At 43.8% G+C, this 72,089-nt stretch overlaps 3 protein-coding genes and 1 long non-coding RNA gene across 5 annotated transcripts in view; 1 reads left to right on the forward strand and 3 right to left on the reverse strand.

Annotated features, from left to right (window-relative positions):
* The window catches only part of LOC100553092 (leukocyte cysteine proteinase inhibitor 1), an 18,475-nt gene extending 11,262 nt beyond the window's left edge, over window positions 1-7,213 (reverse strand). The window contains exon 1 of the mRNA XM_008123798.3: window positions 6,838-7,213. Within this exon, the coding sequence (XP_008122005.1) occupies window positions 6,838-6,903 (66 nt within the window). The 5' untranslated portion in view covers window positions 6,904-7,213. The remainder of the gene's footprint in view (window positions 1-6,837) is intronic.
* A 9,544-nt stretch (window positions 7,214-16,757) lies between these two features.
* On the reverse strand, window positions 16,758-37,518 carry LOC134297300 (borealin-like). 2 transcript variants are annotated; one of them, XM_062974363.1, is made up of 11 exons: window positions 37,370-37,518; window positions 32,830-32,941; window positions 31,805-31,933; window positions 29,489-29,529; window positions 29,259-29,334; window positions 25,527-25,657; window positions 24,716-24,786; window positions 21,981-22,073; window positions 21,615-21,741; window positions 19,376-19,462; window positions 16,758-18,642 (listed from the first exon to the last, which is right to left on the reverse strand). In XM_062974363.1, exons 2-11 carry the CDS (start codon window positions 32,924-32,926, stop codon window positions 18,616-18,618), a joined length of 879 nt encoding a protein of 292 aa, XP_062830433.1. In that variant the 5' UTR covers window positions 32,927-32,941; window positions 37,370-37,518; the 3' UTR covers window positions 16,758-18,615. The 2 variants fall into 2 exon arrangements, with proteins under 2 accessions (XP_062830433.1, XP_062830432.1); XM_062974362.1 differs by having other exon boundaries at window positions 21,981-22,076; window positions 37,370-37,517.
* Window positions 37,519-37,700: 182 nt separating this feature from the next.
* On the forward strand, window positions 37,701-47,318 carry LOC134297304 (uncharacterized). The gene is made up of 2 exons (XR_010004016.1): window positions 37,701-37,766; window positions 43,528-47,318. It is a non-coding gene; the product is annotated as an uncharacterized LOC134297304 (long non-coding RNA).
* On the reverse strand, window positions 45,062-47,300 carry LOC134297303 (hemoglobin subunit beta-2). Its single transcript, XM_062974376.1, has 3 exons — window positions 47,165-47,300; window positions 46,845-47,067; window positions 45,062-45,293 (listed from the first exon to the last, which is right to left on the reverse strand). Exons 1-3 carry the CDS (start codon window positions 47,254-47,256, stop codon window positions 45,165-45,167), a joined length of 444 nt encoding a protein of 147 aa, XP_062830446.1. The 5' UTR covers window positions 47,257-47,300; the 3' UTR covers window positions 45,062-45,164.
* Window positions 47,319-72,089: the final 24,771 nt, after the last annotated feature.

The raw sequence follows: 72,089 nt of genomic DNA on the forward strand, positions 1-72,089 counted from the left end.
ACCCCATCCAAGCCACATTTCCAGGCCACATATTCCACTGTTGATCTGCTCTTATCATCAGGAAGTTCTTCCTAATGTTGAGGTGGAATCTCTTTTCCTGCAACCTGAATCCACGTCTCCATTGAGCCCCAGTCTCTAGATCAGCAAAAGGCAAGCTTGGCTACTCCTTCTCAATGGGACCTCCATTGAGGTCCCATTGAGGAGCTGGGCCAGAACCATTTATGGCTTCATAGGCGAAAGCCAGTGCTGAATTGTGCTCGGCAACAGACTGGCAGCCAGTGGAGTTGACGCAACAGAGGTGTGGTGTGCTCCCTGTATGCCACCCGTTGGACCACTTGAAGCTTCCAGTCTCCATAGGTAACCCCACATAGAGCATGTCACAGTATTTGGGATGGAACCAGACAGGACCGGTCCAAGGTAATTTTCAAGTGTAGGCGAACAGAAATTTTGGCGCCACCCCCTCCCCAGAACCAATCACTGAAAAATAAAAGCGTTGGATAAGCGAAAATGTTGGATAATAAGGAGGGATTAAGGAAAAGCCTAAACAAACAACAACATTCTGAAAACAGGGGAAATCCAGACAGGAAGCAATCAGGGCCAACTAACACCCTCCAACCAAGGATGCCCCCAGGGAGGAAGCAGCCCGGCTTTGAAGCTGCAAGTCCATTAAATGCTAATCAAGATGGCCAACTGCAACGGCCCACGGCAGCATGGGCCCACCTTCCGGGCGGCATGCGCGCTCTCCAGCTGCTTCAACCGGTGGAAGGAAGCTTCCTTCTGCTGGTTGAAGTGGCTGGAGAGCACACATGCCACCTGGAAGACGGTGACATGTTATCAAAGGTGCAGTTGAGGCGCACATGCATGTTGAGGCGTACACGGGAGGGCCTCAACTGCGCCCCCTACAAGATGGCGCCACAGGCAGGTGCCTAGTTTGCCTGGCGGTTGAACCGCCCCCGGAACCAGAGCATGGACTACCGTAGCCAAGTCTGACTTCCCAAGGTACGGGAGCAGCTGGTGGGCAAGTTTTAATTGTGCAAAAGCTCCCCTGGCCACTGCCAAAACCTGGGGTTCCAGGCTCAGCCTTCAGAGGGAGGAGTGTGACCCCATCCAGCACAGGCTGTGACCCTATGCCCTGTCCGGCCTTGCGACTGACCAGGAGGACCTCTGTCTTGTCTGGATTCAATTTCAATTTGTTGTACCCAGTAGGCATGTCCGATCGATGGAAAAAAGGTTTCAATTCTCGTTTCGGCGCTTCGATATAGAAAGTATTTCCGAATTTTTCACCCAAAAATTTCGGATATTTCTGAAAATTCATAATGGTTCTAAATGTTTCTATAATGGCGGACGCGCATGTGCAATCCCCCCCCCAAAAAAGGAAACCTGGGGGGGGGGACTTTTACAGGGCTCTCCCTCCCTCATTTCTTGAGCTATCCTCATCAAATTTGGTATTTCCTGTTCAATTGGGTTCTTATCACTGTGAAAGTCCCTCTTCTATTTGTGTAGACTTTGGATTAGAAACGCAGCACACGCCAAGCAATGCCTTGACAGGACTGGCAACGTCCTTTGGAAACTATAAATTTCCTTGGACCCTCTATTGAACCAATGGCTGACCTTGTGATTGCAAAAATAAAACTCAGCCTGAGGGCTTTGGATTAGAAACGGAGTGTAAGGAAAGCAATGCCTTGGCAGGAGTGCCAATGTCCTTTGGAAACTATAAATTGCCTAATGTCCTGGGCCCGGTTCTGTTCAGGATCTTTATTAATGACTTAGACCAGGGGTCCCCAAACTAAGGCCCGGGGGCCGGATGCGGCCCATCGAAGCCATTTATTCGGCCCCCAAGGCACAAGGGCAGAAGGGGGTTGGGCTAAATGGCCCAAGGGATCTCTTCTTCTCTTACAACCCTTATCATCATCATCATTATTATTATTATTATTATTATTAACATTGAGGCTGGGTGGCCATCTGTCAGGGATGCTTTGCTTGTGCTTTTGGTGCACAAAGGCAGAAGAAGTTGGACTCAATGGCCCAAAGGGTCTCTTCCAACCCTCTTTTTTTTAATTATTATTATTATTATTATTATTATTATTATTATTATTAAAATTGAAGCTAGGTGGCCATCTGTCAGGGGTGCTTTGCTTGTGCTTTTGGTGCACAAAGGCAGAAGGGGGTTGGACTCAAGGGCCCAAGGGGTCTCTTCTTCTCTTACAACCCTTATTATTATTATTATTATTATTATTATTATTATTATTATTATTAAAATTGAAGCTAGGTGGCCATCTGTCAGGGATGCTTTGCTTGTGCTTTTGGTGCACAAAGGCAGAAGAAGTTGGACTCAATGGCCCAAAGGGTCTCTTCCAACCCTCTTTTTTATTATTATTATTATTATTATTATTATTATTATTATTATTATTATTATTAAAATTGAAGCTAGGTGGCCATCTGTCAGGGGTGCTTTGCTTGTGCTTTTGGTGCACAAAGGCAGAAGGGGGTTGGACTCAAGGGCCCAAGGGGTCTCTTCTTCTCTTACAACCCTTATTATTATTATTATTATTATTATTATTATTATTATTATTATTATTATTAAAATTGAGGCTGGGTGGCCATCTGTCAGGGGTGCTTTGCTTGTGCTTTTTGGCGCAGAAGGGGGTTGGATTCAATGGCCAAAGGGTCTCTTTCAACCCTCTTTATTATTATTATTATTATTATTATTATTATTATTATTATTATTATTAAAATTGAGGCTGGGTGGCCATCTGTCAGGGGTGCTTTGCTTGTGCTTTTTGGTGCAGAAGGGGGTTGGATTCAATGGCCAAAGGGTCTCTTTCAACCCTCTTTATTATTATTATAATAAAGCTCCCCTATAATAATAATAATAACAACATTGAGTCTGGGTGGCCATTTGTCAGGGGTGCTTTGCTTGTGCTTTGGGTGCACAAAGCAGAATGGGGCTGGACTCAGTGGCCCAAGGGCTCTCTTCTAACCCTCTTTATTGTTGTTATTGTTGTTGCAGTTGTTGTTGTTGTTATTAATATCAAGGCTATATTTGTTCCGGTTTTGTTTTTGTTTTTACTTCAAAATGAGGCATGTGCAGAGTGCATAGGAATTTGTTCATAGTTTTTTTTAAAAAAAAACTCTAGTCCAGCCCTCCAACAGTCTGAGGGACCGTGAATTGGCCCCCTGTTTAAAAAGTTTGGGGACCCCTGACTTAGACGAAGGGTCAGAAGGCACGATCATCAATTTTGCAGAGCTAACACTCCAGAAGACAGGAGCAGAATTCAAAACGATCTTGACAGACTAGAGCAGGGGTCCCCAAACTAAGGCCCTCCAAGGTCATTTATCTGGCCCCCGCCCTCAGTTTTAGACTAAGTCTGAAATGACTCGAAGGCAAACAAAAACAACAACAATCCTAATTAACTTGACGATCTCATCAGCAAGAAGCAGGCCCACACTTCCCATTGACATCCTGGTAGGTTTATGTTGGTTAAAATTGTTCTTATTTTTAAATATTGTATTGTTCTTTCATAGTTTTTTTGTTTTTTTGCACTACAAATAAGATGTGCAGTGTGCGTAGGAATTTGTTTGTTTCGTTTTTGTTTTGTTTTTTTTCAAACTATAGTCCGGCCCCCCAACACTCTGAGGGACCGTGGACCGGCCCTCTACTTTAAAAGTTTGAGGACCCCTGGACTAGAGAGATGATTGGCCGAAACTCACAAAATGAAGTTCAACGGGGACAAATGCAAGAGACTTCACTTCGGCAGAAAAAAATGGAAATCAAAGATACAGAATGGGGGACGATGCCTGGCTTGACAGCAGTGTGTGCGAAAAAGACCTTGGAGTCCTCGTGGGGAAGAAGTTAAACATGAGCCAACAATGTGATGCGGCAGCTAAAAAAGCCAATGGGATTCTGTCCTGCATCAAGAGGGGAATAGCGTCTAGATCCAGGGAAGTTATGCTCCCCTTATTCTATTCTGCCTTGGTCAGGCCACACCTGGAATACTGTGTCCAATTCAGTTGAAGGGAGATGTTGACAAGCAGGAAAGCGTCCAGAGGAGGGCAACTAAAATGATGAAGGGTCTGGAGAACAAGCCCTATGAGGAGCGGCTTAAAGAGCTGGGCATGTTTAGCCTGCAGAAGAGAAGGCTGAGAGGAGACATGAGAGCCATGTACAAATACGTGAAGAGAAGTCATAGGGAAAAGGGAGCAAGCTTGTTTTTTAGACTAGGACACAAGGGAACAATGGCTTCAAACTACAGGAAAGGAGATTCCACCTGAACATCAGGAAGAACTTCCTCACTGTGAGAAGGGCTGTTCACCAGTGGAACTCTCTGCCCCGGACTGTGGTGGAGGCTCCTTCCTTGGAGGCTTTTAAGCAGAGGCTGGATGGCCATCTGTCGGGGGTGCTTTGAATGCGATTTCCTGCTTCTTGGCAGAATGGGGTTGGACTGCATGGCCCATGGGGTCTCTTCCAACTCTACTATTCTATGATTCTATGATAAATGCCTTGCTATCTTTTCAAGTAAGGACTCTTTGCAAGATCCCACAGCCTCCTTAGCAGCAGGTGGGGAGGAGCACAGATGACATCAAACTCCCAAACTCCGGATGATATCTCCCAGCAGCTTCATGTAGATGTTAATGGGGGACACTACTGTGGGGCTGAGTAGGTGTCCCTCAACAACACCTTCTGGGAACAATTCTCCAGGAAGGACCGGAGCCACTGCAAAACAGTACTTCCAAGACCTATCCTCGTGAGGTGACCCAGAAGGATACCGTGGTCAACGGTATCCAAGGCCGCTGAGAGGTCCAGCAGAACCAACAGTGACACTCTCCCCGTCATGTTCCCAGTGAAGATCATCCACTAAGGTGACCACGTCCATGTCCGTTCCATGTCCCGCCCTAGAGCCAGACTGCACCGGATCCTGATAACCTTTCCTTTTGTCCATTGTCTTGAATTGCTTTCCCCAGAAATGGACAAAGGGTCATTACTCTAGATCAGGGGTCCTCAAACTTTTGAAGTGGAGGGCCGGTTCACAGTCCCTCAGACTGTTGGGGGGCCGGACTAGGATGAAATAGTCCAAAATTAGGATTGTTGTTGTTGTGTGCCTTCAAGTCATTTCAGACTTAGGTCAACCCTTACTCTAAAGTTTAGGACAGAGGCCAGGTCAATGACCTTGGAAGGCCGCATCTGGGCCATGGGCCTTAGTTTGGAGACTCCTGATCTAGACGATCTCATAAGACCATAGGTAAGCAAAGAGACCTCCAAAGACCATCTAGATGATCTCATCAGGCCATCAGAAGACCATAGATAAGGAAAAGGACCTCAAAGACCATCTAGATCAGGGGTCCTCAAACTTTTTAAGTGGAGGGCCAGTTCACGGCCCCTCAGATTGTTGCGGGGCCGAATTATCATTTTAAAAAAATACAAACAAATTCCTATGCACACTGCACATGTCTTATTTGTAGTGCAAAAAACAAAACAAAACCCCAACAACAATTATTTATTTGTTTGTTTACTACATTTATACCCCACCCTCTCTCACCCCAAAGGGGACTCAGAGCGGCTTACAAGTTATATGTACATACAATATATTATATTATTAGCATATCACAATATTAGCATTATATATTACTATATTGTACTATACCACTATACCGTAATCTTATTAGTAATATTACATTTGATATATAATATATATTATTATATTATACAATATTATTATATTGTATTATTATTAGCCGCCCTGAGTCCCCTATTGGGTGAGAAGGGCGGGGTAGAAATACTGTAATAAATAAATAAATATTATATTGTATTACATTATAATATTATTATCAGTATTATATGTATACACAATATATTATATTATCAGGATTGCACAGTAACAATACAATATTTAAAAATAAAAACAATTTTAACCAACATACTGTGCAAACCTATCAGGATTTCAATGGGAAGTGTGGGCCTGCTTCTGACCAAAGAGATAGTCAAGTTAAGTAGGATTGTTGTTGTTGTGCCTTCAAGTCATTTCGGACTAAGTCTAAAACTGAGGGCGGGGGCCAGGTCAATGACCTTGGAGGGCCGCATCCGGCCCCCGGGCCTTAGTTTGGGGACCCTTGATCTAGATGATCTCATAAGACCATAGGTAAGGAAAGGGACCCTCAAAGGCCATCTAGATGGTCTCATAAGAACATAGGTAAGCAAAGAGGCCTCAAAAGACCATCTAGATGGTCTCATAAGACCATAGGTAAGGAAAGGGGCTCCCAAAGGCCAACTAGACAATCTCATAAAACCATAAGTAAGGAAAGGGACCCCCAAAGGCCATCTAGACCATCTCATAGGACCATAGGTAAGGAGAGGGACCTCCAAAAGCTATCTAGATGGTCTCATAAGGCTGTAGCTTAGCAAAGAGACCTTCAAAGACCATCTAGATGATCTCATAAAGCTATAAGTAAGCAAAGAGACCTCCAAAGACCAGATAGACTTAGTTCAACCCTAAGGCTACAGTTTAGGACAGGGGCCAGGTCAATGACCTTGGAGGGCCGCATCCGGCCCCCAGGCCTTAGTTTGGGGACCCCTGCTCTAGATGAAGAAGTTTGACCAGAGCAGAAGACGGTGGAGCCATGACTTTCCTGGATCTCGACACTAGACTCTTATGACTTCAGCCAACAGGATTCTCACCTTTTCAGGCTGCCTTTGGGGAGCCCTTTATAGGAAGCCCACTCCTCACAAAGTGTTGGAGAAGAACTGGAGCAGAGGAGGGTTGGACTAGATGGCCTTTGGGGCTCCCCTTCCAGGTGAGTTGTCAGAGGCAAGAGGCCTTGAGCCATGGATGGCCTTCTCACCTGCTCAGCGATGGCCTGGACCTCCGGCGTGGCCGGTTTAGGGGTGGATAAGCCTCCGGCCATCATGGTTCCTGAGGGAAGGGGGTCTCCACGGCAGACTGAACCTGTGTGGATGGAGCTGCTTCCGGACGGATCGGTCCTCCTCCTCCTTGGGGAAACCTCTGCTGCACCTGCGCCAGGTAGGCGTTGTTGTGCAAAGGGAAGCGGTTGCAACAGGCCCGGCGCCAGATCCGCACTCGGAGCCCAAGGAGGGCCAAGTCTTCCCAGAAAAGGAGGCGCCTGCCTCTCACTGGCCTCCAAACCACCAGAGCCTGATGATCGTCACCTGCCTTTCCGGGCCTGCGGCATTTTTCCTCCTCCAAAGCAGGTCCTGGCTGGCCCTGCGCCGTCCTCGAAAAGCACAAACCACTCCTTCGAAGGCGCAAGGAAAGCAAGCAGGGGAGGATCTGTCAGTGGTTAAGCGACTGTGATCGAGGTGACCACCCTCCCCCCCAGGACTTTGTAAAAGATAGTTCAAAAATCAAGACTTTATGTTCTATATTCCATATATTTATAGTAGAAGGTGATTGAGACTTTTTACTGGAGTTTACTGTGGATTATCCCTGCACTCTGAGGCAAGAGATAACAACTTCATGAATTGTAAAATTATGCTGCTAAAACTCCACTTTTATGAATTTCCATGCTGGGTTCTCCAGATGTTATGAACTTCGTTCTTATCAAATATTTTCAATTGTTTATATCACTCATGATTCCCCTTTATGCAATGTAACTCACTTTTATGGATTCTCCCTTATTTCCATGAAATCTATCTATCTGCCTATATGTATTTGTACTCTTTGGAATCCCCGGAAAATATGTATTTTTCCCAGCAGGGTTTATATTCCAACTTTATTTTATTTTTCATTTTATTTCATATAATTGCCAAGTCATGAAATCAAATAGGAAATATTTTGAACTCAACCTGAACCCCAGAACCTATCCCATTTCCTATGACCCAGGCTTCCCTTCCCAAAAACAAAAGGATAATCTGCCACCGCTAAACCCAATCAAATTCAAATTGCATGGACAATATAGGGCTTGAGTCGCCGAATTCGGAGTGTTGACCTAAAGGTGATTCGCCCCAAGGCAAACATTGTCATATCTCACCCAAAGGAAAATCCAGGACACCTCAGGAAGGCGCCCTGCAGAGCCTGTCAATATGGCTCATCACCACCCATCTTTACTTCCACCTCTGACACCCCAAGGCATATCTGAAATCTGTATACGTGACAGAAACCCGGACACCCTTGATTGCTGCCATTAATAAATTAAGCACCCTTTAAGAAATCGGTCTAGCAGGACTTAATCCGCCAGTTCCTGCCCTGTCACCTCATTGTTTCAACAACTCCCGCCTTCTCTTTCCTGATTGGCCCGAGTAGAGACAAAAGGCAGCTTCCTATTGGGCCAACGGAGCAAGGCGGGAAACGAAAGCCCGCCTCGTTCAACCTTCTAGCCTATCAACGATCAGATGGGCGGGGAAGCAGGGCGGGAAATTCAAAGGGTTGTCAGACTGAAATTTTGTATAAATATGGCTTTATTTTGATTGTATGGTACCCTAGTAGACCGAAGGATCGCTACTAGAGTCCTCTTCAGCTGAATTGCTCAATAAAGACTCCTTGGCGGATTTTCCTTCAACTTTGGCGGACCTTCTTCATTTCGGCTTCAGGTTGTATTGCGGCTCATATTTTCCTATTGGCTCCGCCAAGGTCCGTTCTCTCAGGACCGGATCGGGTCTCTCCTTAAGGGCCCGATCCCCTAAAACGCGGTCGACAACACGACCAAACCCAAAGGGCTTGGTCTTGGAGTTTGCCGGGCATTTTTCGTTCCCCTGCCAAGCAGTGCAAGGCCTTCCTCCCCTTTGGCTTTGGTGCAAATCCAGTGCGTGGAAGCTCTGGTGACAATAGAAACCACAGCTGACGTAACTGAGAGGTCTGAATGAGGAAGGATCCTGACCCAGGAATGGAGGCCCACCTTGGGGGCAAGTCACACTCTCTCGGCTCTTGAGGAAGGCTGTGGTTATTGTCTGGCTACAGATCTCAAAGAGAATTGGATTAAAATAACCCATAGATGGTATTTAACACCAAAAAAAATGGGCTTAATGTACAAAAATAGGGATAATAAATGTTGGAGATGTAAGGAGCAAGTAGGGTCATATCATCATATGTGGTGGAGTTGTAAGGGAATAAAAAAAAATATTGGATAATAATTAATATTGAATTGAAATAAATTTGGAATGTAAACCAGATTATTACCTACTGGGATTATATAATATACATGAAAATGAGAGAGGAGTACAGAATAAAGAAAACATAGAAATTTTTTTATACCTACAGTAGAGTCTCGCTTATCCAACGTAAACGGGCCGGCAGAACGTTGGATAAGCGAATATGTTGGATAATAAGGAGAGATTAAGGAAAAGCCTATTAAACATTAAATTAGGTTATGATTTTACAAATTAAGCACCAAAACATCATGTTATACAACAAATTTGACAGAAAAGGTAGTTCAATACACAGTAATGCTATGTAGTAATTACTGTATTTATGAATTTAGCACCAAAATATCACGATATATTGAAAACATTGACTACAAAAATGCGTTGGATGATCCAGAACCTTGGATAAGCGAGTGTTGGATAAGTGAGACTCTACTGTATTTAATCACAGCAGCGAGACTAGTGATTGCTAAATATTGGAAAAGTACAGTTATTCCCACTAAAGAAATGTGGTTAGAAAAAATAGTGGATATCAAAAATATGGACAAATTAACTTATTTAATTAAAAAAAATACGGCAAACATTCAATGCCTTTTAACATAGAACAAAGACAAACAAACATAGGCTCCGAACGGGCCTCAAACTCATGACCTCCTGGTCAGAGTGATTCATTGCAGCTGGTTGCTCTGCAGCCTGCGCCACAGCCCGGGCTTTAGATTTCCCTTTTTTTATACCCCCCACATCCTCCCCTTAACTCTACCTTTGAACCCTTCCTTCTCTCCCTTAGATTAAACTTGTAACAATTTTCAATAAAAATTATTATGAAAAAAAAAGAGAGAGGGGAAGGCTGTGGCAAACCTTTGGGGAAACCTTGCCAAGGAAACTACAGAAGAGAGCTCCTAGAATCATAGAATCATAGAATAGTAGAGTTGGAAGAGACCACATGGGCCATCTAGTCCAACCCCCCGCTAAGAAGCAGGAAATCGCATTCAAAGCACCCCCGACAGATGGCCATCCAGCCTCTGCTTAAAAGCCTCCAAGGAAGGAGCCTCCACCACGGCCCCGGGGAGAGAGTTCCACTGGTGAACAGCCCTTCTCACAGTGAGGAAGTTCTTCCTGATGTTCAGGTGGAATCTCCTTTCCTGTCGTTTGAAGCCCTTGTTCCCTTGTGTCCTAGTCTGCAGGACAGCAGAAAGGAAGCTCCCTCCCTCTTCCCTATGACTTCCCTTCACATATTTGTACATGGCTATCATGTCTCCTCTCAGCCTTCTCTTCTGCAGGCTAAACATGCCCAGCTCTTTAAGCCGCTCCTCATAGGGCTTGTTCTCCAGACCCTTCATCATTTTAGTCGCCCTCCTCTGGACGCTTTCCAGCTTGTCAACATCTCCCTTCAACTGCGGTGCCCAAAATTGGACACAGTGTGATTCCAGGTGTGGTCTGACCAAGGCAGAATAGAATAAGGGGGAGCAGGACTTCCCTGGATCTAGACGCTATTCCCCTATTGATGCAGGACAGAATCCCATTGGCTTTTTTAGCAGCCGCATCACATTGTTGGCTCATGTTTAACTTGTTCCCCACGAGGACTCCAAGGTCTTTTTGGCACACACTGCTGTCAAGCCAGGCATCGTCCCCCATTCTGTATCTTTGATTTCCATTTTTTCTGCCGAAGTGAAGTATCTTGCATTTGTCCCTGTTGAACTTCATTTTGTGAGTTTTGGCCCATCTCTCTAGTCTGTCAAGATCGTTTTGAATTCTGCTCCTGTCTTCTGGAGTGTTGGCTCTCCCTCCCAGTTTGGTGTCGTCTGCAAACTTGATGATCGTGCCTTCTAACCCTTCGTCTAAGTCGTTAATAAAGATGTTGAACAGAACCGGGCCCAGGACGGAGCCCTGCTTGTGGCACTCCACTTGTCACTTCTTTCCATGATGAAGACGGCGCATTGGTGAGAATCACCCTTTGGGTTCGTTCGCTTAGCCAATTACAGATCCACCTAACCGTAGTTTTGTCTAGCCCACATTTTACTAGTTTCCTTGCCAGAAGGTCGTGGGGGACTTTGTCGAAGGCCTTACTGAAATCCAGGTACGCTACATCCACGGCATTCCCTGTATCGACCCAACTCGTAACTCTATCGAAAAAAGCGATCAGATGAGTCTGGCATGACTTGTTTTTGGTAAATCCGTGTTGACTATTAGCAATGACCGCACTTGTTTCTAAGTGTTCGCAGACCACTTCCTTAATGATCTTTTCCAGAATTTTGCCTGGTATTGATGTGAGGCTGACCGGACGGTAATTGTTTGGGTCGTTCTTTTTTCCCTTCTTGAAGATAGATCGGGACCACATTCGCCCTCCTCCAATCTGCTGGGACTTCTCCCGTTCTCCAAGAACTCTCGAAGATAATTGCCAGTGGTTCTGAAATAACTTCCGCTAGTTCCTTCAGTACTCTTGGGTGTAGCTGATCTGGCCCTGGAACAGGCTCTCTGGAACAGGCTCGAGAATGGTCTCCTTTCTCTGGAGGTTTCTAAGCATCTGTTGGGAGGGCTTGGATTGTGTATGGTAGAAAGGCCTGGACTGGATGGCCTTTGGGGTCCCTCCCTTCCAACTCCAGGAGTCTTTGATTGTACAGTTCTCTTTCTCCATGTACCTGCCACTGCCCATGATGCTGGAGGGCCATCTGTCGAGAGGGCTTGGGGGGTATTTTCCTGCCTGGCAGAGAGAAGGGGGCTGGACTGCATGGCCCTTGGAAGTCTTCCATCTCCAAGACCTGGGTCCAAATCCCCACTGGCCCATGGAAACCCTCTGGGTGACTTTGAGCAATTCACACTTAGCCTCAGAGGAAGACAACGGGGGCAAAACTGTGGCCGGGCTGTGGCACAGCTGGTTAGTAGCCAGCTGCAATAAATCACTACTGACTGAGAGGTCATGAGTTCAAAGCTCGGGTTGGGTTGAGTACCCGACCAAGTCCCAGCTTGTTGTTTACCTAAGCAACTCGAAAGACAGTGGCATCTGTCAAGTAGGAAATTTGGGTACCGCTTATGCAGGGAAGCTAATTTCGCTAATTTACGTCACCATAAAAATGTCCAGCAGCGTGTGCCGGAATATGAGGAAGTACTCCATCAAGGACTCAGCATCACAGAGGATGATGGAGCAGCAGCTCCTCCTGTGGCCGGAATGTAGCATACCCTCATGAAGCCGGAAGCTGGAAAATGATAAATAGCCTCTGCCTCTCTGTATGTTGTAAGTCTAATGGCATTGAATGTTTGCCATGTATATGTACATTGTGATTCGCCCTGAGTCCCCTTCAGGGTGAGAAAATAGGGCGGAATAGAAATACTATAAATAAATAAAATGAATAGAACCGGAGGAGAGGGGTGAGCCTGCCCTGAAGACACACAGATTGGTCAGTGGCCTCTCTCGGTGCAGAGCAAGAGGGCTGCCAGATGTTAAAAGCATATCGGTATTGAGAAATGTATATACTGTATGTATTTCTCAGTATGTATTATCACATCTAAGGAGCCCCGGTGGCAAAGCGTATTAACGTACTGAACTGCTGAACTTGCAGACCGAAAGGTGCCAGGTTCAAACCCTGGGAGTGGCGTGAGCGGCCGCTGTTAGCCCCAGCTTCTGCCAACCTAGCAGTTCGAAGCATGTAAACGCGAGTGTCATGGAACCCAGTTACAGGGCTTTGGTAATTCAGCCCTGTAACTGGGAGTCATAACATAAACAATCCCAGGAGCACCTGGCAGAAGAAGATAGAATATGCCTGGGAACTTGGGGCCGAAAGTATAAACAATTATAATTGGTCTAGTGTGTGAAAATGGTAGTAATGTGATATTGGGGGTGGGACTTGATGATGATATTTACGTGTGGTGTTACGTAGCATCAAAAGTTATAAAAATAGTTGTATGTAAACATTGGGTCATTCCTGACTTTTCCAAAGTCATGTGTTCTTCAATAAAGATTGGATTTGAGAGCAGCTATCTCTGATCTGCGTTCAGACTGATCCTTTGAAGTGAGCAGGACAGCGAGTAGATAAATAGGTACCGCTCCAGCGGGAAGGTAATGGCGCTCCATGCAGTCATGCCATTGGCCACATGACCTTGGAGGAGTCTATGGACTCCTAAGTAAGGAAAGGAAAGAATATATATCTCTGTAGAGTCCGGGGTGTGGCAAGAGTCCTTTGTCACTGGGAAGCCAGCATACACACACATATACACATATGTATATGAGTGCATAGGAGCCCCGGTGGCAAAGTGTGTCAAAGCACTGAACTGCTGAAATTGCAGACTGAAAGGTGCCAGGTTCAAACCCCGGGAGTGGCGTGAGCTCCCGCTGTTAGCTCCAGCTTCTGCCAACCTAGCAGTTCGAAAACATGCCAATGTGAGTAGATCAATAGGTACTGCTCTGGCGGGAAGGTAACGGCGCTCATAGAATCATAGAATAGTAGAGTTGGAAGAGACCTCATGGGCCATCTAGTCCAACCCCCCGCTAAGAATCAGGAACATCGCATTCAAAGCACCCCCGACAGATGGCCATCCAGCCTCTGCTTAAAAGCCTCCAAAGAAGGAGCCTCCACCACAGTCCGGGCAGAGAGTTCCACTGCCGAACAGGCCACTGGCATGCAGTCATGCCAGTGGCCATATGACCTTGGAGGTGTCTATGGACAACGCCGGCTCTTTGGCTTAGAAATGGAGATGAGCACCAACCCCCAGAGTCAGACATGACTGGACTTAACGTCAGGGGGAACCTTGACCTTTACTATGGTAGAAGGGGATAGACTGGATGGCTTTTGGGGTCCCTTCCAGCCCCAGGAGTCTTTGATGGTACAGCTTTCTCCATGTACCTGCCCATGTCCATGACGCTGGAGGGCCATCTGTCGGGAGGACTCGGTTGGTGCCTTCCTGCCTATTAGAAAGAAGGGGGCTGGACTGGGTGACCCTTGGAAGTCTTTTCCATCTCTAAGATCTAAAAGCTTGGATAAGTGAGACTCTACTGTATTATCTGCTTAGAACTGGATTATGAGGCCCCTTCTACACAGCTGTATAAAATGCACACTGAAGTGGATTATATGGCAGTGTGGAGTCAAGATAATCCAGTGCAAAGCAGATAATATAAGATTATAAATGGGTTATAGAGCTGTGTGGAAGGGCCTTGAGTCTACACTGCCATACAATCCAGTTAAAATCAGATAATCTATGGAAGAGGCCTAAAAGTGAGGCCTAACTGTGCCTGTCCCCTGGGCTGAGTAGGTTGCTAGGAGACCAAGTGGGCGGAACTTAGCCTTGTAACTGGCAGCAATTGGATAAAAACAATTATTTATTTCCAACATTTATATCCCGCCCTTCTCACCCGAAGGGACTCAGGGCGGCGTACAAAATTGGCAACAATTCGATGCCTATACATAATTAAAACAGCTATAAAAATCCAATAAAACAATTAAAACAATATAAAAAATATAAAAACATATGATTAAAATCCATTCCAATTATTCCTCTCTCTCCAATTAGGACTTTATTTTTCTTTTCTTTTTGTTGTATCAACCTAGAGCCGTGGTGTTGTCAAATTTGGGGGGCCTGTAGTTTTGTTATTTTGTCCGCTGCCCTGATGCCATCACTCTTTATATATACAGTAGAGTCTCACTTATGCAACACTCGCTTATCCAACCTTCTGGATTATCCAACGCATTTTGTAGTCAATGCTTTCAATGCATCGTGATATTTTGGTGCTAAATTCGTAAATACAGTAATTACTACATAGCATTGCTGCATATTGAACTACTTTTTCTGTCAAATTTGTTGTCTAACATGATGTTTTGGTGCTTAATTTGTAAAAGTATAACCTAATTTGATGTTTAATAGGCTTTTCCTTAATCTCTCCTTATTATCCAACATATTCACTTATCCAACATTCTGCCGGCCCGTTTATGTTGGATAAGTGAGACTTTACTGTATATATCTCTCAATACGTGTTATCACATCTATCGATCCATCCAGTCATCTATCTCTGAATCCATCCATCCAGTCATCTATCTCTGAATCCATCCATCCAGTCATCTATCTCTGAATCCATCCATCCAGTCATCTATCTCTGAATCCATCCATCCAGTCATCTATCTCTGAATCCATCCATCCAGTCATCTATCTCTGAATCCATCCATCCAGTCATCTATCTCTGAATCCATCCATCCAGTCATCTATCTCTGAATCCATCCATCCAGTCATCTATCTCTGAATCCATCCATCCAGTCATCTATCTCTGAATCCATCCATCCAGTCATCTATCTCTGAATCCATCCATCCAGTCATCTATCTCTGAATCCATCCATCCAGTCATCTATCTCTGAATCCATCCATCCATCCAGTCATCTATCTCTGAATCCATCCATCCATCCAGTCATCTATCTGTTAGATCCCAGCCAGCCAGGGCACCAAGGCCTGCAGTGTTTCAGGACTTGCACTTCGACACAGACCATGCTGAGGATTATACTGACATTTCATCCTCCACGGAGGGGCCTTTACAGCTGCAGGTGCCCGAAGATATTGGCTCTGGAGACTCACTAATTGGGGAAGATTCTTCAATTCCTCCCTCATAGATAGAGCCAGATTTTGCGGAGACACCTGGAACGAGGTTTTTAATTGTAGAGATTTTGTGACCAGGGACAGATGTGCAAAACAAGGGATTCGCCGGAGCCAGACTGGCAAATAGATGGGGTAATGGTTAGTGTTCTCATGGGAAAGGTTTGGGAGTTTTTACTCCCTAAATTCTGAACAGTTCGGAATTTGTTAAAAGTGTTTTGCTCAGTAGATTTTCTTGTGGTGTCAATGTTGCTTTCTTGGAGAGGTTTCTCCGGCCCCAGTTCGTTTCCAAGCCAAGTATTCCAGCTCCAGTCCGACCATGCCATGCCTCTCGAGTAGACCACGGCTTTACTTCAGTTGTTATTCCTTGTTCCTGTTCCAAGTTTGCCTCAGCCTTGACAACCTTGCTGCCTACATTGGGTACGCTTAGTATACACAATTCTGGAATATGCAGCCAATAGCACACTATTCCTTTTTTGAGAAGGCACCCAATGGCTGACCTCAGTTTCCAAGCACAGATGTCTAGCAGCCAAAATAGAAAGCGCAACACTTGGAGCGGCTAAATTTGTTTTAAGTTGCAAGAACATGCAAGGATAGGCGACACCACTCCCAAGAACAGGCCCCCTTTCCTCCCCTGATCCAAAAATATCCCTGCATTTCAAATGTAAGAGTACATAATTTAAGCGCTAAACAAAAAAGGAAATAGACAATTTTCCATATCACGTTGTGAATACCATAACAGAGCTATGAAATAATGTAATTGGGGAGGGGGGTATTTATAGTTGCAGGAAACATTCCTATCTTCTCGTGACTCGCCCAAAGGGTTTCCGTGGCTGAATGGGATCCAAACCTTGGTCTTTTCCAACTCTCCAACTATTGCATGATGGTGCTCGCAATGTTATACTGTTTGTCTATCTACACTACCCTAGCTATCATAAAATCCTAGAGTTGGAAGAGACCATCCAGTCCAGGCCAACCCCCTGCCGAGAAGCAGGAAATCGCATTCAAGCAACCCCGACAGATGGCCATCCAGCCTCCGCTTCAAAGCCTCCACAAAGTGGCTTAACATAAAAGCATCAATGAATGAACGACTGTATCTGTGAATGAATTTAATCATTTCCCATCTGTCTCCCAATCTCTATTATTGTTATATTTATTGATTCCCAGCTTTATCTCTGTCGAAGGATATTCAAAGTGGCTTAAAATAAAAGCATTACCGTACAATTTAAAATATAACAATATGCAATAATTGAAACAGGATTAAATGCAAACAGTATTTTAGAACTCTTCAAAGCCATTAAAACATATTCAAAGTTAAAAACCACAGCACCCCGATTTATCTACCTGCCTACTCTATCTATCTCCCCTATCTATATCTAATCTATTCACTTATCGTATTTATATCCGGCCCTTCTCACCCTGAAGGGGACTCGGGGCAGAACACAGAACACATATACAGCAAACATTCAATGCCCATTATAACAATAACAAGACAGACAACAGCAATATATATATATATATAGGCTTTCCCATCTTTCGGCATCTTCGGAGGCTGTGCTCGGTTCTAGCCACCGCGGGTGCTGTTGCTCCATCTCCCTGCCAAAGAGCTTTCTTTGTAAACTTCCTTTTTCTGATCAAAATACAGAGCCGAAATAACCCTCTGCTTTAATGCTGTCCCTATTTATCTATTCACATTTGTTTTCAAACTGCTAGGTAGGCAGAAGCTGGGCTAAAGGTCCGGAGCTCAGCCTGACCCGGGCTTCTAACTGTCAACCTTTCAGTTGGCAAGATTTATTGCAGCTTGACGATTAACCTGATGTGCTAAAGCCCAGTCCAATATCTCTCTATCTATCTCTCCTACCTAAATATCTGCCCCCACCCAACCTATCTATGTATCACCCCTATTACAAGTGTGCTCTTTATGCATACGAATATGTTGCCAGGTGAGGAAGGGCCAAGGTGAAAGGCCTAGGTGTTTTCTCCCAGGAGGAACAGGGCTCCCGGGAAGCACGTGGCTCAGGTGAGGCACAGACAGAAGTCTTCTGGAAGGAAGGCAGTAACTGTTAATGTGGGATTTGTGTATTGGTAGTGTTTAAATGAAATTTGTGTCTAGCATGTATTGCATCATCCAGGAAATGCTATAGTGTGTAAAGAGTTAATTTGGTAAGAAGCTGTATTGACCTTGGATATGTGGCTGGAACCAGAGAGGAGTGTCCAGACTACAAGTGTGTTTGTATATAGCTGATTGCCTCAGATGAGATCTGGTTCTGCCTGCTGAGAAGATCTGTGCTGTTTGTCTAGATTGAAAGTCTTATGTCCATTACTCTGACAGTAACACTTTATTAAGGGAATTCCCATTCAGTTCTAAAAACATGGCAAACGGGAGACTTGCTAAAAGTGAGTGTTTCTATGCACAGGCACCAAAACAATAAAACAAGGGAAACAGGCAGGCCAGACAAACAACCAACCATGGGGAGGAGGGAGGGGGCGGTCCCCCACCCCACCAAAACAAGGGAAACCGTCAGGCCAGACAAACAACCAACCATGGGGAGGAGGGAGGGGGCGGTCCCCCACCCCACCAAAACAAGGGAAACCGTCAGGCCAGACAAACAACCAACCATGGGGAGGAGGGAGGGGGCGGTCCCCCACCCCACCAAAACAAGGGAAACCGTCAGGCCAGACAAACAACCAACCAACCATGGGGAGGGGGAAAGAAGGGCCGAGTGGCCCCTTGTTATTCTTGGTGGGAAAGGAAGGTCTAGAGGGACGCAGCCCGTCCCCACCTGGGGCCCTGCAAGTAAAAAACCATGCCTGGGGCCTCCATTTGTCCATTGTCTCCCCTGGTTCAAGTCCCAACGCAGAGGAGAGCCTGGTGGCCAAGGCCCCCTCCCCAAAAAACAATGGCCCTCCAAACAAGTCCCAAATGGCCGCTGGTCTTCAGCTGGGTGCCGGTGTTACTTGCACAAGCGCAGGACCTGGGCCTGGAGGGAGAGAAACAGAGCTTGGCTGAAGCAGCAACGTAAAGGATTAAATTAAAAACAAGGACAAACAGGCTGAGAGGTGGCTTTTGCCCCAGAGCTGGGACCACAATGAACTCTATGGTTTCACAATGATGTGGCATGAGGGGGGTTGTGCAAAAGCAGTCACAGCGTGGAAGGATGGGTGCTATGTAATTCTGCATATATAATGCGTTTTGGGGATGGCATTCAATTTTGTTGTACAATGTACAATTACTATAATAAAGGTATTCTATTCAAAAAGGGGGTTCAGCCCTAGATGGGACAGCTAACTGCCCAGTTGGAGTAAGGCACGCATGGGCCAACTTCGGCCCTCCCTCTGGCTGTTTTGGACTTCAACCCCCACAATTCCTAACAGCCTATCGCAATTGCCCATGCCTGGTGTAGTATCTGCTTTAAGCACCAAAGGAAGTATTCAGGTAGCCCTGAATGATGGCCAACTCAGAGGCCAGGGCAGGAAGTTTTATTATTATTATTGTATGACACAGCAAACAAAATAGATATGCTGGATTTCGTATTATTATTATTCGTATTATTATGTTTATGCCCTGCTTTTCTCTCAAGGAGGGGCCTAATGTCCCCCCCCCCCCTCAGCCATAAACAGAGATCTGCCAATGTTGTGAGAAACCAATACAAAGCAGGGGTGGGGGCACTTCTGGCCCCACAGAGAACACAGAAAGACGGGGACGCCTCTTACCGAGAGCTTCTTCATGCTCCCGAGAGCAGACGGGTTCAGGCGCAGGAGGTCCTTCTCCGTGAGGTCGCTGGCCTTGACACGGATGCTCTGCGGAGGGAGGGAGGGAGCAATGTGAGGCCAAGGGCAGCAGGCATCTCTTGGGAGGGCTTTGGAGAGAAAGGAGAAGGGTCCCGCCTTGCCCCGGGGTCACCTTGAAGACCCCCCTCCCCATGGCTTGGCACTGTGTGGACGGCAAGGAGCTGGAGAGACGGATGGTGGGCTTAGCAGAACCCTCCTTGCGCTCCACTTCCAGAACCTTTAACTCTTGTGCCTTCAGAGCAGAGGTGGGACTCAGGTGGTCTTTCTGATGTCTGCATCAGAGGGGGCTGCAGGATGAACCCACCCCACAAAAACCCCCACCCTCCTGCCCAGCATCCAAGCAACGCTTTCTTCTCCCCACCTGACTTTCTGCCCAAGCCTGAGCCCACGTTCAGCCTGAAGAGGTCAAGTGAGGACCATATACAAGAACAAGACCAGTGTTTTTGGGGAGGCTGGAAGGTCTCTTGGTTTATGACCACCTGCTTCTTTTGGGGGGGGGGGGAGGCAATGAAAAGGATGCTACACCTCTCCCTGCTGGGAAACCCACCCTCGTCTCCTGCTTTGCTTCTCTCTAAGACATTCATGATTGATGGTAGATATACAGGCATCCCTCTGGCTCTTTGTTTATGTGTGTGTGGGGCCCCGGAAATTGAGGATTTGTCTCACTTTTTGTTTTCCTGCCCTCTGTATTCTGAGCCAAGAACTAAAATTCTGGGACCTATTCTTTATCCTCTCCTAATGAATACGGTGTCAGAAAGGATTTTCTACCTTCTGTCCGACACTAACCCTGCAGTTACTCATAAGGTGGCCCTTTTTGCCCTGGCAGCTCAGAAAATCCGGGCAAAACTGATCTCCGATGTCGCGGTTGACTGTGCTGGGGATGCTTTTAACTAATAGTGGTTTTTATATCCAATGTGTTCCCTGCTTGGGTTTTAATAATGCTGTACTTACTTGGTTTTATCTTGTTTTTAATTATGTTGGTGCTAATCTATGAAATATGTAGTATTTGAAGGGCATATCCTGACATTGATATTTGCAGCATTTTAATGTTTTAATGATTTATATAGGGTTTTACTGGCATGTTTTATATTGTATTTGATGGTCTGGCTTTTGTGTATTTGTTTGTTTGTCTTGCATGCGAAAGACCTATGGTCTAAGAGCATTAAATAAATTTGAATATTATCTTTAAAAAAATATCTAAGACATTCATGTGAGCAACAGGTGCTTCCTTGGATTTTCCCTCTGTGTCCTGCAATGGGCTTCCTTCCTTCCTACCACTGTCCCCACTTCCCCCAAAGCCAGCGATGGACAGGGTAGATGTGGCCAAGATGTGGCCATTGACCAGCTCTAGTCTTGAGGACACCTTTGCCTCACCCCGCAAAGGCAGCACATCAAGCGTGGCCTTTGGCTAAAGCAATGAGTCGCTGCAGCAGCTTCAGGGATCGTGTATGTATACAACTTCGTGTATGTATCGTGTATGTATACAACTGGAGAACAAGCCCTATGAGGAGCGGCTTAAAGAGCTGGGCATGTTTAGCCTGCAGAAGAGAAGGCTGAGAGGAGACATGATCACCATGTACAAATATGTGAGGGGAAGTCATAGGGAGGAGGGAGCAAGCTTGTTTTCTGCTGCCCTGCAGACTAGGACACGGAACAATGGCTTCAAACTACAGGAAAGGAGATTCCACCTGAACATCAGGAAGAACTTCCTCACTGTGAGGGCTGTTCGACAGTGGAACTCTCTCCCTGGGGCCGTGGTGGAGGCTCCTTCCTTGGAGGCTTTTAAGCAGAGGCTGGATGGCCATCTGTCGGGGGTGCTTTGAATGTGATTTCCTGCTTCGTAGCAGGGGGTTGGACTAGATGGCCCATGTGGTCTCTTCCAACTCTACTATTCTATGATTCTATGATTCTAACTTCTGCTATCCTGTCGTGGCTCATGGGAGGCTATCATGGACCCCCCCCCCAATGCACCTCTCTATCCTGGGCCCTGGGAGTATACCTATTATTATGTTTATTTATACCCCACTCTTTCTTTCTCTCCACAAGGAGACCCAAAGTAGATCCACCCTGCTGTCTGTTGAGTTGCCTTGTCCCAGGACCCCTGCATGCTCCCCGCTGCCCTTCCCTCCCCCTTGACCCGGTGGTCCGGCCTCTGCCTCACCTCCCCTTTGCCGATGGGAAGAGTGACAAAGACATCGCTGCTGCCGGCCAAGGGGCTGCCGTTGGCGGAGACGCTGAAGACGGGTTCGTGGGAGGCGGGGGCCCGCAGCCCGGGGGTCTTGAAGATGCTGCGAAACAGAATGGGTGAGAATGAAAGCCGTTCCTCAAAGACAGGGGCCACTCCCTCCCCGGATTCATGCAAGGACCCTCAGGCGAGGGAGAGGGGGGGACCGGGCTCTGCTTGCAGGGGAACAGGGGCCACACTGGTCTTGCTGTGGAGGCGGCAGGAGGGAGGGAAGGAAGGAAGGAAGGAAGGAAGGAAGGAAGGAAGGAAGGAAGGAAGGAAGGAAGGGGGGCCTCGGCTCACCTGGAATCAAACCTGGGGGCGAAACCCGGGGTGGTGATGGCAGCACTGCGTCCGTTGGACGACACCGGCGTGGTCAGCTTGCCTTTGCTGGCCCTGCTGGAAACGGAAAAGAGCAGCCAGTCTGTAAACACAGAGTGAGGCCTATCTCCAGGCCTGGCCCTACAACTGGAACCTGCGGCCCCTGCAAGCCTGGCCAGTTGGGGAGCCCACCCGTAGAATCCTGGAATTGGGAGGGACCCCAAAGGCCATCCAGTCCAGCCCCTTCCTTCCTGCCAGGCAGAACACCATCAAAGCCCTCTCGACAGATGGCCATCCAGACTCTTACTTGCTCAGTCTCCCTTATCATAGAATCCTAGCATTGGAAGGGACCCCAAGGATTGCAAGAATGGCAACAATAAAACGGTTTCTGAAAACCTTTTTCTAAACTTTACTGGAACATTACCTTGCATCTTTCCTCTATCTACCTACCTACCTAGCACTGACTACACTGACCTCTGCTCTGCTATAGATGCCAAATATGTCAGAGTAATTTGCAGCGCAGCAGTAGTTGGATGGAATCAGTGGAACGCAGAACGAAGAGACATCAGAGACATTGATAAAACTATATACAAAGTTTTACTGAATTCAGCAATAATCAAGACAACGGACTTGCAGACAATGGACGAACACAGGATTTGACTCTCACTCTAGGCAGACAGCACTCGACTCATCTCAGAACTGAACGCAATCAGCAATGCACACACACTTGTGTCTGGACACTCCCTGGTTCCAGCCACACATCAAGATCATCACAGCTTCTTAGTAATTAATTCTTTCTAGACTATAGTACACTCTGGATGATGCAATCAGTATGCAATACAGGCAAGACACAAATTTTCATTTAAACACTATCAATACACAATTCCACATTAACAAAATATGGCCCCATTACCTGCTCAAGTTGTCCTCAGAGGGAGAGCAAATGGCATGGGCAATGGAGTCTTACCAGTTTCCCCCGACAAATAATAAAGAAGGGTTGCCTCTGCTGAAAATCTCAAAAAGGGAGCAATAGTTCGCTTTTTAAAAACATCGCCGAGCCTATCTTTTCCCAATTCCTTCTCTCTTTCCTGTTGGAAATAGCACCCTTCTCAAGCCTCCTCTATTTAATATTTTGTCTGTTTTATAATGTGTCGGTTTATTTCCTGAAGTGTAGGTCTTTTTTGTTTTGCAGTTTTCTTAGCTCTGTGTACTTAAAGCAGTGGGAGGGGCTACTGGTCATGTGACTGTTTAGAATGCAAGTTTAAAAGGACGGCAGTTGAGGAGTGACAGTCGATGCTTGAGTCTGTTAGAGTACAGAAGCCAGTTTTAGAAGTTAGAAGACAGTTGAGGCTTGGGTCTGTTAAGAGTACAGAAGCCAGCGTTAGGAGTTAGAAGACAGTTGAGGCTTGGGTCTGTTAGAGTACAGAAGCCAGTGTTAGGAGTTAGAAGACAGTTAAGGCTTGGGTCTGTTAAGAAGCCAGTGTTAGGAGTTAGATGACAGTTGAGGCTTGGGTCTGTTAAGAGTACAGAAGCTAGTGTTAGGAGTTAGAAGACAGTTGAGGCTTGGGTCTGTTAAGAGTACAGAAGCCAGCGTTAGGAGTTAGAAGAAAGTTGAGGCTTGGGTCTGTTAGAGTACAGAAGCCAGCGTTAGGAGTTAGATGACAGTTGAGGCTTGGGTCTGTTAAGAAGCCAGTGTTAGGAGTTAGATGACAGTTGAGGCTTGGGTCTGTTAAGAGTACAGAAGCTAGCGTTAGGAGTTAGAAGACAGTTAAGGCTTGGGTCTGTTAAGAGTACAGAAGCTAGTGTTAGGAGTTAGAAGACAGTTGAGGCTTGGGTCTGTTAAGAGTACAGAAGCCAGCGTTAGGAGTTAGAAGACAGTTGAGGCTTGGGTCTGTTAGAGTACAGAAGCCAGCGTTAGGAGTTAGATGACAGTTGAGGCTTGGGTCTGTTAGAGTACAGAAGCCAGCGTTAGGAGTTAGATGACAGTTGAGGCTTGGGTCTGTTAAGAAGCCAGTGTTAGGAGTTAGATGACAGTTGAGGCTTGGGTCTGTTAAGAGTACAGAAGCTAGTGTTAGAAGACAGTTGAGGCTTGGGTCTGTTAAGAGTACAGAAGCCAGCGTTAGGAGTTAGATGACAGTTGAGGCTTGGGTCTGTTAAGAAGCCAGTGTTAGGAGTTAGATGACAGTTGAGGCTTGGGTCTGTTAAGAAGCCAGTGTTAGGAGTTAGATGACAGTTGAGGCTTGAGTTGCTTGGAAGTAGACTGTTATGAAAGAGAGCTGTACAAAGCAATATAGCTTTGAAGAGAATGATTATAAGTTAAAGATAGGAATAGAAATGTTTTAAAGCTTAACCTGGCAACAAACATATCTGTATATTTAAATACATGAAGTTGTGAGTTAAACATGTTACTTTAAAGAAGTCTACTTGAATCTTTGTCTGCTGAGAACGTCGAACAGCAACAAGCTATTTCTGTGCCCAGTGATCTTCCATTACCCAATAAACTAAAGGAACACCTCTGAAACCCTGCTACCCATTCGGTTGTGATCCTCCCTGTGCTTCCAGGTCATTCTGATCATCGCCTTTCACTCACTTTGCCTGGCAATGCTCACTTTTCCAAATTCCTTCGCTCTTTCCCCTCCCCTCTTTATTCCATTCTCCAGACTGTATTCTTATAACATTCCCACTTGTAAAACCTTATTTTCTTTGCTGTGTGTTACCTTTGGTTCAGGCGGGAGGAGGGTGGGCGGCACTTCCTGGCCGTGGGGGGCTTCCGTGTCGACCGCTTTCCCTGGAACAGAGCAAGAGAAGCAGCACACTGAGCTCTTCTCTTACCTGGGGGCCCTTGCACTACCACCTCATTCAGTTCAATGCCGTTAAAACTGCATTCTGGATCTGTGTCATATAGCAAACGTAAACAGGGCCTGGGGCGGCGCAAGGCGGTGAGTCAAGTGTTGGGTCAGATGCCAGGAGACTGGGCTTTCGGCCACGGAAACCCAATGGGTGGCTTTTGGGAAAGTCACTCTCTCTCAGCCTTGGAGGAACAAGGAAAAGGCAAACCCCCCCCCTGGTTTGCCTTAGAATTTTTTTACTGATGTTGAAGTTTTATTGATGCGATTTTGTTTTATTGTCTTACTACTGTTATTGTATTGTTGTGTCGGGCATGGCCTCATGTAAGCCACTCCGAGTCCCTTCGGGGAGATGGGGCGGGGTATAAAAATAAAGTTATTATTATAGAATTGCCATACGTCAAAAATGACTTCAAAAGCAGACTTTGTCTCTTGGCTGCCTTGAGATCTCAGGATGATCAAAGAATAATGATTCCCATATGGAGGAGGGAAGGAGGACGAGTTGCCCTTTCCCGTTTGCCGATACTGGAGACTCAAGGCAGCCCATCACAACGACAAGTTGCACGGTCAAAATGCTGTAAAAACACTGACCCAGACATACTAATAGGAACTTAGTATGCCATTATGAGCATGTCCCATGCCTATGCGAATGCCTATGAGACACAGCAGCAGAGGGTCTTACCGTGAGCGGCTTCTGCTCCGGAGGGAGGGGGATCGGGGCCTTGTCCTCCTGCCGGGACCTCTTCCTCAAGGGCAGGACGGGGCCCTCCTCCTCCTCCTCAATGCTCTCGATGGGCAGCTTGGCCTTTGCAGCTGGAAGGCAAAGAGACGGGCGCATAAGAACGCACATAGGAATGCACAGAGCCATTGGCAAGGGATGCGGGAGGGAGACGGAGGAGGAAGCACAAGGGTCAGGTCCGAGTCTCTGACTGGGACTCAACAGAGCCAGGAAAAGAGTCCAGCTGAACATTAGGAAGAGCTTCCAGATGGTCAGAGCTGTTTAATAACTTTGAATCTGGTGGAGGCTGAATGGCCATCCGTCCAGAGAGATCGGATTGTGCTTTCTTGTCTGGTAGAAGGGAGTTGGACTGGATGGCCCTTGGGGGTCCCTTCCAATTTGAGGATTCTATTATTATATTATTTATTTCAATTTCAATTATTTCAATTATTTATACCTCGCCCTTCTCACCCGGGGGGACTCAAAGACATAGTACGACACTGCAAACGAGATCTATGTGCTGGATTTTGTATCACAAAATCACAAGTCGAACATTTCCCAAGTGTTTAAGATTGTGTGGTGTATATTATTATTTGAAACACAAGATTGAGTCCACAGCAGACACTCTGCTGGCTGTTGTATTGGATCACATTTTGAACCCTTCCCAAGTGTCCTGTGTGATGTATCGGCGAATAATGCGTGCAGATCCCAGTCAGGTGGCCTTCTGAAGCTGGCAGGTGGGGATTTGGTCAGTGCCGATTGTGTTTAAGTGCAGGCCAAGGTCTTTAGGCACTGCACCCAGTGTGCCCATCACCACTGTGACCACAATGACTGGCTTGTGCCAGTCTTTGCAATTTGAGCTTTAAATCCTCATAGCGTGTCAGCCTTTCCAATTGTTTTTCTTAATCCTGCTGTCCCCTGGGATTGCAACATCGACAATCCATACTTTATTATTATTTTATTATGACACAGCAAACAAGATAGATATGCTGGATTTCGTATCACAAAATCACAAGTCAAACACTTCCCAAGTGTCTAGGACTGTGTGATGCATTTTCGGATGATTGCAGTTGGCAGATCGTGATTTTGTCAATGTCTATTGTTTCCAAATGCCGGCTGAGATCTTTTGGCACGGCACCCAATGTGCCCATCACCACCAGGACCACCTGCACCGGTTTCTGCCAGAGTCTTTGAAGTTCAATCTTGAGGTCCTGATAGCGGCTGAGTTTTTCCTGTTGTTTTTCGTCAATGCGACTGTCACTTGGGATTGCAACATCAATGATCCAAACCTTTTTCCTTTCCACAACCGTGATGTCTGGTGTGTTATTATTATTATTAGCAGAATCTGGATGGCTATCTGCTGGGAGGGATCTGATTGTGCTTTTATGCCTGGGGGAAGGAAAGGGAGTTGGATTGAGTGGCCTAAGAGGTCTATTCCAACTCTAGGATGCTATAGCCCTATTTCCCCGTGAGTCCGCTAATGTCTATGCGGCTGGATGGCCATCTGTTGGGAGGGCTTGGATGGTACCTTCCCAAAAGGGGTTGGACTGGATGGAGCTTTGGAGGTCCCTCCTAACTCTAGTATTCAAGGATCTCTCGCCATCGAGGATTAATCATTGTAGGTTTGATCTATCTGCCCACTCAACAATAGGATGCCTGGCCACTATTACTTATTACTTTGCACTTTATTGAATATTTTAGCTCTGAAACTACCTCTCCCATGTGAAGTTTTCTGCATTTTGGCCCAGATCCATGTTTTAGCCTCCCGTTTTTAACATTTTATGTTGTATGCTGACTTTTATGACTGTTTTACTGATGTTGATGTTTTATTGATGCGATTTTGTTTTATTGTCTTATTACTGTTATTGTATTGTTGTGTCGGGCATGGCCCCATGTAAGCCGCTCTGAGTCCCTTCGGGGAGATGTGTCACGGGGTATAAAAATAAAGTTATTATTATTATTATTATTATCCAGTCGCCAAGTAGGATAGTGATGCCTTACTCTTTCAGAAGACAGGCGAGGGACGTAGTTATCGGACTTCTGGCCTGCATCCTTCGCATGTAATTGCTGTCAGGCCCAACAACACAGATATACACGCCTACGCTTCCCTAGAATGTAGAGAAGCCCTATACTAGGCTCATACAAACAGGCCCACCTTTCCTGTGTTTGACTCCCTTATAACTCCTTTGCTTTTGCCCATTAAACTGCTCTGTTTCCCCTATTTTTATTTATTTATATATTTATTTATTTTTCAAACTTATATGCCGCCACTCCCCTAGGGTTCAGAGCGGCTTACAAGAACCGGCTAAAATCAACAATTTAAAAACATCTTAAAAACATCTTTAAAAAACATCTTAAACAAAACATCTATTTGTTCATCATCACAGGGCAGAGACTGAATATGGACAGGATTAAAATAAGCATCACGTGCCATTTAAATACATTGACCGTGGGCAGAGCATTCCCTCTCCCTTGAGCTCGGTCATTAATCAAAATAAACACTGATCAGAAATTAGAAGAAGCTGGAAGAGCAGCAACAAAGAAATCAGGTGAGATCTTGCAGTTTAAAGACCTGCCGTTAAATATCAAAGCCAAGATCTTTGCAGCCCAGCAATCCCACTTCCAATGTATGGCTATGAAAGGTTGATAATGAAGAAAGCAAGGAAGGAAGGAAAGAAGCTAGGTTGGCATTCAACAGGGAGAGCCCTAGAGAATATAACAACTTCATTGTCATTGTACATCACACAACGAAATTAAATGCCATTCCCAATACGCATTATATATATAGAATTACAAAAACAGAACACCCATCCTCCCATATTCTGATCACTATTGAACAACTCCTTGTGCCACATCAGTGTGAAACTCCAGTAGTCTTTCACTTATCCAACGTTCTGGATTATCCAACACAGTTTGCCTCCCGCCTGGATCCACAGCTGTTTCTCTAGGCAAGAAGGATTGAACTTTTTATGGATTTAATTTCTGACAATGTTGTTACTGTAAGTTCATTTTATGAAATTCTATCTTTATTTGTAGTCAATTTGCTAGTAGCCAATGTGTTTTTAGTCAATGTTTTTAATACATTGCGATGTTTTGGTGCTAAATTCATAAATACAGTAATTACTACATAATGTCACCAAGTATTGAACTGCCTTTTCTGTCAATTTGTTGTAATACATGATGTTTTGGGGCTTCATTTGTAAAATCATAATGTAATTTGATGTTTAATAGGCTTTTCCTTAATACCTCCTTATTATCCAACGTTCTGCCAGCCCGTTTATGTTGGAGAAGTGATAATTTAATAATTTAAATTTAAAAGAAGACGACTATCCAGGGCGAGATGATTCCTTCAGAATATTCTGAGCTTTCTTAAGTCAGTGGGAATGATAATGTTCTTCCACAATGGGAAAAAGGAGGGCAACTCTAATCATTCTCTGGGCAAGAGTGGCAAGTCACCCTCTGGCCTGCCTTCCTCTCTATAGCCGCTGTGCAATTAGCAAACCATACGCAAGAGATGCAATAGGTTAGAACACTCTCTAAAGTACCGCAGGGGAAAGTTACCAGCAGTTCTTCATCCAATGGTTGGGTTGCATGACCTGGGCAGGGCAGGTGACCACAAGGCAGCTCCTGGAGGCGCCACTCTCTGGCTGCCTTGACCACTGACCCCCACCCCCCTTTCAGGGGCTGCAAACCCACCTTTCCGGACAGTTCGGACGGGGGTCCGCAAAGCCTTGGAGGCCATCTCGTTGATTTCCTGGACGTCCGTTCCCTCCTGAAAGGGAAAGAGATGGCAGGGTGAAGAGGCCTCCTCCTGAGCCCTCCGGCCTCCTCCCTCACTTTCGGGGCTGAGAAGAGCAAACCTGCAAAAAGTGTGTGTGGGGGGGGGCAACTGACATGGGATGGAGGAATGAAGAGGCGCTACCTACCAAGGCAAGCTGCTCTAGGACTGCCGGGTCTTCTCCGAGGGCTGGGGGAGGAAAGGAAACCATCAGAAACAGCCTCCCACTCAGCACAGCCAAGGGACGATGGTAGCTGCAGTCCCAACACACAGGATTGCAAGACCCCTTCCCTTGGGCCAGAGAAAGGCTGGCACGTGGCGGAGGCCACACTCTTATTTGACTGTACATTGTCTCAGCTGCCCCTTCCTCTGTTAAGAGGGCTCTGGTGGCAGAATGGAAGGCCCCTGGGGGCCCCTTTCAAGTTCCGGAATGGTAAGATTTCAGGCCCAAGAGAAGAAGCCTCTCTTCTGAATAGGATGTCATCCTCCAGGTCATTTCCTGTATTTAAAAAGCAGCCCAAGAAGTCCAGGAAAATTGCCCCCTGCTTTAGAAGAAACTTGACAGGGGGTTTATGCAATAATCAAACAACCGATCGTGTGGAAGGGACGCTAATGACTCCAGTGATAGACCCAGATACCCACAGATAGGCATCATGGACCAGAATGCACAGAGACAGTTGTTGTTCCTTAAACTATGCAGGAAGGCTTTTTCACTTCACTTCACTTTATTTCTTAATTAGTCGCTCTCCACCAGAGTGCTCCGAGCAACTTACAATTTAAAATATCATTCCACAATATAAAATATTCAACATAAAAACATTCAACAGTGACTATTTGGCAAATTAGATCCGATTACTTAAATGCACAACCAAACAGCCAAGTCTTAAGTGCTTTGACAAAAGATTGCAACTCCGACATTGCTCTAATATATGGAGGCAATGAGTTCCACAGCCTTGTAGCTTCCAGGTGTACCTCCCTTTTCTGTTCTTTGATTAGATACACACACACACACACACACACAGAGAACATATACTAGGCAACATCAAACTTTGGCCCTCCCTCTAGGTGTTTTGGACTTCAACTCCCACAATTCCTAACAGCCGGTGGGAGGAGGGGTAAAGTTTGCCCATGCCTGGTATATACAGTATACAGTGTTCCCTCGCTACTTTGCAGTTCACTGTTTCCCGGACTTGCTGTTTCGCAGGAAAATTATTTATTTATTTGCCCCATTGCTGCTTCTCTTCCTCAGGGCTGCCCCTTTGTTCTGTGTCTGCCTCTACTCCTGCAGCCAGGGAAGAAGGAAAACCACTTCACCCGGTGGGTGAGTGAGCAAACGAGGGAGGGTGGGTAAGAGTGAGGCTGGACAGCAGAAGCAGAAGCCTGGAAGAGGCAGCCAGGCCCCTGCTATTGCCGCCGCTCCAGCCGGGAAACGTGGAGGACTAGGAAGAGGGAATGGAGCCCTCCTTGAGTTCCACCCCCTTCACATTTCTCAGCAGCGGCAGCAGGAGCCTGGCCGCCTCTTCCTGCTTCTGCCGCCCACCCGCACTTTCTTACCCACCCTCCCTCCCTCGCTTGCTCACTCACTCACTCACCGAGCGGCATTCCTTCTTCCCTGGCTGGGGGAGAAGAGGCAGCCAGGGCAACATGGTGCGCATGGAGCAACGTGCCCGCCGGTGCTGCTAAGGAAGGCTTCACTGGTTCTCCAGGGCTTGCAAGGGGGAGAAAGGCCACCCAACTCTTAAAATGATGTATAAATATTAAAATAATAATAGTGTCCCTACATCCTGGATTTTCACTTATCGTGGGTGGTCCTGGAACGTAACACCGCGATAAGTGGGGGAACCATATAATTATTTATTTATTTACAGCATTTATATTCCGCCCTTCTTTCTCACCCTGAAGGGGACTCAGGGCGGATCACATTACACATATAGGCAAACGTTCAATGCCTTTTACCATAGAACAAAGACAAACAAACATAGGCTCCGAGCCGGGCCTTGAACTCATGACCTCCTGGTCAGAGTGATTCATTGCAGTGATTGACTGCAGCTGCTCTCCAGCCTGCGCCACAGCCCGAGCCCATACAAGGCATACAAACTTTACAATTTCTCTCTCTACTCCAGCAGCAACTCTCTCCAACACCCACCATCTCATCCTCATCGAAACTCATTTAGGGGAACACAACTTTTATTTCTCTCCCACTGTGTCAGCCTCCACACTCTGATTACATTGACACAGGACATTCACATGTAGTTGGGGCTGAGGTATTAACCCTGTTGTCACTTAAGATACGCCGGGTAATTTACAAGTCCCAACACAAGCCAGGAAAGGAATGTCTTTCCTGCTCACCCACCGCCCCCTCCAAGTGCCATTCCGCTCACTCAAGGTCTAAGGCGACCCTGAGCAAAGGTGTGCTTTGCGGCCAGTGTGGGTCCCAAAGGGGCCGGTCCCTAGAGGTACGTACCGCAGTAGCTGATCCAGTTCATCTCTCTGAGGGCGGTGGGCAGGCGCAGGATCTCCCGGTCGAACATGGTGCTTATATTCTCCTGCACGTTCTTAAGGTCCGCCCTGAGTTTCTCAACGCGTCTTTTGACTTTGGGAAGGAAGCAAAAAGAGACCTAAATATCAACAGGGGACATGAAACTGTTGTATCTAGAGCTTATGCCTGCTCTAGAGGGACACACATACACGATTTAAAGGAGACATTTGTTAGAAGAAAGCTTAAGTACATTGAACCTAGACTGACATTAGAACAAAGGACCAAGATGCGTAATGGATGAGCCAATAAACAGTTCAGGTGTTTTGTTTTTGTCCTGAATGAGAGTTTGCATACAGGACCTTTCATTAGACCAGGACCAGTGTCATTGCGCAGTTCTGACCGCAAAAGCCATGCGGAGGTTGTGTCCGCTGCAGGCAAAGGCACCAAGAACTATCTGCACCACAGCAAGACTTAGCAAACGGCCAGGCTGCCTAGAATCCTGACTCCCTGCCCACTCGTTTGTTTATAAAACAACCTGTAAAGTTGATGCATTCAACATTACAAGCATCAAAAACTCGTCGAAAGACAAACCTTAAAACAGGTTAACAAGCCCACCCCCAGTCCTGTTTCTAAACACCTGACGGCATAAACATGCTTTGACGTTAGAGAGGAAAAGTAGGAGATATAAATACAAATAAGGCCAACACACATTTGTGTGCCTCCAATGGTATCCTTATTTATAATTGACCCAATGAACCCAAAAATGGCACCCATTTTCCCGGATTAGCTCTAGTTTTTGAAATACAGAACACATGCCCTCTACAAGTCCCTCTGGGGAGAGAGGACGGTCTAGAAATAAAAAGTATTATTATAATGACTATTACTATTATGACTACTACTAGCCACCCATAGAAAAGCATGATAGCCCTATCTAAGGAATGAGAGCTGATGTGCCCTGTCCAATACAATCTCCCAGCCCGGCACCTGTTTCCCAAAGAGAGGGTGTTTACCTTCTTGGTCAAAGGACTCAATGAAAGCATCGATCTGTTTGTCCCTGAGGGAATTTTTGCTCTGTGCCTTTGACCGTTTCTTCTTTGAAGGAGCCATGTTAGAAGGAGAGTCCTAAGGAAAGGAGAGAAGGAGGCATGAAATCCCATCATCCGTTCCAGGTGTGGCCTTTTTGAATCTGCAGCAGGCATTAAGGCGGTGGTGGGTGCAAAACCTGGAGGGAGGGAAGGAAGGAAGGAGACGGACCCCACATTTGCGGGAAGGAAGAGAGGAGGCTTCCCCCACAGCAGGAGGAGGAGGTTTCCAAAGCTGTATGCTATAAATTATTGTTGATATTGATTCATTTCTATCTATTCTCCCATGGGTGGGACTCAAAGCAGCGGTAAAGGCATCTCCATGCCCTAAATGCATGGGAATCTTGGAAGCTGAGCAGGGCCAGCCCTGGCTGGTGCTTGGAGGGGAGGCCACCACAGAAACCAAGACCTTACAGGCTAGATTTCAGGGGAAGGAACTGGCAAAACCACCTTTGATATTTCTCACTCCCCAAAAATCTACACTTTAATGTCTCAATGCTGTGGGGCCCTAGAAGGTGTGGTTTGTTAAAGTGCCAGCTCTTTAATAACAATAATAATAATAATAATAACAATTTTATTTTTGTACCCCGCCCCATCTCCCCGAAGGGACTCGGGGCAGCTTACATGGGGCCAAGCCCAGTCAACAACAATGAAATAACACCATAAAACAGATTAAAAACAATAAAAACAAGTAATAAGAAATCACATATCAGGACAAAAGGTAAAATCTTAGATAAAATCAGGAGAAACCTGGGCCAAAGTGCTAGTTATGTCGGAATCATCACGAAGGCTCAAGAAAGGCCTTAGGAAGCTCCCAGGGCAGTGGAAGTGGAGCCAAACTGCTTTAGTTCTCCAGTGGAGATACGCCCAAGGATCCAGGCTGCACATTGGGAGCAGAAGCATTCTGGATTCTGATGCAGATGCTGGAGTAAGGGCAGTAGCCCCCAAGTTACAAACAAAGGAGGTTCTATAGGTTTGTTCTTAAGTTGAATTTGTATGCCAACTGGAACAAGGACATTGTAAAGTGTTACTCCAGTCACAGTCACACACACGCACACGCAAGTTAGATCAGATATATCTATATCTTAACTTTTCTCCCTCACGGGACTCAAAGCAGCCTACAACATATTAAAATCATGTAAACAACAATCCAAATACATCAATAATAAGTATAAAACACATCATAAGACAAACAGTTTAAAACAATAACATTCTTATGACATCAAGTCAGATTATATTGCACTTTATTCCAGTCCATAAATATTATGCTGTTTGTTATAACTCCAGCTTAGCTTGCTTCACTAAAGAGAGGTCTAAAGAGGAAAGTATTTAATTGGTTATTGAAAGAAGAAAAGGTGTGAGCTGTTTTAATTTCTTTTGGGAGGGCATTCCACAGGGTCGGAACACATCTATCTATCTATCTATCTATCTATCTATCTATCTATCTATCTATCTATCTATCTATCTATCTATCTTTGGATTGCATAGGGAAGGATGAACACCCTTCATGGAGTTGCTCCTGTTCAGGAGATTTCACCTCACTTCCTCTCTCTGAAAGAACTGGATTTTGCAAAACGTGGCTTGTTGTGGAAACAAGGATTGGCGATACAGCTTCAGTGCCCTTCCAGGAGTAGATTTCTCTTCCTTCCAAGGGAAAAATTCCTCTCATTTCCTGTTGTCTCAGCCCCCTTGTTCTTAACTAGGTGTCAGATGTTTGTAACTCGGGGGCTGCTTATATTTGGGGCTCCAGAATTGCAGATAAGATAAGCGATGCTCAACCTGTATATCAGGCCTGGGCCAACTTCAGCCCTCCATGTGTTTTGGACTTCAGCTCTTACCTGCTCTTAGGAATTGTGGGAGTTGAAGTCCAAGACACCTGGAGGGACGGCTGAAGTTGGCCCATGCCTGGTCTACATTATACGGCAATGTAGATCCCTTTTGGACTGGAATTCCCCGCATTCGCAGGCAGATTCTACTGGGAGAGGCAGTCCATTCCTTAGTGGGCCCTTGACGGCCATGGAACCTCAGGTGAGCCACATCTGGACAATGAACCCACTGATCATCATCATCATCATCATCATCATCATGATTGTATTCCTTATCCGCCTTTCCTTGCGGCTAGAGGTGGATTACAGCATAATTCAAACATATAAATATTGTGAAAATTCTATAAATACACGCATTAAAACAGGTTTCTCTGTTTCGCAGAGGCATGGCCCAGTGGTCATTTTGTGCACAACATTTTAGGAAATGATTTTTGTGGCTAAAAAGAAAAGACTGTGTGAATCGAACTCTCACAAAGCAAAATCCAGCCTAGGGCACTTATTGTTGTTATTATTGTCATTATTATGATCCCACTTTCCTTTCTTAAAGGGGACCCAAAGCGCCTTGTTTTGAATTTTGTGATTCTGGATAAGGATGGCTTATTAAGTTTTGAACATACAGTAGAGTCTCACTTATCCAACAAAAATGGGCCAGCAGAACATTGGATAAGCGAAAACGTTGGCTAATAAGGAAGGATTAAGGAAAAGCCTATTAAACATCAAATTAGGTTATGATTTTACAAATTAAACACCAAAACATCGTGCTTTACAACAAATGGATAGAAAAAGCAATTCAGTACATGATAACGTTATGTAATAACTACTGTATTTATGAATTTAGCACCAAAATTTCACAATTTATTGAAAAATTGACTACAAAAACATTGACAAACTGCCTTGGATAATACAGAACCTTAGATAAGCGGAGCTTGGATAAGCGAGACTCTACTGTACAGTAGAGTCTCACTTATCCAACGTAAACAGGCCGGCAGAATGTTGGATAAGTGAAAATGTTGGATAATAAGGAGGGATTAAGGAAAAGCCTATTAAACATCAAATTAGGTTATGATTTTACAAATTAAGTACCAAAACATCATGTTATACAACAAATTTGACAGAAAAAGTAGTTCAATACGCAGTAATGCTATGTAGTAATTACTGTATTTACGAATTTAGCACCAAAATAATAATAATAATAATAATAATAATAATAATAATAATAATAATAATAGGCTTTGACTCTCATTTTAGGAGAGGACAGCAAGGCACAAATGAATAACACAGTAATAATCATAATAATAGAAATAATAATGGATATAAATAAACGTAATAATAGAGAAACATATACAGTAGTCTCACTTATCCAACATTAACTTATCCAACGTTCTGGATTATCCAACGCATTTTTGTAGTCAATGTTTTCAATACATCATGATATTTTGGTGCTAAATTCGTAAATACAGTAATTACCGTGTTTCCCCGAAAATAAGACAGTGTCTTATATTAATTTTTGCTCCCAAAGATGTGCTAGGTCTTATTTTCAGGGGATGGCTTATTTTTCCATGAAGAAGAATTCACATTTATTGTTGAACAAAAAAAAAAAAAAGAACATTTATTATATACTGTATAGTAGTTGTCATCACAAACCAGCATAACCAGACAAACTGTGAATCCTATCAAGAATTTCTTGTTACTACCATTATTTCCATGTACAACACTCTATGGTACGTACATTTACCGATCCTGCATGTTCTGTTCGTTGGGCATGCTTCCAAACAAAACCTTTGCTAGGTCTTACTTTCGGGGAAGGCCTTATATTTAGCAATTCAGCAAAACTTCTACTATGTCTTATTTTCTGGGGATGTTTTATTTTAGGGGAAACAGGGTACTACATAGCATTACTGCGTATTGAACTACTTTTTCTGTTTTGGTGCTTAATTTGTAAAATCATAACCTAATTTGATGTTTAATAGGCTTTTCCTTAATCCCTCCTTATTATCCAACATATTCGCTTATCCAATGTTCTGCCGGCCCATTTATGTTGGATAAGTGAGACTCTACTGTACTATATTGTACTGTATCAATATATTGTAATATTATTAGTAATATTACATGTAAAATATATAATTATATATTATATTAATATATTATATTGTATTATTAGTATTATATCGTATTACAAAATAATATTAATATCATATGCATATGCAATATATTATAATATTATATATCATTGTAAATTATGTTGTATATATGTAATAATAATAATTATAATAATAATCGGCTTTGAGTCTCATTTTAGGAGGGGACAGCAAGGCACACAGTAATAATCATAATAATAATAATAGAAACAATAATGGGTATAAATAAACGTAATAATAGAGAAACATATAAGTACAAAAATAACCCTGCCTTCACAGGAACAAAGGCACAGAATGCCTTTGAATAAATATATATAAGAGAGAGGGAAAGAATACATAAATATATATGTATCTCAGGCCTGGGCCAACTTGGGCCCTCCAGGTGTTTTGGACTCCAACTCCCACAATTCCTAACAGCCTACCGGCTGTTAGGAATTGTGGGAGTTGGAGTCCAAAACACCTGGAGGGCCCAAGTTGACCCAGGCCTGATCTATCTGGACTCACCGATGGATGTTTTCCTGGAAGGGCCTGGCTTGGCCTAGTCCCGGACGCCACGAAGCGCCGGAAGAGACTGAACTAAGCAACAACACAACTCACTCTCTCTCTGTGTCACTTTCTTTTCCTCAACGGCCTTTCATAGTTTCAAACTCGCCCGCCAGCGCCGCCTCGGCCAATCAGCACTTGCTACCTCTTGCGCCCGGCCAATCAGCACTTGCCACCTCTTGCGCCCGGCCAATCAGAAGGCGAGCGAGTGGGAGAGGGAGGAGGCATCGGTAGAGGGCGCTTACGCGATGGCAGGCGCCTGCGCAGTGCGAGAGCCGGCCAAAGGCCTGCCGGGTAATGTAGTCTTTTGGGCGGCTATGGCACCGTGCTTCCCTCGGAGAAGGGATTCCACTGAAAGGTCAGTATTAAAAGAGTCTAAAATAATAATAATAATAATAATAATAATAATAATAATAATAATAATAATAATAATACACTATCATAATTGTATATTATATGACATGTTATATTACGAATTGTATTGTGCTATGCAATACAACAACAACAATAATAATACACTATCATAATTGTATATTATGTATGACATATAAGTAAGATATCATGCCTATATTGTGCAATATAATAATAATACACTATTATAATTGTATATTATGTATGACATATAAGTAAGATATCATGCCTATATTGTGCAATATAATAATAATACACTATCATAATTGTATATTATGTATGACATATAAGTAAGATATCATGCCTATATTGTGCAATATAATAATAATACACTATTATAATTGTATATTATATATGACATGTCATATTACTAATAATATTGCAATATAGTAATGTATCATGCTTATATTGTGCTGTGCAATACAATAATAATAATAATAATAATACACTATTGTAATTATATCATGCTTATATTGTGCTATGCAATATAATAATAATAATAATAATACACTATCATAATTGTATATTATGTATGTCATGTCATATTACTAAGAATATTGCAATATAGTAATATATCATGCCTATATTGTGCTATGCAATACAATAATAATACACTATTATAATTGTATATTATATATGACATGTCATATTACTAATATTGCAATATAGTAATATATCATGCTTCTATTGTGCTATGCAATATAATAATAATAAGCTATTATAATTGTATATTATATATGATAGGTCATATTACTAATAATATTGCAATATAGTAATATATCATGCCTATATTGTGCAATGCAATATAATAATAATAAGCTATTATAATTGTATATTATATATGACATGTCATATTACTAAGAATATTGCAATATAGTAATATATCATGCCTATATTGTGCAATGCAATATAATAATAATAAGCTATTATAATTGTATATTATATATGACATGTCATATTACTAAGAATATTGCAATATAGTAATATATCATGCCTATATTGTGCTATGCAATATAATCATAATACACTATCATAATTATATATTATGTATGACATGTCATATTACTAATAATATTGCAATATAGTAATATATCATGTCTATATTGTGCTATGCAATATAATAATAATAATAATAATACACTTATAATTGTATATTATATATGACATGTCATATTACGAATAATATTGCAATACAGTGGTATAGTACAATATAGTGGTATATCATGCTCATATTGTGCTATGCAATATAATAATAATACACGATTATAATTATATATTATATAAGACATGTCATATTACGAATAATATTGCAATACAGTGGTATAGTACAATATAGTGATATATCATGCTTATATTGTGCTATGCAATATAAAAATAATACACTATTACAATTGTATATTATATATGACATGTCATATTACTAATAATATTGCAATATAGTACTATATCATGCCTATGTTGTGCTATGCAATATAATAATAATACACTATTATAATTGTATATTATATATGACATGTCATATTACGAATAATATTGCAATATAGTAATATATCATGCCTATATTGTGCTATGCAATATAATAATAATATACAATTATAATTGTATATTATGTATGACATGTCATATTACTAATAATATTAGTAATTTAGCAATATAGTAATATATCATGCTTATATTGTGCTATGCAATACAATAATAATAATAATACACTATCATAATTGTATATTATGTATGACATATAATATTACTAAGAATATTGCAATAAAGTGGTATAGTACAATATATCATGCTTATATTATGCTATGCAATACAATAATAATAATAATAATACACTCATAATTGTATATTATGTATGACATGTCATATTACTAATAATATTGCAATATAGTAATATATTATTATTATTATTATTATTATTATTATTATTATTATTATTATTATTATTTTGCTGTGAACTGTGAAAATGAATGCAATCTGCCTCCAAGTATTCAAAACACTAAAATCAGAATATATAAAAATTACTGTGGTATAATAAAACAGAACAATACAATCTCTAAAATCAAAACACTAAATAAAGAACAACACTCTGAAAACAGGGGAACTCCACACAGGAAACAATCAGGGCCAGCTAACACCTCCTAACAAGGTATTCCCATCATCAAAGTCTGGCAAATCCTCTGTTTTCTCAGGGCCACAGACAGTAGAAGCACATAAAATATCACAAACAACACCACTCTGAAAACAAGGGAATTCCAGACAGGAAACAATCAGGGCCAGCTAACACCTCCCAACAAAAAATTCACTCAGGGAGGAAACAGCCAGGCTTTAAAGCTGCAAGGCCATTACATGCTAATCATTTTCCCTAATTGCAGCATTCATACTTGCCTCCAACAGACAAAAAATATTGTATATTCACAAGCTTTATGAAATAACTAGCTATGCCCGGCCACGCGTTGCTGTGGCGAAGTCTGGTGATATGGGAAATAAAGTATTGAGCAATTGGTGGTAGTTGGTATATGTCATTTCCAAAAGGTTGTGAATATGCAGTATTTGTGGTTATTCCTTTTTTTTTTTTTTTTTTTGTCGTTTGGACGGAAGTATGAATGGTTCAATTAGCTGGAATGATTGGCATGTAATGGCCTTTCAGCCTCAAAGCCTGGGTGATTCCTGAGTGGGGGAATCGTTTGTTGGGATGTGTTAGGTGGCTGTGTTTGTTTCTTGTGTGGAATTCATCTGTTTTCAGAGTGTTGTTCTTTACGTCTTGATGTGGAGGAGTGTGGTGGTGTTGAAAATAAAGTAATGAGGAAGTCGTGGTATATGTGTTATGGTTGTATATATGTAGAAAATGGATAAGATTGTGTGTGATCTTGAGCTCACATCATGTCTAGTGAACTTCCAGTAAGTCCATTAGTAGTTAAAGTCTGAAGGAAGTACGGTTTGATGGTGTAAGGGTATTGAATGGTATTAAAAGTGGTGAAGAAAGGTTTAGCTTAGGTAGGAAGGAGCGAGGGTTGGAAGGTGAAAGGATATTCAACTGTATTTAAGCTGGGTAACAAAGGGTTGCCCTTGGTAGGAAGTAGTCATATGTTGTACGTTGAGCATCTGTTGTACGTTGTATCCATATACAAATGTGTGTATATGTATATAGATTCTGTTTCTCATATAGAAATAATCGGAAGTTGCCTATATATATTCCATATATGTATGTATCCCACACCTATATATGGTGTATGGTGAGTATGGGTTATTCATATATACCAGTGTGTGTGTGTATATATATATATATACAACCTGCTGTATTATATTATTATTATTATTATTATTATTATTATTATTATATTCCAAAGGTTTATTATTATGATTTAATATTATTACTATATTTGAAAGGCTTATTTTCATTATTACTATGTAATATTATTATATTTAAAAGGTTTATTATTATGATGTAATATTATTCTTATATTCCAAAGGTTTATTATTATTATTATTATTATTATTATTATTATTATTATTCCTCCCAAGAAAGGATTCCCCTTTATATATGACATGTCATATATAATATACAATTATAATAGCATATTATTATTATATTGCATAGCACAATATAGGCATGATATATTACTATATTGCAATATTCTTAGTAATATGACATGTCATATATAATATACAATTATAATAGTGTATTATTATGATTATATTGCATAGCACAATATAAGCATGATATATTACTATATTGTACTATGCCACTATATTGCAATATTATTCGTAATATGATATGTCATATATAATATACAATTATAATATGTATTATTATTATTATTATATTGCATAGCACAATATAAGCATGATATATTACTATATTGCAATATTATTACTAATACGACATGTCAATTATAATAGTGTATTATTATTATTATTATTATTTGTGAAGACTTATTATTATTATTATTATTCCTCCCAAGAAAGGATTCCCCTAAGTAGGAAGCAGGCAGGGTTTGAAGTTGTAAGGTCATTCAATGGTAATTAATCTGATGAGATTTAGTTTGAAGATCCAATGATGGTTAAGTGTTATTATTATTATTATTATAGTATGGAGTATTAAAAAGCCTTATTATTATGATAGCATTATAATATTACTAGCTGTGCCCGGCCACGCGTTGCTGTGGCGTTGTCTGGTGGTGTTGGTGAGAAATTGTTGAGGTAGTGGTGGTATTGAATGTCTGTTGTATGGTTGTCTTTATGTTTAGTGTGCACACTGAAGTGGATTATATGGCAGTGTGGAGTCAAGATAATCCAGTTCAAAGCAGATAATATAAGATTCTAAATGGGTTATATAGCTGTGTGGAAGGGCCTTGAGTCTACACTGCCATATAATCCATTTAAAATCTGATAATCTGTGGAAGAGGCCTAAGTGAGGCCTAACTGTGCCTGTCCCCTGGGCTGAGGAGGTTGCTAGGAGACCAAGTGGGCAGAGCTTAGCCTTCAAACTGGCAGCAATTGGATAACAACTATTATTCCTCTCCCTGTATTTAGGACTTTATTTTTCTTTTCATTTTGTTGTATCAACCTAGAGGCGTGGATGATGGATTGTGTTGTCAAATTTCGAGGTTGGGGGGCCTGTAGTTTTGTTGTTTTGTCCGCTGCCCTGATGCCATCACTCTTTTATATATATAGAAGATGGGGTATTTAAAAGCCACCCCTTATACACAATAGAGAGAACAGAATGGCAGAGAAAAGAAACTTTGCACATCCTCAGAGGTTCGCTTTTTGGAAACTGTTGGGAGAAAAACAGGAGGAAAGCATATTGCCTATTTATTGACTGATTAATGTATTGTTTTATGATTGTTATTTAATATCGATTGGAGTGAAGTCACTTGAGCCACAAGGTGCTGGTTTTGTATAACCCAAGCTTGTCTGTTGTATAACCAAAGGAGGAAGAATGGAAGTTTTCCATACAGTAGCTAAGGAAACGTTGCAAACTCTCCCTGCCATTGGGGAAGAGGCATGGCAGAGCATGATGGGAACTGTAGTTTCCCCAGAATAGAGGTTGGCTCTTAAAGGAGCCTTTGAGATTCACAGCTGTTGTGGTTTTTGGCTCTGTGATTGTTGTTTGTGTGATATTTTGTTGTTTCCTACTGGAGGCGGGGATGATGGATTGCGTTGCCAATTTTCGAGTTTGGGGGGCCTGTAGATTTGTTGTTTTGTGCATCGCCGTGATGCCATCAATCTTTTATATATATAGATAGATATCCCCTGATGGCGCAGCGTGTTAAAGCGCTGAGCTGCTAAACTTCTGGACCGAAAGGCAGGTTTGAATTGGGGGAGCGGAGAGAGCCCCCACTGTTAGCCCCAGCTTCTGCCAACCCAGAAGTTCGAAAACATGCAAATGGGAGTAGATGAATAGGTACTGCTCCGGCGGGAAGGTAACGGTGCTCCATGCAGTGATCCCACATGACCTTGGAGGAGTCTACGGACAACGCCGGCTCTTCAGCTTAAAAATGGAGATGAGCACCAACCCCCAGAGTCAGGGGAAAACCTTTACCTTGACCTGAACTACCACCAATTCCTCATTACTTTATTTCCCAGACCACCAGACTTCGCCACAGCAATGCGTGGCCGGGCACAGCTAGTAGGTTTATAATGGCAGTCAGTGCATTCTGGATTCTGTGAGAGGGACTTTAATCATTGTGTTGTTGTGTGTTTTCCAGGCTGTATGGCCATGTTCCAGAAGCATTCTCTCCTGATGTTTTGCCCACATCTATGGCAGGCATCCTCAGACGTTGTGAGGTCTGTTGTGGTCTGTTATGGTTTTTGGCCCTGTGATTTTGGTTTGTGTGATATTTTGTTGTTTCCTACTGGAGGCGGGGATGATGGATTGCGTTGCCAATTTTCGAGTTTGGGGGGCCTGTAGATTTGTTGTTTTGTGCATCGCCGTGATGCCATCAATCTTTTATATATATAGATAGACTAGCTGTGCCCGGCCACGCGTTGCTGTGGCAAAGTGGTGGTGGTATTGGTTAAAAATTGTTGTGTAATTTTTATTTGACGTTATTTGCATTTTTTAATTAACTTTATTGTAAGTTATATTTTTATTATATTTTATTATTTTCTTGTATTATTTTTAGTTATTTTCTGTTATTATAGTATTTTATTGTATCACATTTTTAGTGTTTTTTATTATTTTTATTGGGTTGCTAGGAGACCAAGTTGGAGGAGCTTAGCCTTCTAACTGGCAGCAATTGGATAAAAGCAATTATTCCTCTCTCTCTAATTCGGACTTTATTTTTCTTTGCTTTTTGTTGTATCAACCTAGAGGCGTGGATGATGGGTTGTGTTGTCAAATTTCGAGTTTGGGGGGCCTGTAGATTTGTTGTTTTGTGCATTGCCGTGATGCCATCAATCTTTTATATATATAGATTATTATTATTATTATCATCATTATTATTGAGTCTGGATGGATAGCCATCTGTTGGAGGCACTTTGATAGTGCTTTTCCTGCATGGTGGAATAAATGGGTTGGACTAGATGACCTTTGGGGGTCCCTTCTAACCTTATGATTCTATTATATTATATTTATTATATTTATTATTGAGACTGGGTGGATAGCCATCTCTTGAGGGTGCTTTGATTGTGCTTTTCCTGCACGGTGGAATAAAATGGGTTAGACTAGATGACCTTTGGGGGTCCCTTCCAACTCTAGGATTCTATTATATTTATTGTTATTATTATTATTATTATTATTATCATCATCATCATCATCATTATTATTGAGTCTGGATGGATAGCCATCTGTTGGAGGCACTTTGATAGTGCTTTTCCTGCATGGTGGAATAAAATGGGTTGGACTAGATGACCTTTGGGGATCCCTTCCAAATCTAGTATTCTATGGTGTTAATTATTATAAGTAGCATTATTTTTGTTATTTTTATTGAGACTGAGTGGATGACCTTTGGGGGTCCCTTCCAACTCCTATAATATTTATTATTATTATTATTATTATTATTGGGGTTGGACTAGATGACCTTTGGGGGTCCCTTCTAACCTTATGATTCTATGGCACTGTGGGCTTGTATCCAGCTTGTGTTCTGCTCCTAAGACCCCGAGATCCCTCCCTCCCTCCCGTCCCACTCTCCCCTCCCCATATGACCCATCCAGCCACCCCCAAATGTGGGTCTGAAGCCCCTCGCCCACTTCCCAATCAGAGGTCAAAAGAGACGCAAAGGAGACACAGACCGGGCAGTGTTCTCAGGTTGAAGGGGAGGCTTTTATTGGGGGGTGGTCAGGCCTTGTGACGGGGGCTGCGATGCCCGCCGTTGCTGCTCCTTGGGGCCGCGGAGACCCCTCCTCAGTGGTACCGGCGGGCCAAGGCGTGGGACACCACGTTGACCAGCTTCTGGTAGGCGGCGTGGCAGGCCGGGGTGAAGTCCTTCCCGTGGTGACCGGCCAGGACCAGGAGCAGGATCTTGCCCAGGAGCTGGAAGGAGAGCAGGTGTGGGTCTTTGGCCTCCCCTACGGGTGTTTTGGACTGCAACTCCCACCATTCCTCACAGCCGCTTATACATGAAAGATCCCGCTTTCTAACCCCATGGATTCATACTAGAGTTGGAAGGGGCCACAAAGGCCATCTAGTCCAACCCCGACACTCCATGTGGACTAGATGACCTTTGTGGGCCCCTTCCATGCGGTCACTCCTAGCACGATGCAATCACTCTTGGCACTATGCTATGTGGTCACTCCTGGCACTGTGTGGTCACTCTTGGAACTATGTGATCACTCCTAGCAATGTGTGGTCACTCCTGACACCATGCGGTCACTCGTGGCAATGTACGGTCACTACTGACACTATGTGGTCACTCTTGGAACTATGTGGTCACTCCTAGTTCGATATGGTCACTCCTGGAACTATGTGATCACTCCTAGCATGATGTGGTCACTCCTGGCACTGTGACTGGCAATGTGCAGTCACTCCTGGCAATGTACGGTCACTACTGACACTATGTGGTCACTCTTGGAACTATGTGGTCACTCCTAGCTAAATATGGTCACTCCTGGAAATATGTGGTCACTACTGGCACTATGTGATCACTCCTAGCATGATGTGGTCACTCCTGGAACTATGTGGTCATTCTTGGAACTATGTGGTCACTCCTGGCAATGTGCAGTCACTCCTGACACTATGCAGTAACTCCTGGCAATGTACAGCCACTCCTGACACTATGTGGTCACTCTTGGAACTATGTGGTCACTACTGGCACTGTGTGGTCACTCCTAGCTCGATATGGTCACTCCTGGAACTATGTGGTCACTACTGGCACCATGTGGCCACTCCTGACACTATGTGGTCACTCCTGGCAATGTGCGGTCACTCCTGACACTATGTGGTCACTCCTGGCAATGTGCGGTCACTCCTGACACTATGTGGTCACTCCTGGCAATGTGCGGTCACTCCTGGCAATGTGTGGTCACTCCTGACACTATGTGGTCACTCTTAGCAATGTGCAGTCACTCCTGGCAATGTGTGGTCACTCCTGACACTATGTGGTCACTCTTAGCAATGTGCGGTCACTCCTGGCAATGTGTGGTCACTCCTGACACTATGTGGTCACTCTTAGCAATGTGCAGTCACTCCTGGCAATGTGCGGTCACTCCTGACACTATGTGGTCACTCTTAGCAATGTGCAGTCACTCCTGGCAATGTGTGGTCACTCCTGACACTATGTGGTCACTCTTAGCAATGTGCAGTCACTCCTGGCAATGTGTGGTCACTCCTGACACTATGTGGTCACTCTTAGCAATGTGCAGTCACTCCTGGCAATGTGTGGTCACTCCTGACACTATGTGGTCACTCTTAGCAATGTGCAGTCACTCCTGGCAATGTGTGGTCACTCCTGACACTATGCGATCCCTCCTGGCGCTATGCTGTCTCTCCTGGCACTATGTGGTCACTCCTGGCCCTACGGAGTGACCGCAGCCTGGCTTTGTGACCCTCACCCGGTGGTGCCCCCCCTCCCTCCCTGGGCCCTACCTTGAAGTTCTCGGGGTCCACGTGGAGCTTGTCACAGTGCAGCTCGCTCAGCTTGGCGAAGGTGTCCTTGATGTTGTCCAGGCTCTTGATGGCGTCCCCGAAGGCGGTCAGCACCTTCTTGCCGTGGGCCCGGACCTTGGGGTTGGCGCAGATGGCCGTGGGGCTGGACAGGTTCCCGAAGTCGGGGAAGAACCTCTGGGTCCAGGGGTAGACGCACATCATGCTGCAGGGGAGAAGGAGGGAGCGGTCAAGGTGGGGGTCAAAGCAGGGGTCACTTTGGTCCCCCCAAAAAGGAAGAGAAGGAAAGGGGTGTCCCTTACCCGCCCAGGGATTCTGCCCCCACGGTGGCCACGTCCACTTTGCCCCAAAGGCCGGTGATGAGCTGCTTCTCCTCGGCGGTCCAGTGCACCATGGTGGCGGAGTGGTCAAGCGGGCTCTGCTCTCGAAGGAAAGAAGGAAGGAAGGAAGCGGTCAGGACAGAGATGAGCCTGGGAGGGACTGGCACGGCCTTTATACCCTTGGCCGGCCCCGCCCCCCACAAAGGGGCCCCTCCCTCCCGGCCCAGCCAGGGAGGGGCTAGATAAGGGGCCACAGAGGCCCACGAGGCATAGAATCCTAGGAAAATCGCATTCAAAGCCCTCCTGACAGATGGCCACCCAGCTGCTGCTTCAAAGACTCCACCACATTCTGAGGCAGAGAGTTCCACTGCTGAACAGCTCTCTCTCCCCCTTCATGTCTCCTCTCCGCCTTCTCTTCTGCAAGAACATGCCCAGCTCTTTCAGCCGCTCCTCATAGGGATTCTTGTTCTCCAGACCCTTGATCATTAGTCGCCTTCCTCTGGGCACCTTCCTGCTTAGAGTCCGCATCTCAGATTCAGAGGATGCATGGATGGATGGATGGGGGTCTCTACCCAAAAGGAATGGTCCATGGCCCCCAACCCAAGGCCAAGGGGTCAAGTCTGGCCCAAGGGCCGTCCAGTTCGACCCCATTCTGCCACAATGTGAGCACTCCCAACAGACGGCCATACAACTTCTGTTTATACAGAGTCCTAGACTTAGAAGGCTTCCCCAGAGGTCATCCAGTCCAGCCCCTGTCTGCCAAGCAGAATGACTCGATGCAAGCACTCCTGACAGATGGCCATGCAGCTTTTGTTTATGGAATTCTAGATTACTTACTTACTTACTTAGGTGATCATCCAATGCAATCTCATTCTGCCGGGGGGGGGGGGGGGATGACTCAATGTGAGTACCCCCAACAGATGGCCATACAGTTTCTGTTGATACAATCCTAAAAACCTAGACTTGGAATGGTCCCCCCTTCTGTGCATGAAGACACAATGCAAGCACTCCCAACAGATGGCCATACAGCCTCTATTTACAAAATCCTAGACATGGAAGGGTCTCTCCAAAGGTCACCCAGTCCAACCCCCTTCCGCCAGGGGGGTGACTCAATGCAAGCACCCCCAACAGATGGTCATACAGCTCCTGTTTACAGAATCCTACAATCGCATACATGGAAGGGTCTCTCCAAAGGTCCTCCAATCCAGTCCCCTTCTGCCAGGGAGGAAGACACAAGGCAAGCACTCCCAGAAGATGGGCATCCAGCTATGTTTATACAGTCCTAGAATCCTACACTCGGAATGGTCACCCAAAGGTCATCCAGTCCAACCCTGTATAGATCAGGCATGAGCAGACTTGGGCCCTCCCTCCAGGTGATTTGGACTTCAGCTCCTACCATTTCTAACAGCCTACCAGATGTTAGGAATTGTGGTAATTGCAGCCCAAAACACCTGGAGGGCTGAAGTTTGTCCTTACCTGGTATAGATAGATGGATGGATGATAGGTAGGTAGGTAGATGATTGAATAAATGGATGGATGGATGATTGAATGGATGATTGGATGGATGGATAATAGGTAGGTAGGTAGGTAGGTAGATGATTGGATGGATGGATCATTGGATGGATACATGGATGGATGATAGGTAGGTAGGTAGGTAGATGATTGGATAGATGATTGGATGGATATATGGATGGATGGATGGATGGATGGTAGGTAGGTAGGTAGGTCAGTAGATGATTGGATAGATGGATGGATGATTGGATGGATGGATGGATGATAGGTAGGTAGGTTGATTGGATGGATGGATGATTGGATGGATGGTAGGTAGGTAGGTAGATGATTGGATAGATGATTGGATGGATATATGGATGGATGGATGATAGGTAGGTAGGTAGGTCAGTAGATGATTGGATACATGGATGGATGATTGGATGGATAGATGGATGGATGGATGGATGGATGATAGGTAGGTAGATGATTGGATAAATGATTGGATGGAAACGGATGGATGGATGGATGGATGATAGGTAGGTAGGTAGGTCAGTAGATGATTGGATAGATGGATGGATGGATGATTGGATGGATGGATGATAGGTAGGTAGATGATTGGATAAATGATTGGATGGAAACATGGATGGATGGATGGATGATAGGTAGGTAGGTAGGTCAGTAGATGATTGGATAGATGGATGGATGATTGGATGGATGGATGATAGGTAGGTAGATGATTGGATGGATGATTTGATGGATAGATGATAGAATCATAGAATCGTAGAGTTGGAAGAGACCTCATGGGCCATCCAGCCCAACCCCCTGCCAAGAAGCAGGAAATCACATTCACATTTAGATAGATAGATGGATGATTGGATAGATGGATAGCTAACTAGGTAAAGGAAAAGGTTTTCCCCTGAAACTAAGTCTAGTCATGTCCAGGACTGCATGGAGCACTGTTACCTTCCCGCCAATAGGAGCAGTACATATTGCTCTACTCACTTTTGCATGTTTTCGAACTGCTAGGTTGGCAGAAGCTGGGGCTAACAGCGGGTGCTCACTCTGCTCCTTAGATTTGAGGCCGGTTATTGCGGACCACCATTTTTAGTTATTACGGACCACAGGTTGGGAACCACTGATCTAGATGATTGGGAGGACAGATGGATATATGATATGATAGAGAAGGACTGGATGGGTGTGGAATGAATGCCATTTGACACCCCTTGACCTGCCACAGCTCAATGTTATGGGACGCTGGGAGCTGGCCCCAGCACTCCTGGGCTATAGAGAAGGCTATAAGGACCTTGGAAAGCTACACCTCCCAGGACGTGGGAGACAGGAGAAGCTTCTCCTTGGCTCCAGTGGAGTGCCAGCATTGAGGAGACCCTCTATTGAGTCTCCTGGGGGGCAACAAGGGGTTGGGTGTCTCTGAAAGGGGTCTCTGAATCAAATGGCCTGCGTCCCTCCCCTCTTTCTCTTCCCTCCCTGCCTGGCCCCTCCTCGTGGCCCCTTTGGCCTGTGGGGCAGAGATAGGGTGGCCCTGCCCTCTCGGATGGGAGTGGCCCCCGGGCAGGTCCCGCCAAGAAGGAGGCTCAGATAACAAGGCAGAGGAGGGCGGAGGGAAGGCGGGGCCGGCCCTCCTGCTTCTGCATCACCCAAGCAGAGAACGAGGAGGGGGACCCCAAAGGTCATCTAGCCCAACCTTTTGCACACCCTCACTAAACAGCCCCTGAGTAGGTGGAGCATCTCCTCTAGGTTGGAAACCTTCTCAAACCATAGAATCCTAGAGTTGGAAGGGAACCCCAAAGACCATCCAGACCATCCTTTCTCACTGGCACTAAGGAAGTCCCTGTATAGGCCTGTCCTTGATTTAGGACCCCCCAAAGACCACCCAGCCCAACCCTCCTTACAGTGGAGGGCACCATTGAAGCCTTCCCAACAGATGCCCATCCAGCATCGGCTTCAAAACGTCCAGAGAAGGAAGACCCCAAAGCATTTAAGATCCCACAAGAGTTGGAAGGGACTCCAAGGGCTACCCAGTCTAATCTCCTTCTGCTGGGCAGGAATACACCACCCAAGCCTTCTTGACAGATGGCCATCTGGCCTCTACTTAATAACCTCCAGGCTCCTAGGCTGCGTTGTTTACTGTCAGATGCCTCTGACCGTCAGGCAGTTCTTCTCTTTTCATGACTCCATTGTATCCCAGTCTCTGGAGCAGTGTCCACAATGGGACCTCCTTTCAAACATTTAAACCCGTTCCCTCTCAACCTTCCCTTCTCCAGATGAAACATCCCTATCTCCCTGGGCCTCTGCTCAGAGGGATTCATAGTTTCCAGACCTTTGGCCATCTTTCGTCTCCCTTCTCTGGAGGCCTTCCAGCTTAGACTCAACTCAATATACTGCATCCTTCTTGACTTGCTTCGTCCAGAACTGGGCGGAGGGTTATCATTCCAGGTGAGGCTTGACCAAAGCCATGTTATGATGACCATGTTGTCATGAGAGGGGACTTGGACTTCCCTCAATCTCGACACTGGACTCAAATGGATGCTTCCTAGGATTACATTGGCCTTTTGAGCTGCTGCTTCACACTGTCGACTCGCCTGCTTGCAGTTTGGCTCTGCTTGCATTGGGACTACCATCCATGGGGCTGAGGGCTAGCAAGAGAGCCTATAGGGCAGTGATGGCCAACCTATGACACGCGTGTCAGCACTGACACGCCTAGCCATTTTTGCTGACATGCTATTGCATGCAGATTGATTGGATGACTAATGTCTTTTGTGGCCAAATTTGGTGTGATTTGGTCCAGTGGTTTTGTTGTTTACTCCATGGGAATTATGCACATTACACACACACACACACACACACACACACACACACATATCTATATATATAAAAGAGTGATGGCATCACGGCGACCCACAAAACAACAAATCTACAGGCCCCCCAACCTCGTAATTTGACAACACAACCCATCATCCACGCCTCTAGGTTGATACAACAAAAAGAAAAGAAAAATAAAGTCCTAATTAGAGAGAGAGGAATAATTGCTTTTATCCAATTGCTGCCAGTTAGAAGGCTAAGCTCCTCCAACTTGGTCTCCTAGCAACCCAATAAAAAATAATAAAAAACACTAAAAATTAATACAATAAAATACTATAACAGAAAATAACTAAAAATAATACAAGAAAATAATAAAATAAATAAAAATATAACTTACAATAAAATTAATAAAAAATTGCAAATAACGTCAAATAAAAATTACACAACAATTTTTAACCAATACCACCACCACTTTGCCACAGCAACGCGTGGCCGGGGACAGCTAGTGTGTATATATATATATATATATATATATATATATATATATATATATATAATCATTCTATTATTATTCTATTATTATTGTAGTATATTATTATATTATTACTATTATATTATTATATTATTATTCATTATTCATGACTACATTGAAACTACAATAGAGAGAAATCAGCGTGGAAATTGCAAGAGGTACCATAGATTGTTGTACATGGAAATAATGGTAGTAAATAGTTTTTGATTTATTAAATACAGTTATATATTACAATTATATATTTTTGTTATTTAAACTACAGTAGAGTCTCACTTATCCATGCCTCGCTTATCCAAGTTTCTGGATTATCCAAGCCATTTTTGTAGTCAATGTTTTCAATGTATCGTGATATTTTGGTGCTAAATTCGTAAATACAGTAATTACAACATAATATTGCTGCGTATTGAACTACTTTTTCTGTCAAATTTGTTGTCTAACATGATGTTTTGGGGCTTAATTTGTAAAATCATAACCTGATTTGATGTTTAATAGGCTTTTCCTTAATCCCTCCTTATTATCCAAGATACTCGCTTATCCAAGCTTCCACTGGCCCGTTTAGCTTGGATAAGTGAGACTCTACTGTATATATATTGTGAAATTATGGGGTTTTTTTTCTCAAAGTGACACACCACCCAAGTCATGCTAGTTTTTTTGGTGAATTTTGACACACCAAGCGCAAAAGATTGCCCATCATTACTCTAGATCAGGGGTCCTCAAACCTTTTAAGTGGAGGGCCGGTTCACAGTCCCTCAGATTGTTGGGGGCCTGGACTATGATGAAATAGTCCAAAATTAGGATTGTTGTTGTGTGCCTTCAAGTCATTTCAGACTTAGGTCAACCCTAAGTCTAAAGTTTAGGACAGAGGCCAGGTCAATGACCTTGGAAGGCCTTAGTTTGGGGATCCCTGATCTAGACAGTCTCATAAGACCATAGGTAAGTAAAGAGACCTCCAAAGACCATCTAGATGGTCTCATAAGACCATAGGTAAGGGAAGGGACCCTCAAAGGCCATCTAGATGATCTCATAAGGCCATCATAAGACCATAGGTAAGGAAAGGGACCCCCAAAGGCCATCTAGACTATCTAATATCATAGATAAGGAAAGGGCCCCCCAAAGGCCATCTAGACAATTTCATAAAACCATAAGTAAGGAAAGAGACCCTCAAAGGCCATCTAGACGGTCTCATAGGGCCATAGGTAACAAAAGTGAGCTCCAAAAGCCATCTCGATGGTCTCATAAGGCCGTAACTAAGCAATGAGACCTTCAAAGACCATCTAGACGATCTCATAAGACCATAAGTAAACAAAGAGACCTCCAAAGACCAGGTAGACTTAGGTCAACCCTAAGTCTAAAGTTTAGGACAGGGGCCGGGTAAATGACCTTGGAGGGCCGCATCCGGCCCCCGGGCTTAGTTTGGGGACCCCTGCTCTCGGGCGAGCCTTTGCCATCTTGAAGGCTACATTCTGTCACATAATTTTTGTTCTTTGGTTGTGAATGTCATTCCATGATTGAAGAAGTTTATTAAACTGCCAACACCTGCAGCCCATTTGGCTCTAGTTTTCCAATAAATATCCCATCAAGGAGCAGTGGTTCTCAAGCTTTCTAATGCCGCGACCCCTTAATCCAGTTCCTTGTGTCGTGGTGACCCCCAACCATCACATTATTTCCATTGCTACTTCGTACTGTAATAGTAATTTTGCTACTGATATGGATCATAATGTTAATATAATATGATATGCAGGCTGTACTTTCATTCACTGGACCACATTTGGCACAAATACCTGATATGGCCAAGTTTGGAAACTGGTGGTGTTGGGAAGGGGATTGATTTTGGTCATTTGGGAGATGTAGTTGCTGGGATTTATAGTTCAGCTACAATCAAAGAGCCCCTTGAACCCCACCAACGATAGAACTGGGCCAAAATTCCAACACAAGAACTGCCATTTATTTACAGTATTTATTTACAGTATATATATATTCCGCCCTTCTTTCTCACCCCGAAGGGGACTCAGGGCAGATCACATTACACATACAAGGCAAACATTCAATGCCTTAACATAGAACAAAGAGAAAGACAAACGCAGGCTCCGAGCTGGCCTCGAACTCATGACCTCTTGGTCAGAGTGATTTGTTGCAGCTGGCTGCAGCCGGCTGACTCAACAGCCTGTGCCACAGCCCGGGCCAAATGTTTAGGCTGCAAATCCCATTATCTCAAGCAAACATAACCAATACTCAGGATGGTGAGACTGTATTATCTATATAATAATAATAATAATAATAATAATAATAATAATAATAATAATAAGTTTATTTGTATCCCGCCTCCATCTCCCCCCGAAGGGGACTCGAGGTGGCTTACAGCAAAATCAAAATACAAACAATGATAAAATATAAAACATCAGGACAAAAACAAAAACCAATAAAAAATATACACAATAAGTTAAAAAACGCAACGCAGAATTAAAACATCAGGTTAAAAACAATGAGGTTGCAATACTGGATAAGCAAAGTGTACGGATAAAAGGATAATAAAAAATTGGCCTAGGACAGAACAACAAAACTACACATCCCAGAAACATTAAATTTGACAACACAACCCCTCATCCACACCATGGCCAACAGAAAACACTGGGGGGATTTGGGAACTAATAGTCATTTAGGGGAGATGTAGTTCACCTACTTCCGGAGAGCACTGTGATTCTGAACAACTATGGATCTGGACCAAATTTGGCATAAATATCCTATACATCCAAATTTGAATACTGGTGGGGTTGGGAAGGGGATTGATTTTGTCATTTGGGAGTTGTAGTTGCTGGGATTTATAGTTCACCTACAATCAAAGATCCCCTTGAACCTCAACAATGATAGAACTGGGCCAAAATTCCAACACAAGAACCGCCATGGCCAACAGAAAATACTGGAGGGATTTGGGAACTGATAGTGATTTAGGGGAGATGTAGTTCACCTACTTCTGGAGAGCACTGTGATTCTGAACAACTGTGGATCTGGACTAAATTTGTCACAAATAATAATAATAATATAATAACTTTATTTTTATACCCCGCCCCATCTCCCCGAAGGGACTCGGGCGGCTTACATGGGGCCTGGCCCGACACAACACTATAATAACAGCAACAAGACAATAAAACAAATATCCCAACAATAAAACATCAGCATCAATAGAACAATCATAAAAATCAACGTACAGCATAAAATGTTAAAAACAGGAGACTAATACACAGATCTGGGCCAAAGTGCAGAATATTTCAAAATGGGGAGAGGTAGTTTCACAGCTAAAATAGTCAACAAAGTGCAATATAATAATAAAAAATATCCTATACATCCAAATTTGAATACTGGTGGGGTTGGGGGGGTGTGATTTTGTCATTTGGGAGTTGTAGTTGCTGGGATGTATAGTTCACCTCCAATCAAAGAGCATTCAGAACTCCACCAATGATGGAATTGAACCAAACTTGGCACAAAGAACTCCCATGACCAGCAGAAAATACTGGACGGGTTTGGTGGGCACTGACTTTGAGTTTGGGAGTTGTAGTTCACCTACATCCAGAGAGCACTGTGAACCCAAACATTGATGGATCTGGACCAAACTTGGCAGGAATACTCAATATGCTTAAATGTGAACACGGGTGGAGTTTGGGGGAAACAGACCTTGACATTTGGGAGTGGTAGTTGCTGGGATTTATAGTTCACATACAATCAAAGAACGTTCTGAACTCCACCAACGATGGAATTGAACCAGATTTGGCACAAAGAACTCCTATAACCAGCAGAAAATACTGGAAGGGTTTGGTGGGCGTTGGCGTTGAGTTTGGGAGTTGTAGTTCACCCACATCCAGAGAGCACTGTGAACCCAAACATTGATGGATCTGGACCAAACTTGGCACCAATACTCAATATGCTTACACGTGAACACTGGTGGAGTTTGGGGGAAACAGACCTTGACATTTGGGAGCGGTAGTTGCTGGGATTTATAGTTCACCTACGATCAAAGAGCGTCCTGAACTCCACCAACGATGGAATTGAACCAAACTTGCACACAGAACTCCCCTGACCAACAGGAAATACTGGAAGGGTTTTGTCGAAGGCTTTCATGGCCGGGATCACAGGGTTGTTGTATGTCTTTCGGGCTGTGTGGCCATGTTCCAGAAGCATTCTCTCCTGACTTTTCGCCCACATCTATGGCAGGCATCCTCAGAGGTTGTGAGGAAGGGTTTGTTGGGCGTTGGCGTTGAGTTTGGGAGTTGTAGTTCACCTACATCCAGAGAGCCCTGTGAACCCAAACATTGATGGATCTGGACCAAACTTGGCTCACATACCTGGCATGCCAACATTTGGTGACTTGTGGGGAACTGACCCTCCTTTCTGGGAGTTGTAGTTCACCCACAACCAGAGAAACTCCACCAACGATGGAATTGAACCAAACTTGGAAGGGGGTTCAGCCACCCAGGCTCCTGCTGCTCCCCCACTTCTTCCTCCAGGCCTGGCCTTCCTTTGCCTTCCTCCCTTGCTTGCCCCCTCCTTCTCCCCTTTGGCCCTATCTCTCTGAGCCAGGTTATGGGGGGGGGGGGGCGGCACTGGGGAGGCCAGATAAGGTTGCCCCACGCCTTCCCTGCAGAAGGCGATAAGGGATCATGGCGATGGGTTGCTCGCAAAGCCAAGGTTGGGGTCCAGATGCAAATGCATTCCAGGCAAGGCACTGCCCTCTCCCCCCCCCCCCCATAGCCCCCCATTCCTCCCCTCCATTTTGCAAGGGGCCTCCTGCCTCGCAGGGTTGTTTTTATTGCACTACAATAATGTGGTCGCAAACATGTGGAAACCTGGGAGAGTCAGCTTTTGGCAAAACTTTTTTTTATTTATTTACTTATTTTTAATTGATTATTATTATTATTATTATTATTATTATTATTATTATTATTTCCAAAGTGTGCAAATAATAATAATAATACTAATAATACTAATAATACTAATAATACTAATAATACTAATAATACTAATAATAATAATAATAATAATAATAAGAGGACTCTTACAAGTAAAGCAAGCAGTCAAAGAAGAAGAACATGCCCTGGCAGAATATGTCAAGCAAAGTGAAGAACCTGCTTTGATTGAAGTCAAAAATCAGAAACTCCTCAAAACACAGCAGACAAAAAACCAGTACAAGAAAACTGCACTACAAACTAGAGCTGACAGCTGGCACAACAAAACACTGCATGGAAAGTTCCTTGACAAAATTGAAGGAAAAGCTGATAAGGAGAAGACCTGGCTCTGGCTCACGAATGGGACCCTGAAGAAGGAGACAGAAGGCCTGATCCTTGCAGCCCAGGAGCAAGACATCAGGACAAAGGCAATTCAGGCCAAGATTGAAAAATCAGCTGATGACCCAAAATGCAGACTGTGCAAGGAAACTGACGAAACCATTGATCATATCCTCAGCTGCTGTAAGAAAATCGCACAGACAGACTACAAACAGAGGCACAACTATGTGGCCCAAATGATTCATTGGAACTTATGCCTCAAGTACCACCTGCCAGCAGCAAAGAACTGGTGGGATCACAAACCTGCAAAAGTATTGGAAAATGAACATGCAAAGATACTGTGGGACTTCCGAATCCAGACTGACAAAGTTCTGGAACACAACACACCAGACATCACAGTTGTGGAAAAGAACAAGGTTTGGATCATTGATGTTGCCATCCCAGGTGACAGTCGCATAGATGAAAAACAACAGGAAAAACTCAGCCGCTATCAGGACCTCAAGATTGAACTTCAAAGACTCTGGCAGAAACCAGTGCAGGTGGTCCCGGTGGTGATGGGCACACTGGGTGCCGTGCCAAAAGATCTCAGCCGGCATTTGGAAACAATAGACATTGACAAAATTACGATCTGCCAACTGCAAAAAGCCACCCTACTGGGATCTGCACGCATCATCCGAAAATACATCACACAGTCCTAGACACTTGGGAAGTGTTCGACTTGTGATTTTGTGAAACGAAACCCAGCATATCTATCTTGTTTGCTGTGTCATACAACGTCGTTGTGTCAATAATAATAATAATAATAACAACCAGAAACTCCTCAAAGCACAGCAGCCAAAAACCAGTACAAGAAAACCGCACTACAAACTAGAGCTGACAGCTGGCACAACAAAACACTGCGTGGAAAGTTCCTTGACAAAACTGAAGGAAAAGCTGATAAGGAGAAGACCTGGCTCTGGCTCACGAATGGGACCCTGAAGAAGGAGACAGAAGGCCTGATCCTTGCAGCCCAGGAGCAAGACATCAGGACAAAGGCAATTCAGGCCAAGATTGAAAAATCAGCTGATGACCCAAAATGCAGACTGTGCAAGGAAAACAACGAAACCATTGATCATATCCTCAGCTGCTGTAAGAAAATCGCACAGACAGACTACAAACAGAGGCACAACTATGTGGCCCAAATGATTCATTGGAACTTATGCCTCAAGTACCACCTCCCTGCAGTAAAGAACTGAACACGCAAAGATACTGTGGGACTTCTGAATCCAGACTGACAAAGTTCTGGAACACAACACACCAGACATCACAGTTGTGGAAAAGAAAAAGGTTTGGATCATGGATGTCACCATCCCAGGTGACAGTCGCATTGACGAAAAACAACAGGAAAAACTCAGCCGTTATCAGGACCTCAAGATGGAACTTCAAAGACTCTGGCAGAAACCAGTGCAGGTGGTCCCGGTGGTGATGGGCACACTGGGTGCCGTGCCAAAAGATCTCAGCCGGCATTTGGAAACAACAGACATTGACAAAATCACGATCTGAATTAATATCAAGTAATCAGGAAAAGAGCACCCAGTACAAAAAGGTCGAGGAGCATAATTGTAATTATGATGGGGATGGGCGATCCTAACCATTGCACATGCCATGCGCCTACTTCTATCTCAGGCTGGATCTACACTGCCCTATAATGCAGTTTTCAGAATGCAGATTAATGGCATTACATGAGAGGAGTCTATACTCTCCCATACAATCCCATTAAATGCAGTTAATCTCCATTCAGGTGGCCGAGTAGATGCAGACACAGTCAAGAACCCGAGTCAGTGTGTTGTCAAAGGCTTTCATGGCCAGAATCATTGTGTTGTTGTGTGTTTTCCGGGCTGTCGCGCCATGTTCCAGAAGCACTCTCTCCTGACGTTTTGCCCACATCTATGGCAGGCATCTTCAGGGGTTGTGACCCCACAACCCACATGGAGCCCAGGCCTGCTCTATGAGATATCCCTTGGACAAGTTGCAGTGTATTTTAAAACGATGATGTGTTGTGATTATCGGGTTGCTGTGAGTTTTTCATGTTGTCTGGCCATGTCCCAGAAGCATTCTCTCCTGCCGTTTTGCCCACATCTATGGCAAGCATCCCCAAAGGGTGCGAGGTCTGTTGGAAACGAGGCAAGGTGGGGTTTATACGTCTGTGGAATCATGTCCAGGGTGGGAGAACACTCAGAAGGCAGGGGGATTCCAGACAGGAGACCATCAGGGCCAGCTAACACCTGCTAACAAAGGGTTCCCCAGGCAGGAAGCACCCAGGCTTTGAAGCTGCAAGGCCATGAAATGCTGATCAAGGTGATTAATTACACCATTCACACTTGCCTCCAACAGACAAAGAGTCCTTTCTCCCATCCTGGACCTTCCATAGATATATAAACCCCACTTGCTTAGTTTCCACCAGTCCTCACAACCTCTGAGGATGGCTGCCATAGACGTGGGAGAAACATCAGGAGAGAATGCTTCTGGAACATGACCATGCAGCCTGGAAAACTCACAGCAACCCAGTGATTCTGGCCATGAAAGCCTTTGACAACACATTATGTGCTTTGATCATGTGTTATAGCCGTGTTATAACCTGCCTCGAACCATGAGAAAAAGTAGGTAAAAAATAAATTATTGTCTTGTCTTTTATATGATGTTGTGAGCCACTTTGGGTCCTGTTTAACGATATAAATAAGGATGTATTATTATTATTGACACAACAACATTGTATGACACAGCAAACAAGATAGATATGCTGGATTTCACATCACAAAATCACAAGTCGAACACTTCCCAAGTGTCTAGGACTGTGTGATGTATTTTCGGATGATGCGTGCAGGTCCCAGTTGAGTGGCCTTTTGCAGTTGGCAGATTGTAATTTTGTCAGTGTCTATTGTTTCCAAATGCCGGCTGAGATCTTTTGGCACGGCACCCAGTGTGCCCATCACCACCAGGACCACCTGCACTGGTTTCTGCCAGAGTCTTTGAAGTTCAGTCTTGAGGTCCTGAGAGCGGCTGAGTTTTTCCTGTTGTTTTTCGTCAATGTGACTGTCACCTGGGATGGCGACATCAATCATCCAAACCTTGTTCTTTTCCACAACTGTGATGTCTGTTGTTGTTGTTGTTGTTGTTATTATTATTATTATTATTGACACAACGACGTTGTATGACACAGCAAACAAGATCGATATGCTGGATTTCGTTTCACAAAATCACAAGTCGAACACTTCCCAAGTGTCTAGGACTGTGTGATGTATTTTCGGATGATGCGTGCAGATCCCAGTAAGGTGGCCTTTTGCAGTTGGCAGATCGTAATTTTGTCAATGTCTATTGTTTCCAAATGCCGGCTGAGATCTTTTGGCACGGCACCCAATGTGCCCATCACCACCGGGACCACCTGCACTGGTTTCTGCCAGAGTCTTTGCAGTTCAATCTTGAGGTCCTGAGAGCGGCTGAGTTTTTCCTGTTGTTTTTCATCAATGCGACTGTCACCTGGGATGGCGACATCAATGATCCAAACCTTGTTCTTTTCCACAACTGTGATGTCTGGTGTGTTGTGTTCCAGAACTTTGTCAGTCTGGATTCGGAAGTCCCACAGTATCTTTGCGTGCTCATTTTCCAAGACTTTTGCAGGTTTGTGATCCCACCAGTTCTTTGCTGCTGGGAGGTGGGACTTGAGGAATAAGTTCCAATGAATCATTTGGGCCACATAGTTGTGCCTCTGTTTGTAGTCTGTCTGTGCAATTTTCTTACAGCAGCTGAGGATATGATCCATGGTTTCATCGGTTTCCTTGCACAGTCTGCACTTTGGGTCATCAGCTGATTTTTCGATCTTGGCCTTAATTGCCTTTGTCCTGATGTCTTGCTCCTGGGCTGCAAGGATCAGGCCTTCTGTCTCCTTCTTCAGGGTCCCATTTGTGAGCCACAGCCAGGTCTTCTATTATTATTATTATTATTATTATTATTATTATTATTATTATTATTAATGGCCTTTGTCCTGATGTCTTGCTCCTGGGCTGCAAGGATCAGGCCTTCTGTCTCCTTCTTCAGGGTCCCATTCGTGAGCCAGAGCCAGGTCTTCTATTATTATTATTATTATTATTATTATTATTATTATTAATTGCCTTTGTTTTGATGGCTTGCTCCTGGGCTGCAAGGATCAGGCCTTCTGTCTCCTTCTTCAGGGTCCCATTCGTGAGCCAGAGCCAGGTCTTCTATTATTATTATTATTATTATTATTAATGGCCTTTGTCCTGATGTCTTGCTCCTGGGCTGCAAGGATCAGGCCTTCTGTCTCCTTCTTCAGGGTCCCATTCGTGAGCCAGAGCCAGGTCTTCTATTATTATTATTATTATTATTATTAATTGCCTTTGTCCTGATGTCTTGCTCCGGGGCTGCAAGGATCAGGCCTTCTGCCTCCTTCTTCAGGGTCCCATTCGTGAGCCAGAGCCAGGTCTTCTATTATTATTATTATTATTATTATTATTATTATTATTAATTGCCTTTGTCCTGATGTCTTGCTCCGGGGCTGCAAGGATCAGGCCTTCTGCCTCCTTCTTCAGGGTCCCATTCGTGAGCCAGAGCCAGGTCTTCTATTATTATTATTATTATTATTATTATTATTATTATTATTATTAATTGCCTTTGTCCTGATGTCTTGCTCCTGGGCTGCAAGGATCAGGCCTTCTGTCTCCTTCTTCAGGGTCCCATTCGTGAGCCAGAGCCAGGTCTTCTATTATTATTATTATTATTATTATTATTATTATTATTATTATTAATTGCCTTTGTCGTGATGTCTTGCTCCTGGGCTGCAAGGATCAGGCCTTCTGTCTCCTTCTTCAGGGTCCCATTCGTGAGCCAGAGCCAGGTCTTCTATTATTATTATTATTATTATTATTATTATTATTATTATTAATTGCCTTTGTCGTGATGTCTTGCTCCTGGGCTGCAAGGATCAGGCCTTCTGTCTCCTTCTTCAGGGTCCCATTCGTGAGCCAGAGCCAGGTCTTCTCCTTGTCAGCTTTTCCTTCAATTTTGTTAAGGAACTTTCCATGCAATGCACCTGCGGGAGGATTATTATTATTATTATTATTATTATTATTGTTGTTGTTGTTGTTGTTGTTGTTGTTGTTGTTGTTGTTGTTATTAATGGGTGCATGACTATGGCAGCACTTCTATCTGACCTTTAGGAGACCCTTGCAAAGTGACATTTACCCTCCAAAACCATTTTCTGGCTGCTGTTGCTCAAGGAGGAGATGGGGCCCAAAGGAAGGCTCCAATGCTTTGCCCGCGACTTGTGACTCAGCAGATGTGCTGAACATGCTGAGTCACGTCTGGAGCCAGGCGGAGGCCCCGATAGTCATGGCAGCCGGAGAAGATAACAAGAAGGAGGCCCACCCTCATGGAGAGTCTTCTTGGCTTCCACACCTTGGCTGTTATTATTTTGGTGGCCCTTCTCTGGCCATCCTCCTTGTTGCCCGCCTCCTTGAACGGCTTTGGACACAAGGCCATTGCTCCAGGTGAAGAGGTCTGGACAAAGCGGAAGAGATTGGGACTAGGACTTGGAATCAGACAATCCTAGAATCCTAGGTGGGCCATCCAGCCCAACCCCATTCTGCCAAGAAGCAGGCAAATCACACTCAAAGCCCCCTTGGCAGATGGCCATCCAGCCTCTGCTTCCAAGCCTCCAGAGAAGGAGCCTCCACCACACTCCACATGTGGTAGAATGTGCTGAACATCTTTCTCTCATAGTCGGGAAGTTCTTCCTCGTGTTCAGGTGGAATCTCCTTCCTTTCCTGTAATTTGAAGCCCTTGTTCTATTGTGTCTAGTCTCCAGGGCAGCAGAAACGAAGCCCCCTCCCTCCTCGTTCTCCTCCTTCACATCTTCATCCATGGCCCTCATCCTGTCTCCTGTCTCTCAGCCTCCTCTTCTGCAGGCTAAACATGCCCAGCTCTTTCAGCCACTCCTCACAGGGATTCTTGTTCTCCAGACCCTTGATCCTTTGAGTCTCGCTCTTCCTCTGGACACCTTCCTGCTTAGAGTCCACATCTCCCTTCAGTGATGGTGCCCAGAATGGGACACAGTGGGATTCCAGGGAAAGTGGTCTGACCAAGGCAGAATGCAATAGATGGGGAGCAGGACTTCCATCTCTGGATCTAGGCACTCGGCTCCTCTTGATGCAGGACAAAATCCCCTTGGCCTTTTTTGCCACCGCATGACATGCCTCTGTTTGTAGTCTGTCTGTGCGATTTTCCTACAGCAGCTGAGGATGTGATCAATGGTTTCGTCAGTTTTCTTGCACAGTCTGCATTTTGGGTCATCAGCTGATTTTTCAATCTTGGCCTTAATTGCCTTTGTCCTGATGTCTTGCTCCTGGGCTGCAAGGATCAGGCCTTCTGTCTCCTTCTTCAGGGTCCCATTCGTGAGCCACAGCCAGGTCTTCTATTATTATTATTATTATTATTAATTGCCTTTGTCCTGATGTCTTGCTCCTGGGCTGCAAGGATCAGGCCTTCTGTCTCCTTCTTCAGGGTCCCATTCGTGAGCCACAGCCAGGTCTTCTATTATTATTATTATTATTATTAATTGCCTTTGTCCTGATGTCTTGCTCCTGGGCTGCAAGGATCAGGCCTTCTGTCTCCTTCTTCAGGGTCCCATTCGTGAGCCACAGCCAGGTCTTCTATTATTATTATTATTATTATTATTATTATTATTATTATTATTATTATTAATTGCCTTTGTCCTGATGTCTTGGGCTGCAAGGATCAGGCCTTCTGTCTCCTTCTTCAGGGTCCCATTCGTGAGCCACAGCCAGGTCTTCTATTATTATTATTATTATTATTAATTGCCTTTGTCCTGATGTCTTGCTCCTGGGCTGCAAGGATCAGGCCTTCTGTCTCCTTCTTCAGGGTCCCATTCGTGAGCCAGAGCCAGGTCTTCTATTATTATTATTATTATTATTATTATTATTATTATTATTATTAATGGCCTTTGTCCTGATGTCTTGCTCCTGGGCTGCAAGGATCAGGCCTTCTGTCTCCTTCTTCAGGGTCCCATTCGTGAGCCAGAGCCAGGTCTTCTATTATTATTATTATTATTATTATTATTATTATTATTATTATTATTATTAATGGCCTTTGTCCTGATGTCTTGCTCCTGGGCTGCAAGGATCAGGCCTTCTGTCTCCTTCTTCAGGGTCCCATTCGTGAGCCACAGCCAGGTCTTCTATTATTATTATTATTATTATTAATTCCCTTTGTGCTGATGGCTTGCTCCTGGGCTGCAAGGATCAGGCATTCTGTCTCCTTCTTCAGGGTCCCATTCGTGAGCCAGAGCCAGGTCTTCTATTGTTATTATTATTATTATTATTATTATTATTATTATTATTATTATTATTATTAATGGCCTTTGTCCTGATGTCTTGCTCCTGGGCTGCAAGGATCAGGCCTTCTGTCTCCTTCTTCAGGGTCCCATTCGTGAGCCACAGCCAGGTCTTCTATTATTATTATTATTATTATTATTATTATTATTAATTGCCTTTGTCCTGATGTCTTGCTCCTGGGCTGCAAGGATCAGGCCTTCTGTCTCCTTCTTCAGGGTCCCATTCGTGAGCCAGAGCCAGGTCTTCTATTGTTATTATTATTATTATTATTATGATTATTATTATTATTAATTGCCTTTGTGCTGATGTCTTGCTCCTGGGCTGCAAGGATCAGGCCTTCTGTCTCCTTCTTCAGGGTCCCATTCGTGAGCCAGAGCCAGGTCTTTTATTATTATTATTATTATTATTATTATTATTATTAATTGCCTTTGTCCTGATGTCTTGCTCCTGGGCTGCAAGGATCAGGCCTTCTGTCTCCTTCTTCAGGGTCCCATTCGTGAGCCAGAGCCAGGTCTTCTATTATTATTATTATTATTATTATTATTATTATTATTAATTGCCTTTGTCCTGATGGCTTGCTCCTGGGCTGCAAGGATCAGGCCTTCTGTCTCCTTCTTCAGGGTCCCATTCGTGAGCCAGAGCCAGGTCTTCTATTATTATTATTATTATTATTATTATTATTATTAATTGCCTTTGTCCTGATGGCTTGCTCCTGGGCTGCAAGGATCAGGCCTTCTGTCTCCTTCTTCAGGGTCCCATTCGTGAGCCACAGCCAGGTCTTCTATTATTATTATTATTATTATTATTATTATTATTAATTGCCTTTGTCCTGATGTCTTGCTCCTGGGCTGCAAGGATCAGGCCTTCTGTCTCCTTCTTCAGGGTCCCATTCGTGAGCCAGAGCCAGGTCTTCTATTGTTATTATTATTATTATTATTATTATTATTATTATTATTATTAATTGCCTTTGTGCTGATGTCTTGCTCCTGGGCTGCAAGGATCAGGCCTTCTGTCTCCTTCTTCAGGGTCCCATTCGTGAGCCAGAGCCAGGTCTTTTATTATTATTATTATTATTATTATTATTATTATTAATTGCCTTTGTCCTGATGTCTTGCTCCTGGGCTGCAAGGATCAGGCCTTCTGTCTCCTTCTTCAGGGTCCCATTCGTGAGCCAGAGCCAGGTCTTCTATTATTATTATTATTATTATTATTATTATTATTAATTGCCTTTGTCCTGATGGCTTGCTCCTGGGCTGCAAGGATCAGGCCTTCTGTCTCCTTCTTCAGGGTCCCATTCGTGAGCCAGAGCCAGGTCTTCTATTATTATTATTATTATTATTATTATTATTATTATTATTATTATTAATTGCCTTTGTCCTGATGGCTTGCTCCTGGGCTGCAAGGATCAGGCCTTCTGTCTCCTTCTTCAGGGTCCCATTCGTGAGCCAGAGCCAGGTCTTCTATTATTATTATTATTATTATTATTATTATTATTAATGGCCTTTGTCCTGATGTCTTGCTCCTGGGCTGCAAGGATCAGGCCTTCTGTCTCCTTCTTCAGGGTCCCATTCGTGAGCCAGAGCCAGGTCTTCTATTATTATTATTATTATTATTATTATTAATGGCCTTTGTCCTGATGTCTTGCTCCTGGGCTGCAAGGATCAGGCCTTCTGTCTCCTTCTTCAGGGTCCCATTCGTGAGCCAGAGCCAGGTCTTCTATTATTATTATTATTATTATTATTATTATTATTAATTGCCTTTGTCCTGATGGCTTGCTCCTGGGCTGCAAGGATCAGGCCTTCTGTCTCCTTCTTCAGGGTCCCATTCGTGAGCCAGAGCCAGGTCTTCTATTATTATTATTATTATTATTATTATTATTATTATTATTATTAATTGCCTTTGTCCTGATGGCTTGCTCCTGGGCTGCAAGGATCAGGCCTTCTGTCTCCTTCTTCAGGGTCCCATTCGTGAGCCAGAGCCAGGTCTTCTATTATTATTATTATTATTATTATTATTATTATTATTATTATTAATGGCCTTTGTCCTGATGTCTTGCTCCTGGGCTGCAAGGATCAGGCCTTCTGTCTCCTTCTTCAGGGTCCCATTCGTGAGCCAGAGCCAGGTCTTCTATTATTATTATTATTATTATTATTATTATTATTAATTGCCTTTGTCCTGATGGCTTGCTCCTGGGCTGCAAGGATCAGGCCTTCTGTCTCCTTCTTCAGGGTCCCATTCGTGAGCCAGAGCCAGGTCTTCTATTATTATTATTATTATTATTATTATTATTATTATTATTATTAATTGCCTTTGTCCTGATGGCTTGCTCCTGGGCTGCAAGGATCAGGCCTTCTGTCTCCTTCTTCAGGGTCCCATTCGTGAGCCAGAGCCAGGTCTTCTATTATTATTATTATTATTATTATTATTATTATTATTATTATTATTAATTGCCTTTGTCCTGATGGCTTGCTCCTGGGCTGCAAGGATCAGGCCTTCTGTCTCCTTCTTCAGGGTCCCATTTGTGAGCCAGAGCCAGGTCTTCTATTATTATTATTATTATTATTATTATTATTATTAATGGCCTTTGTCCTGATGTCTTGCTCCTGGGCTGCAAGGATCAGGCCTTCTGTCTCCTTCTTCAGGGTCCCATTCGTGAGCCAGAGCCAGGTCTTCTATTATTATTATTATTATTATTATTATTATTAATGGCCTTTGTCCTGATGTCTTGCTCCTGGGCTGCAAGGATCAGGCCTTCTGTCTCCTTCTTCAGGGTCCATTCGTGAGCCAGAGCCAGGTCTATTATTATTATTATTATTATTATTATTATTATTATTATTAATTGCCTTTGTCCTGATGTCTTGCTCCTGGGCTGCAAGGATCAGGCCTTCTGTCTCCTTCTTCAGGGTCCCATTTGTGAGCCAGAGCCAGGTCTTCTCCTTATCAGCTTTTCCTTCAATTTTGTCAAGGAACTTTCCATGCAATGTTTTGTTGTGCCAGCTGTCAGCTCTAGTTTGTAGTGCGGTTTTCTTGTACTGGTTTTTTTGTCTGCTGTGCTTGTTGTTGTTGTTGTTGTTGTTGTTGTTGTTGTTGTTGTTGTTATGCCATGTCTCCATGCTGTGCAGTCCTGGGAGTCATAGTTTCCTAAGGCCCATACCTTTCTCTTGGTGCATGGCATTTAACATGGGGTGCAAGGGCATTTATTCCTTAGTGTAAATGCACCCAGAGAAAGGTATGGACATTGGGAAACTAGGAGGATTCCATCACACGGAGCCATGGCATTTAACGTGGGGTGCAAGGGCATTCATTGTATATTATGATACTATTTAAATCTTTTAACTGTTTTAATGTTATTTTATTGTATACTAGCTTTGCCCGGCCACGCGTTGCTGTGGCTGATGGGAATTATTTGTTGGCCAGGTGGAATAGGAGTGAATAGCCTTGCAGCGTGAAAGTCTGGCTGTTTTGTGGAGTGGTTGGAGTCGTAGCATTAATCAAAGAGGCGCTTTGAAGTGTGAGTACTTCCTTAGTAGGGGAATTCTTGTTTGGCCAGATTGAATGGCATTGAATAGGTTTGTAGGTTAAAAGCCTGGTCGGTTTGCAAAGGTACTGTTGCTAGGCGAGGTTGAATGGGACAGAGGAGTGTTGTGGTTTCAATGTTTGGGGGTTTTGTATGTATGGGAACTGTTGGTTGGCCTGGTTGAAAAGTATTGAATAGCCTTGATGGTTGTAAGCCTGGTCGGTTTTTACCTTGTGGAATCCTTGGTTGGTCAGTTTGAATAGGAATTAATAGTGTCAGTGTGGGAGGTTTGAATGGTGGAATTAGCCACCTTGATTAGTTTTTAATGGCCTTGCAGGTTGAAAGGGTGTTTGCTTACTGTCTGGAGGAATGTTTTGTTGGGAAGTGTTAGCTGGCCCTGATGGTTTTGTTTGTAGAATTCCCAATTTCCCTGCTTTCCCAGTGTTTATTTCGTCTCCTGGTTTTAGTGATCATATGGTTTTCTATTATTATACCATAATAATGGTATAATATAATGTTATATTAGGTGGTTAGAATTGGAGTATATGAGGTCAGTTGTACATAGTTGTATAAAATGTAGACTGAACTGGATTAGATGGCAGTGTAGAGTGAAGGCGATGTCATAGAGGAATATTATTTAGAATGCCAAGGTAGATAATCCAGTTTAAAGGAGATATTGGCAGATGTGCCTTGGTATTCTGGGTAATATTGTTGTGTAGCAGGGGTTTGAGTGTAGACTGCCACTTAATGGAGTTGAAATCAGATAATCTGTATTTTCTAGGGACAGTAGTATGGATGTGGTCTAAATGCAGTTTGTCTGTGCCCTGGGATACAGGCGTGGGCCAACCTGGGCCTTTGCTGCAGGTGGTTTGGACTTCAACTCCCAGCATTCATCACAGCCTGAGTCCCTTTTGTTTTTTCTCTCAGAAGCCTAAGGTGTTGGGAATGTTGAGAGTTGAAGTTGAAAACAGCTGGAGGGAAGGCTCAAGGGTGGGTGAAGAGTACCTGGACGCTTGTTGTGGTGGTTGCTGTTGTGATTGTGTTTTTAGTGTAATTGTGTTGTATCTTACTTGAGGCGGGGATGATTGATTGTGTTGGCAAGTTTTGAGTTTGGGGGGTTTGGGGTTTTGTTGCTTTGTGAGTCGCCGTGATGCCAAAAGCCTTTTATATATATAGATTGGTGTATTGGCATTAATTGCCATTTTTGTAAGCTGCCCTGAGTCCCCTCGGGTGAGAAGGGCGGGGTAGAAATGATAGAAATAAAGAAATAATTCTATAGTGTAAATGCACCCTGAGAAGGGTATGGACCTTGGAAAACTATGACTCCCAGGACTTAACAGCATGTATACTGTAGAATGAATGCAGTTGGATCTTACATTAAGTCCTATGTCTCCATGAGAATTGCAGTTTCCCAAGGTCCATGAACCTTCTCTGGGTGCGTCTACACTGTGAAATGAAGGCAGCTGGACCTTACTTTAAGGGGGTCTCTCACATCCTGGGATATCACTTTAAGGGGGTCTCTCACAAAGGGGGATATCACTAATTAAATTCCAATATTTTTAAACCGTTTTGATGGCAATATTAGACATGTTTCTAAGGGTGAGTGGCCCTATCAACCCCTCTACTCTATGTTTAGCCTTGACGTTGAGTAATGTATGGTATGTTAGATGCTCTTAAATACACCCAGTTTGTTTTGTGGAGTCAGGAGGTTTAAAATGCTCTTTAAGACAGGCATGGGCAAACCTCGGCCCTCCCTCCAGATGTTTTGGACTCCAACTCCCACCATTCCTGGCCTCAGGCCCCTTAAGACCCTCCCCCAGGCCAGGCCACCCATTTGAAAACAATATGATTATGATTGTGATTATATTTATTTATACAGGCAGCACCCAAGTTGCAAACCATAGGTTTGTTCATAAGCTGAATTTGTACGCACGTCCTTACAGGCACATTTCACTATGTACCGAAATTTGAAAACTTTTCTGTTCCTGGTTTCAATTTATTTTTTTCCTGTTTAACTGTGCAGTCCTTAGTGTTGTCGAAGGCTTTCATGGCCGGGATCACAAGGGTTGTTGTGTGTTTCCCGGGCTGTCTGGCCATGTCCCAGAAGCATTCTCTCCTGACGTTTCGCCCACATCTATACCTCACAACCTCTGAGGATGCTTGCCATAGATGTGGGCAAAACGTCAGGAGAGAGTGCTTTTGGAACATGGCCAGACAGCCCGGAAAACACACAACAACCCTGTGGAGTCCTTACTTTGTTCTCCTCTAGAAACTTCGTTTTTGTGACTGCCACAAACTAGGTTGAATGGGTTAAGGCCCGATGATGAGATACTCATTGGAAAACGAGAGCAAAATGTGCTTCTGCCTCCCATAAAGACAAAAATTTTGCTTAATACACTTTCCCCATATTTTTATGATAGAACCAATTAGGACAGTGATGGCGAACCGATGACACGCGTGTCAGCACTGACACGTCTAGCCAATTTTGCAGACACGCGGTGGTCACCTCTTGGGTTGTTAAGTGTTTTGTGGCCAAACTTGGTGTCATTTCATCCAGTTGTTTTTTTGTTTACTCCGTCCTACAAATGAACAGTACATTTATATATATACTAGCTGTGCCCGGCCACGCGTTGCTGTGGCAAAGTGGTGGTGGTATTGGTTAAAAATTGTTGTGCAATTTTTATTTGACTTTATTTGCATTTTTTATTAATTTTATTGTAAGTTATATTTTTATTTATTATATTTTATTATTTTCTTGTATTATTTTTAGTTATTTTCTGTTATTACAGTATTTTATTGTATTAATTTTTTTAGTGTTTTTTATTATTTTTTATTGGGTTGCTAGGAGACCAAGTTGGAGGAGCTTAGCCTTGTAACTGGCAGCAATTGGATAAAAGCAATTATTCAAAGCAGATAATATAAGATTATAAATGGGTTATATAGCTGTGTGGAAGGGCCTTGAGTCTACAATACCATATAATCCAGTTAAAATCTGATAATCTGTGGAAGGGGCCTAAGTGAGGCCTAACTGTGCATGTCCCCTGGGCTGAGTAGCTTGCTAGGAGACCAAGTGGGCGGAGCTTAGCCTTCTAACTGGCAGCAATGGGATAAAAACAATTATTGCTCTCCCTCTAATTAGGACTTTATTTTTCTTTTCTTTGTGTTGTATCAATCTAGAGGCGTGGATGAGGGGTTGTGTTGTCAATTTTCGAGGTTGTGGGGTGTTTAGTTTTGTTGTTTTGTGGGTCGCCGTGATGCCATCACTCATTTATATATATAGATTTACAGCATTTCTATTCCGCCCTTCTTTCTCACCCCGAAGGGGACTCAGGGCTGGATCACATTACACATATAGGCAAACATTCAATGCCTTTTAACATAGAACAAAGACAAGACAAACATAGGCTCCGAGCGGGCCTCGAACTCATGACCTCCTGGTCAGAGTGATTCATTGCAGTTAATGGCAGCTGGCTTGCTCTCCCGTCTGCGCCACAACCCGGGTCCATACAGGAAACCCGATAAAATACACAGACTGGTCTAAAGTAGAAGAATTTTGAAAGGAAAAGAAGTTGAAGCATATCAATTAAAGAACAGAAGGACTATTCTTTTTGTGTCTCTCTTCTTACGACTTTATGAAAAGTAAAGAATCATTGACTCAGCCAAGATAAAGGACAACACTCTTTTTTGTGTTTGTCCTTACTATTTCCAAAAAAAAGAGGTTGATTTTTTCCCCCTTTTCATCCTCTTTTCTTACTTTAGAATTGGAAACACAAAGGCGAAGATGGAAGTCGCTTTTATATGTACAGTAGAGTCTCACTTAATGATATACCATATAATAATACCATATAATAATATTAATTATATA

The sequence above is a fragment of the Anolis carolinensis genome, chromosome 3 (genome assembly GCF_035594765.1).
Source record: "Anolis carolinensis isolate JA03-04 chromosome 3, rAnoCar3.1.pri, whole genome shotgun sequence".
Taxonomy (NCBI): domain Eukaryota; kingdom Metazoa; phylum Chordata; class Lepidosauria; order Squamata; family Dactyloidae; genus Anolis; species Anolis carolinensis.

Coding starts and splice junctions, on each gene's coding strand:
- LOC134297303 (XM_062974376.1), bottom strand. CDS start 47,256: ATGGTGCACTGGACCGCCGAGGAGAAGCAGCTCATCACCGGCCTTTGG. Junction 47,068..47,164: donor GGGGCAGAATCCCTGGGCGG/GTAAGGGACACC, acceptor TCTCCCCTGCAG/CATGATGTGCGTCTACCCCT. Junction 45,294..46,844: donor TGGACCCCGAGAACTTCAAG/GTAGGGCCCAGG, acceptor CTCTCCTTCCAG/CTCCTGGGCAAGATCCTGCT.
- LOC134297300 (XM_062974362.1), bottom strand. CDS start 32,926: ATGGCTCCTTCAAAGAAGAAACGGTCAAAGGCACAGAGCAAAAATTCC. Junction 31,934..32,829: donor TGAGTCCTTTGACCAAGAAG/GTAAACACCCTC, acceptor TCCTTCCCAAAG/TCAAAAGACGCGTTGAGAAA. Junction 29,530..31,804: donor GAACTGGATCAGCTACTGCG/GTACGTACCTCT, acceptor TTCCTCCCCCAG/CCCTCGGAGAAGACCCGGCA.